Source organism: Pituophis catenifer, unplaced genomic scaffold (assembly GCF_029215685.1).
Source record: "Pituophis catenifer annectens isolate HBS135680 unplaced genomic scaffold, rPitCat1.0.hap2 SCAF_1, whole genome shotgun sequence".
NCBI classification, from domain to species: domain Eukaryota; kingdom Metazoa; phylum Chordata; class Lepidosauria; order Squamata; family Colubridae; genus Pituophis; species Pituophis catenifer.
Window position 1 is genome coordinate 261,018,885 of NW_027256881.1, and position 72,089 is coordinate 261,090,973.

Consider the following 72,089-nt stretch of genomic DNA (forward strand, 5'->3'; position numbering starts at 1 on the left):
TTCTTCTCAGAAAATCAGGCTGGGATCAAATCACATTAACTAAACAGATGGTTAGAAAGCTAGTGAGAAAAAGTTTATCATTTTGTTTTTCTTTTTTTCTAAAAAAAAGTAATAATTCCAGATAGCAATCTTTATGTACATAAAAAGTAATGATGGGTGGGGGATGAATTTTAACTCATAGTAGCTTTTTCTTGAAATTATATCCTTTTAAAATCACTGGAGGTGGACAAAAAGTGAAAAGGGGAACATTTATGATGGACGATAGCAAGAAAAGATTATCTCTCAAAGTGTACTACATTTAACATATAAAATAACCCCATGTCTTCTCCTTCTGCTTTCCAATTAAAAGGAGTACTGAAAACAAGGCTTGGAAGAATTCTGGTATAAAGACTCCAGAATTCTCTGTCCAGCCCCCAAATTGTTCTCCACTGGTCTGGAAGAAAAGTATAACCTCATCAATCTAGAAGCAGTCAATATGTAAATTAAGCTGGATGGGCTATAGTGATACAAACAGAAAACAAATAGACGATACTTTAATACACCATTTCATCTGAAAGGAAAAGCCATATGACTCCTTGTGTCAATCTATACACATGGAGAGACATAGGGAGAGGGAGAGGGAGAGGGAGAGAGAGACACACACACACACACACACACACACACACACAAACACACACACACACACACACACACACACACACAGAGAGAGAGAGAGAGAGAGAGAGAGGGAGGGAGGGAGGGAAGGAGATACTTATAGCAGGAAGCTATAAGCATTATAGCATCAAGCTGCAGGAAAGATGAGTTGCCATGTCTGATGGGTGACTCTCTTTAACTCCTATCAATATGTCTAAGCTTGAAGTCAATCTGTTCAGTAAATAGTTGGTAATGACATACTCATCATTAGCATACTAGTTAATCCAGCATTATCTCTTTGGCACAGTGCTGGCCGATCAATTTTGTTTGCTCCGTCAATCTTATTTTCTAAGTTTGCAGAACACATTAAGCTTAGGAACAAACCCCCTGCTTGGCTTGGACATGCTAAGCTAATAAAATAGCTAGCTTGTAATTCAATGTGCCATGCAAATATTAGTCATGTACTAATGAGTTGCCCAATAATCCCTGAATTTCCTTATGACAGAAAAGCATTAAGAAAAGTCATGTGTGCTTGCTTGTTCAGAACTTCCCACATAACTAAGGAGCCTTGGTGGCGCAGCGGACTAAAGTGCTGTTAAGTAGCACTTAGTTGCCAGCTGCCTGCAATTACTGCAAGTTCAAATCTCACCAGGCTCAAGGTTGACTCAGCCTTCCATCCTTCTGAGGTAGGTAAAATGAGGACCCAGATTGTGGGGGCAATAAGCTGACTTTGTATAAAAAGAACACCGCTTGGGGGGGGGGAAAGCCCTACTAAGCAGGTATATACAAAAGTATGAAGGCTATTGCTTAACGCATTGTAAGCCGCCCTGCGTCTCCGGAGAAGGGCGGCATATAAATCGAACCAATAAATAAATAAATAAATAACTTAATCCAAGTTCCATTCCATTTTCCAGGGGAGCCCTCTCATGTCATTCCAGATATCCTGTGGTTTATGCTGGGAATATGCTACTTAGCGTCAAATCCCACCATCACATTTCCAACCACATTTTTTTATTTCTCCAGAAACAAAAAGTGTGGGGAAGTGAAGGGGAGAAATCTGTCAGACACCTGTAGTTGTCTTTCATCCTCCTTAAATCTAAAAGACATCCTTTCGCCCCCATTTCCATGAAGATTTGAGGGATTGCTGGACAAAAGGATTTTAAAAGAGTTGAGGAAGAGCCTATATATACCCAGTTACTCCTTAGCCCAAACTAATAGACATATTTCAGTACAACAGGCAATACAGTTCGGAAGCTTTTTCTAAGACAGCATCTCTCCACCCTGGCAGGTTTGAAAAAGTGTGGACCAACTCCCAGAATTCTCTAGCCAGCATGCTGGTTGGGGAAATTCTGGGAGTCGAAGTCCACACTTTTGCCAAGGTCGAGAACTGGTCTAATGCTTTGATTTGTTTTTAATTTAAAGTTTTGACAGTCTAAAATAAATCTTCAGCAACTTTAAAAAAAAAGAAAAAAAACCAAGCAAAAGCTTCTTAAATCAAGTTCAGGCCTCAAAAGTTCTTTTAAAAACGTAAAAACTTCTGCAAAGACAGGGAAACCCTCTTCTCCCGGCGTTTAGGGGGAAGCCCAAAACAAGCGAAGCGAGAACCGCGGTAGAAGACACGTGCAAAGGGCGGGGAACCCAGGCTGCAGCCTCAGCGCCGCCGCCTCTTTTTTTTTTTTTTTTTCTACGCGAGAAAGAGATCAGTGGCGTGGAGGGAATCTGATTGCTCGTGAGCTACGCAGGGGTGTCTCGTTTATAGGCAGGCGGGGAAATCATCTGACATCCACGTCAAAGCCTAGCACTCGTGTGTGGATTCCCGTACAGCCTCCATTCAAGGCTTGGAGAGTTGTGGATTCCAAGCGTAGCTCACTCTAGCGAGCGAGCATGAAATCTCTCCCTCTCGAGCGTGATCAAACGGAGCTACTCCATCGGGGGACGCCACTATGATTTCCACCGCCACGCAATTTCCACTATCAATAATTTAACCGGCATTTGCGGCGCAAGCGGAACCTGGGGGGAGGCGGGCGGAGGAGGAAAGGGATGAGGACGCCTCGCGAAAGAGGTTTGGGCAAGAAGGTGGGGACTTTTGATTTTAAACCCATCCTTTGGCGTTTTAAATGCTATTTTTCATTTCCAACCAACTCCACCACCAAAGCCGGAGGTTGCCATCCAGGCATCTCCCATGCCAGCTCTCGGCGCTGTCTTTCGAGGCTAGGCGCCTAAGAGAGGGGAAAGAGCGAGCGAGCGAGCGCAAGGTGAGTTTGGGGGTTGATTCTCCGACTGTTTTGTTATGTCTGCGAGAAAAATCCGCCGACTGGCGGGACCTGCGCGCACGTTTGCCCGCTGCGTGTTCTCTTCGAAAGTGACTCGTAACGTTATCCGGACCCTTCATTAATAAATCATGCTTGTTATTATCTTGATTGCATTCTTAATAGGCAGACTATGAAGAGGTCAGTCAGGGAGCTATATTTAAATGGATCTGGTTTGTTTAATGTACTAACAAGTAGAAAACTAATCTGCTCCGGCTTTAAGAGATTGGTAGCGTTTCAAGCCGCGCACCCCCCAGCCTTCCCCCCCCCCCCGGTCCGGGATCCGGAGTCCGCAACTTAGGAAACCACGAGGGGAAAAAAAACCCAAACCAAACAAAACCAAAAAACTTTTTTTGGAGCTTGTTTGTTTTCCCTGCTCCGATTTATCCGCTGGGACCCAACCTGTTCCGCGAAACCGACGCTTTCTCCCCGCCGTTGGTCACCCCGGCAGGACTTGCACTAGATCTCGTTGCCTTCTTCCCACGCTGAAATTTGGGGGAGACGGGATGGGGGGAGGGCGAGAACGCAAACAGAACTTAGTGCGGGTGTCTTTCTGCCTTCCCACCCACCTCGCTCCCCGCGGTAAATTTAATTCCTTCCTTCCTGATCGTAGAGGAAGGGACACCGACGATGGAGGAAAGTGGATCCCGACGCAAGTCCGATCTTATTTGCCGGCGTCTTTGGGAGGCCTCCCTTGGGAGAGAGGTTGGGCCGAACGAAAAAAACCAAGTTTCCAAGAAGCTTGGAAAAGGGTTGCTGCAGACGCCGGAGTTTTCCGTGTAGTTGCGGCGGACTGGGTAAGAGGGGTGGGGGGGGCAGGGAGCGGGCGGACCAGGCAATGCGGTTCCTTTAAACCGGGGCAACCCGGTGCTGGTGCCCGTTTGGAAGCCGCTTGACCAATAGCAACCCAAATGGAGATCTAAATAATTCCTGAGTGAGAGGAAGCCAAACGCGAGGAGGGAGGGAGGGAGAAGGAGGGGGCGGTGGTGTGGGGGCACAGCCAGGCTCCTACGACAGCCGGCTTGGGTGGGGGGGGGGAGAGAGAGAGAGAGAGAGAGAGAGAGAGAGAGAGAGGGAGAGAAAGAGATCAGAGGCTCCCAACAACTCCGTTGCCTCCCACCCTTCATAAAGCTTTGATGAGACATTTGAGCCGCTTGCCTCCTCCGGTGTTCCTGGAGCTGCAGGAGGCGGCTGGAGGGACTGGACGGCTGGGAGACGATGTGACTCTCCGGAGGAGACCCCAGCAGGCTTTGTGTGGACGGCAAGGTAGGGGGCAAGGGAAAGGCGAGGCGCGGAGAAGTTGACTCGAACAGCCCTGTCGGAGCCTCCCGGGGAGCAGCCCAGCAGCCCTGGGAGGGAGGGCTGGGACGGCGCGGCTGCCCGAGCCAGAGAGGCCCGAGGAATGGGGTGTGTGTGTGGGGGGGGGGTGCATGGAAGAGAAAGGCAGGCCCCGCCGGGAAGAAAGAACTTCTCTGTCGGTGCAGGCTGAGCCCCAGCATTCGAGATTCGGTTGGCACAAGGCTGCCCAGGGCGCGGGGCGATCCCCTCCCGGCAGCTGGATCAGGGGCCTGGCGGGAGGAAGCCTTCCCGGCAAGGAAGGCTGGTTGAGTTCGGGGAGCTGCACTTCCAGGTAAAGGGCGCTGGAGCGGGCAGAAAGGGAAGCCCCCGCCCCCAGCCCGCTCTCTGGAGGCGGACGGCAGGGTGGGTGGGCGACTCGGTCGCCGCCTTTTTTTTTTTTTTTTTTTTTTTTGTTCCTACCCCGCCAGACACTCGTGGCACCTGCTCGGCTCGTGCCTTGGCAGGCGCCCCTCCGCCTCCCTCGCTCGCTCTGCCGCCTTTGCCCAGCCTGTTGTGCTCTCTCTCTCACCCTCTTGCTCCGCTCGTCCTCTTCAACTTTCTCAGCCGGACTTCTCGCTTCCTTCCCGCGCGCTTCCCCCCCCCCCCCCGGCGCCCAGAGAGGCGGCGTCCCCTTAAGCCTGGATGCCGGGCAAAGGAAGGGGGTTGTTGAGGGGTGGGGGGGGGCAACTTGTCTGAGGAAAACTCTCTGGCGAGGAGAGAAGCGCACGGGAGTTGCAGCGTGGGAAGAGCTATCAGGAAGCGGGTTCGTGGGTGGCTGGCGACTACCTGGCTGAGCTTTCCCGCTCTTGCTTGGGAGTGGCCGCGAGCGGGCGGCTTCGCGGTGCGACGGTCCTGGGGCTACGTAGTTGGGGCGGCCCAGGAGAGACTGAGAGCCCCAGCCTACGAATCCCGCCGCCTGGCCAGACCTTTACGCGCCGGATCGGTAGCCGGAGTTTTTGTGATGCGACTTTGTTTTCGGTGGGAAAGGAGGCCCTCTGCTGGCCCAGAGTGGAGTCGCAAGGAAGCCCCTTCTGCCCCGTGTTTGAGTAAATTTAACCCCCTTGTGTCCCCGACCTGTTTGCTTTCAGAGATTAAGCCGGCTTCGGATCCAGAATAGAAATCCCTACTTCGTTTTGGTATGAGCTGTTGGATTTTACGTTCATCGAAAGAGGATTTCTGGGCTGTGAAATATCAGCCTGGACCCAGTTCATACTTTAAGGTGAACCCTCCCCCCCCCAAAAAAAAATCCCAAACCCCATACACAACAGTGCCAGGTGAAACAAAGCAGGCAGGCTCTTATTCAAGACTATTTTTCCAAAAGCAATTAGAATATCCCTTTACATGAGTAGAAGACATCTCCATTTAAATCTTTCAGGGGCTGGAATGCATGTTAGCCAATGATGTGTTTAACACATATTGAATAGAAATTGGGCTTAAAATGAGCAAGATATGTTCAGGTGTTTGGGACGTTCAATCTTCAGCGAAGGGCCGACCCATGATAAATTAGGGTGGGAAGATGTGCTGATGAAGCCTTAGGGTTACTGTGGTCTTGAACCCCAAGCCATCCTTATCCTGGAGCCTTTGGTATGTTTGGGTGACAAATCCTGCCATTCCCAACTAACAAGGCCAATTGGAGGATGTTGTGGAGAAAGTGAGTTGAAAAAGTCTGCTTGTATACTTTCACATGGTGATAGATTTTCCTTGTGATATTTGGGGAAGAAGAGCAGATTTACTCTGCTAAACTTTTTAAAAGTTATATTCCGTTTATGATAACTACTTAAGGGAACCTCCATGCTTAGAAGCAATATATCTTTGAGCACCAGCTGTTTGCAAAGATACCTGGAAAGTCTGCCACCAACTGTGACTTACTTCTGAACTTCCAAAGACTTTGGTTGGGCACTTTTTGCCCAACTTTATAGATTTTAATCAACTAGAGTAAGATACTTTGTGTATTTAAATTGAATAGGAGTTGGTGAACTTTGCTTGAAAACACAGCCATTTCTCGAGGTGATTTATCTTTTCTTCAGAGCTGGCTATGGGACTTCAGATGCCTTCCAACATGGATTCAGAACCTGAAGTATTCACATATAGCACAAACACAGCAACCATGAAAAAGTTTCCTTCATTTTTCTCTCTGTGTGTGTGTTGTTGTTTTTTTTTTTTAATGGACTTGGACAATGTGAAATCCTTATGGAGTGAGAAGAGGATTTTTTAGTAGCAGCAATAGGCATGGCTAACCACATAGGTATGATACACTGCCAAAGGTTATAAATGGAATGTAATAGGAAACAATTTTTTTGGCTACAGTGTAGAATTATGCATCAACTCTACCCAGTGAGGCTCAGTAAGTAAATGGAAAGATACACTTGTTGAAACGTAACCTTTCCTGGAATTTCAGGCACGCCAGTTACCATAGCTGAAATTCCAGGACCATAAAGTTATTTGTCATTTTTGTCCACTTTGCTAGATGGAAGAGTATGTGAAAATGCTTTCAGCAAATTATTAAGTGCTTATGGAGGGTGTGATGATAAAAACATCCACTGCCTTATCTTTGACATTGGTTGGTTGTTTATTGCTTCCACTCAAGATAAGAGGAAATATTCATTGTGTTTTATCAGATAATCCTCTTTGGGTACAGGGTTTTCCTCAGTGGTCTCTATAAATCTTCAACAGTCCTTTCTCTTCAGGAATTGTGCATGAAAAAGAGAGGATAGCCACGGAGAAGTCTCTATTTGCTACGGGAAAGCAGAACTTCAAAACACTCAGTGTGGAGTCCTTTCAATCCTTTTTTGGATGCGTACATCTGATTCATTTCATTTGTGGGTTCTTACTAATGGGCACTTACTATCACAAGTTAGATCTGCATTCCTTTTTCCCATAATATACTTTTAATCCCATTGGAGGATTGTGCCATTCTAGCTACTTAAGAATCAGGTTGCTCAACTAGGCTATCGTGAAAACATAATATACAAACATCCATTGGCTGAAGATAAGCTTTCTCATATAGAGTCAAATTGCTTGTTGCATAACCAATTTCTTAATCACAGCCATATGCTTCTTTTACCTGGATACTAAAGCACTCTGTGTAAAAGTGGATGGTAATATTTGTAAATGCAGCCTAGATTCATGTTTGTTTGATTAAGGGCTGGTAGCAATGAATCCTCAGATTCTGACTACTTACTGCTCTGTAACTAAGGAAGCATAAGCAAGATGCTACAGAAAAAAACATTGAACTGTGGTCTCAGTAAGATCTGCAAAATGCAGTTTTGTGGTATCAGTTCAGAATATTTTGGGGGGTGGAATACAGGCAGAACATGTATGACCCTCTGTTACAGTAGGCGAACTTCAAATGTACTGCAGCTAGTCCTTAACTTACAACAGTTTGTTTAATGATCATTCAAGGTTATAATGGCACTGAAAAAAACCTAACTTATGACCGTTTTTCACACTTATGACCGTTGCAGCATCCCCATGGTCATGTGATCAAAATTCAGACACTTGGCAACTAACTTATATTTATGATGCTTGCAGTATCATCTGATCCCCTTTTGTAACCTCCTGGTAAGCAAAGTCAATGGGGAAGCCAGATTTAACATCCGTGTTAATAGCTTAATTAACAACTGCGGCAATTTACAGGGTTGTAAATTGGGGCAACTTTCTTGCTTAGCAACAAATTTTGGGCTCCATTGTGGTCCTAAATTGAGGACTACAGATAGTCCTTGACTTACAACAGTTCATTTAGTGACCGTTCAAAGTTACAACGGCACTGAAAAAAGTGACCCCATGACCGTTTTTCACACTTATGATCACATGATCCCTGTGATCATGTGATTTACATTAGGATGCTTGGCAACTGGTTCATAGTTATGACAGGCAAGCAAAATCAATGGGGGAATCCAGATTCACTTAACAACCATGTTACTAACTAAACAACTTCAGTAATTCTCTTAACAAATGTGACAAGAAAAGTCGTAAAACGGGGCAAGATTCACTCAACAAATTTCTCACTTAGCAACATGAATTTTGGGGAAAGTTGAAAGTTGAGGACTACCTGTACCTGTACTTTAGGTATGACCAAAATAAATAATTAACGTTTCAAGAATGTGTGTTTTGTTTTAAACTTATAGCTTTTCCTTGCTTTGTGAATACAGTCTTTTTTTCTAATTATGAGGGTATAAGCCATAGATTTATAGGACAATCATATATTGGCTGTATCTCAGAATGTTTACAGCTGCAGCGTAAGATTCCTTGGCATTGTTTTCCTCATCTGCCAGTTTTTCAGTAGAGGCTTGTAACTCTGGTTTGCTTAGCTTTTTGTTAAATTAATGGTTGATATTGAGCTTTAACAAGTTGGTAATACTAATGCTAAGGACTTTGATTCAGAAGTAATTCTTACGTTGCATGGAGATTACTTCTCCAGTAATAAGATGCCTTAGGACTATCATTGTAGATATTGTTCATAACAGGTTCTTTTGAATTTCGATCAAAGCCATTGGATCTTACTTCCAAGTAGATTTATTTTGGAATCTGGTATAAATAACCTAGATGGAGAGCTTTCGAAAACATTACTTAGTGATTGTTTCTGGATGTCCAAATTACGAATGAAATGTTTGGCAGCTTTGTTGTACACTATTGATTGCTCTATTTCTTCAATTTTTTATAAGATTAAAAGAGCAACGTGTTACAACCATGTATATTCTTTTTTCCCAGAATTGCCATTAGCGTCTTGCCTTGAACATTAACAGGTTTTTTTCTGAAAGTCTTTTTAAAATTTTGTTTGATATACATTTTTTTTTGAGGTTATTGCCATTTTGGGATCGATAACTATTACTTATTTATACTTCTAGTAACTGAGTTTTAATGTATGCAGAGAAGCTATCCTGAATGATAGTAAGTAGCAAGTACCTGTGTTATCTTTAATTTATTGGTTGATAAAAATATTTAGAAATTGAACTGGTGTGATATTTATAAATCCATGCACACATCAAGACAATGGCTCAGCTATATGGCCTGACTAAAAAAAGAAGAATTCGAAGCACTCCTACAAATGAAAGTTATTCAGATAAGCCACCCAACGAAGTGAAGCTCATTGAGTTACTGTATAACAGCATCACTGAGAACCTTTCAACGCATTCTGTCTGTAACTTCAAGGCAGTAAACATTTGCCTTAAGCACTTTCACTATGATATTTATACCAAAGTCTTTTTTAAAAAGCCCAATTGAAAAAGGTAGGGACGACCTATATGAATCTGAAATATTGTTTATTTTTAATATGATGTTTGTTTTTAAACGTAGTTCATTTCCTTAAAAAAAAAATGTTTATCTTTCGAGACTTCAAATGTTAACGGTGATAATATATTTACTGTACCTTAGATGTGATCTTTATTTCCGCTTTTTGTTTTAGAATAATATGTTTGATTGGCAGTTTTACCAATTCAATTTTAAATTCATGTTTTTGTTGCTATTAGGTTTGCAATTGAATCACTTTTTTATGGGATGGGCAGCTATATATATTGGATGAGTGAATGAATGAATGAATGAATGAATGAATGAATGAAGGAAGGAAGGAAGGAAGGAAGGAAGGAAGGAAGGAAGGAAGGAATCTTTTACTACTATAAAATTCAGTCTATTCCAAATCCCATATGTATGCAATATGATAAAAGGAATGATACAGTGATAATTGAAAAGATACTAGATTATATCAATTTGGCACTAGCAATCCTTACTATGTAATGGTATCTAATGTAATGTAATGTAAAGATTGTATTGTGCCTTAGCTGCTTTATACCTCCTTTACCTGTCATAAAATTTGAACAACAGATCATGTTTAGTCTTCTAAAAGTCCTGATTTCTAACCACTCCTGCAAAATTGGGTAGGGGGGATCTTCCTCAGTTGGACCACAGATGAAATTTGATTCCAGAGGTCTGCCCTGTAGTTGCTCCTTCCTTGGGGAGACTGCCTGTCACACCATAACTTCCAAATCAGTTTCAATTATTTCTCTAACTCAAGGGAAAGTTTTGAAACTTACTACTCCTCTGTGGTGCTGTGAAAAGAAAGCTTTGTAGGCTTCTTACTTTATAGGCATTTGTTATTTTTTTAAAAAAATAATCCTTTTGCATACATTCTATTCTGATTCACGAGAAGGAATGCTTTACAAGCCATCAATCAATGCACACAAATACCTGCAGCAGACACAGAAGAAGTGAGAAGAGAGAAAGTTGGTTTCTCTTTCTGTGAAGGAAGTCTGCTAATTCATAAAACGTTGGGAATTCTTGAAGGTGTATTAAACTCACAGATTTGCAAGTCTGAAGCAAAAATGGTATTCTCTGACAGGCTGGCATAGGTTAAACAATGTTTGTCTGAAGGTGCCTTCTGTGTGTTCCAGAGTTTACAGAGCATATGGATGAAAATATGGTGGGGAAAATGTGTGATGCCTTTAAACCATGCTTGGAATAATTTACAGATGGAGTGACTGGTGGTGTGGTAGAGTTCATCATCTGGATCATCTACAACAACCAAGGAAAGAACTTACATTCTGGAGAAAAGTGTAGAAGCATCTGGCTCTTGTTCACTCATTGTTTGAATTTTGGAGTGTTCTTTGATTCGTTGTTGCACTCCAGACTTTGAGCCATATTGATGGCCAGGAGACCAATTTTCATCCATTCCCTTATCCAACAAATGAAGTCTGTCAATCCAGTTGTCATAATTTGTTTTGGTTTTTTTCCCTCTTACATAGATCTACTTGTTATATTCGGTACAAGGAAAATAGAAAATATTGCTTTGTGAAGATGTTACGCCTTAGAAAAAGCATTAAAGATACTTTAAGTTTGAGGTGATAAAATTAATGTCTAAGAAATATGCATTCAGGATTTTCACCATTTTTTCCATTTATAAAACACTGGTCATAGGCACTGAAACATATTAGCTACATACTATAGTAGTACCTATAGTTAGAAACCTATTCTACTTCAGAACAGAGAAAAATCACGTGACAGTAACTGAGTTTATTTACTATTATACCTGTTATGTGTCTACAGTATATCTGTATATGACAGAAAAAGAGAGGGAAGCAGCCATATTATGGATCTCTCCACATTATCTATATATTCTGATTTAAATGATCAAGGATGAAATCATAGAGAGGAGCAAATACCTAACCATGTGACATGAATAATCCTGAATTACTCTTTACCAGTGGTGGGATTCAGCCAGTTCGCACCACTTCGGGAGAACCGGTTGTTAACTTTCTGAGCAGTTTGGCAAACTGGTTATTGGAATAAATCATTAGAGAACCTGTTGTTAAATTACTTCAGTCCCATCACTGCTCTTTACCTATCTTATCCTGCCATAAATTAGTTGTGAATTGTGTTTCAGGATTTTTTATAAATTCAGTCCAGTTTCCAGAAGGGAGGTAACTACTTGTATCCTTTCTCCACATTTGGCAAACCAAGTATGAAAACTGATTTCCATTAGTCATAGAACAACTATATTGACCCCCCCCCAAAGGAATCCTTGAAAGATGTATAGAAGATTGGTCCACAAGTACTAACTCTCATCTATTCCTATTGACTGTTGCTGAGACAACTGTTATCAGTATGTTGAAGGATGTCCAGTCACTTACTCATCCTCATGAGTATGAAGGATGGAATTTCAGTGCTTGGAATGTAATAACAGCTTTATCTACATAAACATAATTCTCTCACTTATCCTGGCACACAGAGACTTTCTGTTTCAATGAGAATAACTTCCAAGGTAGATTTGGACAGAGGAATACGAATAGAGGATTACCCAGTGAACTTTGTAGTGGAATGGAAATTTTAAGGATTGCCATTCCAATAATTCTGGAATTATTCTATATGAAATAACAGTTTTCTCATGTAAATCTGAAAAAATATACTTGTTTAACAGCCACCCCCCAATTGTTCAAAAAATATCAAAATGTACAGAACACCGATTCTGTTTTGTATTTGCCCACATCCTTTGCCCTAAACCTACCTGCCTCTTACATTATAGCTGTTCATGATAAGAAAGATTAGAGGGCTAATCCAGGGGGAAAATACAATTCTCTCCAGCATTCTGTTTTACTCAGGATTGCAAATAAAACCCACTACTTAACTTCCAATATGAGGCAATTGAAAAAGAGCTGTTCACTATTGTTTATTTAATGAAAAGAGATAAAAAGAAAGACCTTTCTTTGAAACTCAACAACATGGAACAATTTTCCCTCTGTAGTACTGCCACTTAGTGTTCAACTTCACTGAATCACAGCTGGAAAGCCCATTTTAAAAAATTGCACTCGCTGTTAGAGCCCTATTTTTCTTGTTAACCAGGAGGATGTCATCATTCAGAAGCTGTAAATTGTGGATGGCATAACAAGTCAAAAGATTTAAACATTTTATTCTATACCGGATTACTTAATAGAAGACAAAAGCCGAGTGGAACGGGACGAGTCCAATCATTGTATATGTTTAATGTTGTATATGTTAAATGTATGTTTAATGGTAGTTTGATATGATTTTTTTTTTTAAAAAATCTAAAAATGAGATCACTTACAATTTTAGTAGTGACCTAATTTAATAACCAGTGTTTTGGATTTAAGATTGCAATACTATACTAGTCCTTTACAAAAGGAAGACTCAGAAAAAACAGTTGTGTTTTGTGTTCACCTAGGGGTTAGCATGCTAAGATCATGTTGTAGGTCTTTCTTGTTCTGCTCATTTACGTTGCTATAAAAACCAGTAGCCTAGATAGAAAAAAGTAAAACGTTTCAGTAGTTGAAAAGGGAGAATTTGCTGATGATTGTTTCCCATAACTATACATTAGCTCCATGACTAGTAGCAACTTCTTGCTTCAGTGCCAGGAACTAAAATTGAAGCAAGGAAACTATACCTTAGAACAGTGATGGCTAACCTTTTTCCCGCTGCGTGCCAAAAGTAGGAGGAGCACGGGGGGGCTCACATGCGTGTGTACCCACACCCATAATTCAATGTGCACTCCCCCTGCGCATGCACATGCCCCCCCTTTTTGCACGTGATGGGTCGGTGGGCCCGGTAGGCCTGTTTTTTTTGCCCTCCCCAGGCTCCAGAGGCTTTCTTGGAGCCTTGGGAGGGCGAAAATGGCCTCCCCCCCCCACGGAGGCCCTCCGGAGGCCAAAAACAGCCCATTTCCCAACTTACGGTGGACCCAGAAGGCCCGAAAATCAGCTGGCTGGCGCATGCATGCGTGCTGGAGCTGAGCTAGGGCAACGCTCGTGTGCCCACAGATATGGCTCCGTGTGCCACCTGTGGCACACGTGCCATAGGTTCACCATCACAGCCTTAGAACAATTATCATTATTCGGTCAAGCTCCTTTTTTGGGACTGGAGCTGAACCAGATGTTATTAGAACAGAAAGTAAAAACTACCTTTAGTAATTGTAAAGCCAATTGTTGTTTAAAGTGAATGCCTCTTTAATATCTACAGATGTTGTTTCTATCCTTTGATTTACAGTCGCATTGAAAATGTGCTTTGTGTACTATGCAGTATGATGATTGCTATTTAAGCGGATATATCCTTTTTAATAGGTTAATTACTAACCTGCATTGACTTGTTTTCCGTATAACTGTTACGAGCACTCAGGCCTGTTCCCCACTGCAGAGCTGTCATTTAATGGAACAACTTTCATTGCTGAGAGAGGTTTATATGCTGGCACGCTCTGCCTTTCTCAAGACTGAACTCTTTCTTGGAGTGTTTTGTTCTGAATAACTGAGCTCTGGCTTAGGAAGAACAAATTCTCTTTGTATGTCCCTGAGACAAGGGGTACTGAAATAATATGCCCTTTGCATTTTGCCCTTGGGACAAACTATACAATACTCGCTAAGGCAGTAAGGCAATGTAGTATGCCAGTTTTAGTAGTATTATTTTTTATGAAAGGTAGCTTTGGAATGGTGGAACAACATGTAATGTGTAGTTTGCCCTTTATTAATAAGTCTTTGAAAGTCTTAAAAGTGCTTCCAAAAGGAGGGGCTTTTTTTTTTTTTAATGCTAAAGAGTCTGAATGATAAAACAGATAAGTTTTAACTCCTGGTGTTAAAGCCAGTTGACCCCAGGGAAAGGCTGAGAGTCTTTCTCAATTCACACTAATGGTCATGGTCTTCTGCTTCTTTTGCTGGTGAATTGTAGTACAGTACAGGCAGTCCTTGACTTACAACGGTTCGTTTGTGAATGTTTGAATAGCAATAGCACTTAGACGTATATACTATTCACAGTGCTTTACAGCCCTCTTTAAGTGGTTTACAGAGTCAGCCTGTTGCCCCCAATAATCTGGTCTTCATTTTACGAACGTCAGAAGGATGGAAGGCTAAGTCAACCTTGAACTTGGTGAGATTCAAACTGCCAAACTACAGGCAGCCGGCAGGCAGCAAAGGTAGTCTGCAGTACTACACTCTAACCACTGCGCCACCATGGCTCTTCAGGCTCATAACTCTTGAAGTTACAACAGCACTGAAAAAAGTGACTTCGGACCGTTTTTCACACTTATGACCATTGCAGCATCCCCGTGGTCACGTGATCAAAATTCAGCCACTTGGCAACTGGTTCGTATTTATGACAGTTGCATGTTCCATGGTCATGTGATTGCCTTTTGCAACCTTCTGACAAGCAAAGTCAATGGGAAGAGCCAGATTCACTGAAAAACCATATTACTCATTTAGCAGCTGTTGGGATTGGGTTAACGACTGTGGGAAGAAAGGTCGTAAAATGGAGCAATACTCATGTAACAGCTGTCTTGCTTAGCAAGGGACATTTCTGGCTCAATTGTGGTCGTAAATTGAGGACTACCTATATGGTGACATGTTGTTGTGACGAGATACACCAAAAACAATTTGGTACTCCTTTGTCTTCCATAAATCTTGGTCAAGATGCCCAGCAAAAATGTTGGAAAACTAAGTTAGCATTAAGGCCTTTGCAATATTAGCTCCTTATTCTGTTTCTTGGCACAGTGATGATACTCAACTTTTATCTAATAGAGAGCATCTGACATCTATGGTTGCCCTGTTGTGAGGAGTGAATCAAATCAGCAGGAAGAAAAGGGAGTATCTAATTCATTTTGGAATTAATTGCCAAGAGGGGACTTTGAAAAATCCAATCGTTCTAAAAATGAACTGCGGCTTTCCCCTCTATGGAACCATGCTCAGATTCTCAATGGCCAATTGATCATGCCTTTGATACTATATATAATAAGCCCCTTACTTTACCATAAGTATTAAAAATGACTGCTTCATGTCACCCAAGGAGTTGGTGGATTCTCTAATGGAATACCATGCACTAAATCAGGAGCATTCCTACCTAAGCATATAAAGTTTATGATCTAGTTTCGGGGTTGCCAAAATGTATCTTTGGCCATATAAAGAACTAACAAAAAGAAAGCAAGAAAAATCATTATACTGGGTGTGATTACTTTTAAAAACAGTAGTGACAAAAATGAAGTACTGTTATTGCTAAAACAGCCTTGTTTTTCCATTGCTTACATATTTCATACGAGACTATGTGGCGGAAAAGGATAATCTCTTGTTTAGAAGGAGAGCTAGTTGTTGTCATCGAGAGGAGCTTAATTCAGCTATGAATCAAGTGCCAACAGTTATTTAACTTATAATTTATGTACTTTCTTTTTAAAAAATGGAGATGCTAAGTCACAAATCATTTAAAGTGGTGAAGTTTAAATTCTAGAGTTTAATGTTGCGTGTTCTCCTAAGCAGCTAAAACAATATATATTAGTTGTTAAACAGTCCATAAAAGCAGTCTTTGGAACTATTTGATTTTCCTAAGAAATCCAATGCTTCAATAAACTTTAATTGCTGCAAATTACTGAGTTGGGATCAGAGGAAGTTAGTCATACTTTTATCACATTTAATGTTAGTCATGACTAATCTGCTCACTAATTTCAGTAGAACTAAAGAAGTTTATTATGATCAGTAGGACTCTACCCAAGATTTATTACATTGGGTTTTACATTTAATCGCATAAGGAACTGGAGAAAGCATTAGATACAGATAGTATATAACTAATTGTAACTAAAATAGTTATAAAATTGGGATTTCTAAATCTACTTTAGCAAAAAGTAGTATTTTCTTTCTTCTGATTATTTATTTATCCCAAAGGTGCTTCTTTCAAAAGGCAATTGGACTTTCTGTTTTTCCTTGAAGATGTTTCAATTCTCATCCAAGAAGCTTCTTCAGTTCTTGGATGAGAAGCGAAATGTTTTCAAGGAAAAACAAAGAAACATAGCTTATTTGTTTAGTTTTGTTAGGCAGTATAATACTCAGTGCCTTATCAGTTTAGTATTTAATTACCATATTGTAAAGATCCAAGTGGAACTGGGAGTTATATTGTAGCTTGTTTATTTGTTTATTTTTATCAAGCCTGTGTTTTCATGATGCTGAATGTAATAATTAATTGTAAACCATCTGTTATAATAAGAAAATATAAGAACTCAAAGTCAAAGAAAAAATAATATCTAAAACAAAAGCTACCAGTCAGGTTTCACCTGAAGCTAAGCCAAATATTTCTGTGTTCGACTTATTTCCCCAAAATAGTGAAGAGTGCCAGAGCAAAAAATTCCATGTCTTTATCCCTCCTATCTTTTAATGTTGGGGGAGGAAGTTCTTTTTATGTGCGTAAAGTTATATTGGACTAAATGTCCTATTCAAAGCCAATTTGTAGGACAAATCTGATATATCTAATGAAGTATATATTGTTGACTCTGGGGGAGTTACTGTCCAAGAGAAAAATATGATTGCAAATTAGTGTTATCCATCAGAATTGTGTTTGAACATGGAATAATAGCTAGCCCAAATCTTTAAGACATAAAACATCCATGCTAAAAAAATCAATTAAAATACAAAAAATGTCCATGCTAAGAGACAAGATTACAAATTCAATGTAATGACCCATAATAATGCCTCAATAATTCATGCATTCATTCAGACTAGATAATGCAAATCAATCTACAAATGTAGTGTGGAAGAGCACCATTTTGAGGATTTGCCTGAAGGAAATCAAGATGGCTGTCAGCCCGATATTCATCAGGAGGTTATTTTAAAGAGCAGTCATTGCTAATGAAAAGCAGTGTCTCTGCAGCTCAATCATTCCATGGAGGTGGAGTTACATGTACTGCAGTACCCTAGTACAAGTACTACAGAAGAAGGTGGATCTGCTAGTATTCAGGTGCCAAACCACGTAGCAGAGGTCAAATGCAGTACATTGAATTACACCCAGAAGCTTATTGGAACCCAATGCATTGCTCGGAGCAGAGGTGTAACATATTATCAGTGCCAAGTTTCAGTTAATAGGTGGCTTGCTGGATTTAGTATCAGCTGGAGCTTCCACAAGGTCTTCAGAGAGAGTCTCATGTAGAGCATATTGCACTAGTCCAAGGTAATCATGATAAAAGTATGTAGCAAAGTCTGCTCATGCCAGATAGAGCTGCAACTGATACACTAGCTAAAGTTAGGCAAATGGTCTCCTCATCTAGCAGTTCAGCTAGAAGTAGCCCTAAGTCTAGGAATCAAGTCATAGATTTGTTCCTTCAATGGGTAGTGTTTGCCCATCAAGAGAAACAGTGGCTCTGACAGATAACATGGATACACAAACAGCAAATCCATCTTGGTTTGATTCACCTTCAGCCTGTTTTTCTCCATTCAACCCAACAGTTCCCATGTACTCGGTCAAGACATTAATAGCATGTTCTGTGTGGTTTAGAGTACAACTGAGTACTACCAGTGTACTGATCATACTGTATCTAACTAATAGTTGACCTTTCCTAAAAACTTCATGGAGACCTTTTAAAAATATGTGGGAAAGCCCTGAAGGATCTGGGATAAATTCTTTTCATCTATGACTATTAACAGCTCCTTAGGAAGGAATGGAACCACTGCAGTCCAATGATCTCAACTCTCAACTCATAAGCAGAAACACCTTGGTTGTCCATATTGAAGAACAAAAAGTATACTCCTCCCACTTGGGCCCCATAAAACATCTAGAACATGGGCATCCAACCTTTTGGCTTGCCTGGACCATATTGAATGAAGAGAAATAGTCTTGGGCTGCATATACAATGTATAATATAGTTTTATAATGTAAAATCCCATAATAATGTTAAAAGTTTACAATATTGTGGGCTGTGTTACGACCTGTCCAGAGCTGCATGTGACCCTGGGCCACAGTTGAACATGCCTGATACAGAGCAACAAATGCTGCTTCCATCTCAGGCCCAAGTCTTTTATTTTGTTAGCCACTACCACAGAAATTAGCACTTTTATATCTTTTTGTGTTATCCTCTATATATGATTTCTTAACACATCTCTAGACAATTTGCCATTAGTATTACATCGGGATTTGCTTGTGATACTACTTTAGTAGCACATCTTTCCCCTCCCAGTTTATCTTCATGCTTGCTACCAGTATTACATTTAGAACTAGCATCTGTTCTTATCTTTCAAGCTGCCTCATAAAGAAAGAAGAGCTTTTAGACAAGCCCATCAAGAATAATATGTCAGAGCAATTACATCACAAAGCACAACATGGCTATGTTTTTCTATTGTTGCTTGGTAATACAAGGATCTTTCTACACTTTCACTGAATCTAACATTCAAACATCAAAGACTAATATTGCTCATGAAGCACTTATTTACATTGTTTACTTTCACCAAAAGGGATAGTATTTATAAATTAAATTTTCTGGGTGTCAAAGACCTAGATTTCATGGTGAAAGCACTATCAGTACAAAAGCTTTTAAAGACTTTGCTTCCTATTTAAATAATTGAAAAGAAATATGTGAAAGGAAGCTCAGGAGGATGTTAAAGCGGAATTGCTCCTGCTATATTTACGGTTGTTTCATACATGTCTTACTTCTAGGCACCACACCTCATTCTCACTCATATTTTACATTCTCCAGAACGTCTGCTCAGTGGAAAATACAGGGTTTGCATTCTAATCCTTCTCAAACGCTTGATTTGTCATTCTGCTTTTTGTTCTGTTCTCTCTACACCCAAATTTTGTTGCCCTGGAATTTGTTGCCACTTTCTCATTTACATAAGAACTTAAAAAAACCAAGCTTAGTAAGTTAATAAGATGAAAAAAGAGCTAAGGTTTACGTGCCTTTATAAACCAATTCCCAGTGTCTGTCTTCAGGGTTAGAACAGGCCATTTCAAGACCAAACCTATTTTTTCTATTTTTATTAACTACAATTTAGTCTATAAATATGTTTACTAGTTTTTCAAACTCCTGGGGGTATGAGAAGAGAAGGATGGGGGTGAAGTGCCCATTTTTCATGAAGCATCTGAGTATGGCTCCCCCTCTCCCTGGCCTCAAGTGGAAAACTTTTATTTTGGAAACATATTTTCTCCAAATGGACAAATGCTTATTATGTGGAACAGCAGTATAAAGACCTTTTACAGTCACAAAGTCTAAGCAACACCAAACAAATATAGTTGTGCTCATCCCATCCCCTTTGATATTCCCATGCTCTTCCATCACTAAGTCTAAGCCTTCTCAGTGAAACAATCCCATATTGTTTCTTTATTTACTCTTGTTTCTGCTTCTTCTCTCTTTTCTTGTTGTTTCCACTGAAGTACTGCACCATGAATGCTGACGGCACATCAATATGAATTCCAGACTTAGTTTGTATTTTCTCCAGTTAGTCTTGAACTTTCCACCATGAAAAATAAAGGTCTAACTCTAACATAATATAAAGAAAAAAAAATCTTCACAATGAAGTCAGAAACTGTTGTGGTATAGTAGAGCCTAATAAATAAAGTTAACATTTTATTTTTAGACTATCAGATGATGGTGATAGTCTTGACACATAAAAATATTATACAACTTACCCAGTAGTGGGTTTCACTTACCTTCGCTACCAGTTTGGAAATGCGAGCTCACGCGTGGCGCTTCTGCACATGTGCAGAACCTTCTGAGAATGTGCAGAGTGTCCGTGATGACATCTGGGCAGGTGGGCAGCCTCCCACCGCTACCCAAACCGGTAGAAATCCACCACTGATCCTACCCTCAACTACACAATTATAATCCCATTGAATAGATAAATAGAATCCAACTATGACAAATTTCAACATACCAATTATTGATTTAATAAACCATGGTTTATTAGTGAACCACAGGTTTTGGGAGCAAAGCTTTTAAAAGTAAATCTCTTACCTAAAACAGCTAAAGCTAAGAATATAAATGCTGTCTTTACAGAAAAAAAAACCTTGCAATATAAAAAGATGGATAACCTTACTACAATTTCTGATTTTTCAGGTTGTGCAGTGCCACCAAGCAACCTCTTCTCTAGCTGTCAGGGGTCTTTGAAATTATATGGTTGGAATACAGCCCTGAGCTACCAATGAATAGAGGCATAATTTTCCACCAATTTTGGGCTAAGACAAATAAGAAAGAAATTTAGTTCTAGGAGAGGCTTATTTACAATTAAAAAAACCTTCAATTTTTGAGAACAGATTCAACTTCCCATTCAACCATGGAGTTCAGTGGGTGAGTTTAGGCGTCTCACTGTTTAAATCATAAGTTTAACAAACAATATCATGTTTTCAATTCAACCTTCTCAATAGGTTGTTGTTATGAGGATTATATGAGACAAGATCCCCGTGTACTGTAGGCTGTTTGGAGTTCACAAATAAAAAGGTGGACCAGAAATGTGGTATTTAGTAGACATCTCCCCAAACTGAAGACCCTTTATGCCATTGCCCACGGCTGCTGAAAAGATTTTGTATTACTAAAATAGAAAGAGTGCCTAAATCACAGAAGCCTCTTTATTATCTCTGTCTCTTACAAACTGAATAATTTTGGATCTCTTGAAGACTGTGCATATTATGCAATGTATAATGCACGAATAACACTTCTCTCAGGAGCAGAATCAAGTGGTAATTTGAAAATAGCTTTAAAAGTCTGTTTACAATCTGGAATCAGAAATATGTAGAGCCCTTATCTTTCCAAGAATTTGCTACTCCACACCCACTATCTCCTCTCCTGCATCAGCTGTTCTTCTATTTAGTAAGAAAAGAAATTGAGTGAAACTATCACTATTGTACATATAATCTCCATAAGGGAAACCAAGAGTATAAATATCCTACCTTCTGGAAAGGTATAAGTAGCATTAACACGAGAAATATAGCCACACAAAGAGCTTGAGTTTATTGCCAAATCGAAGCTTGATTTTGGACTCTGGTTGTTGCAAAAGCAAAATCTAGTGTTGGAGGTAGCTTAGAATATCTCCAGTCCAGGTGTTGGACTCTACTTCTATCTTTTATATGCAGAACATCTTTCTTTCCTTTCCCAAATCTCCTTTTTTTCTAGCATAATAGTTGTGACTTAAAAAGTGGTGTGTTACATAATATTAAAATTCCCAGGATTCTTCAGGGTTTTTTCCCCTAGTTATCATTGTTAGATTTGTCCTTTATCTATCCTAATCCTTGAAGAAGATTCATTCCACAGGATAAGACTTCTAGAAAATCAAATTAATGCAGGCAATTCTGAAGACATTCTTGAACTGCCTTTTTAACTCTTTCAATATATCACCCATAAATAGACGTTTACATGATGATTGTGCACTAGACTGCAAAATATAATCACCACAATTTTAGAGGGAGGATACTTAATATTTCAGTTATGCTTTTTGTACTAATGTAGAGTGTCATATAATTAAAGCATTTCTCTTAACCTTTTTAAGTTTAAAGAAAAAATGTCATCTTACTTCTACATTCTATATAAGTTATCTCTGTTTCCTTGCTTTCCATCAGTAATTTTATGCATTTTTTCTTTTTTTCTTTTATTTGCTTTTGAGCCTTCCTCTCTGTTGCCTATATCTTTTCTGTTCATTCAGATTATTTCCTGCCTCCTCCTTTCTGTTACAAAAAGTTCAAGGTGGATACTGTAGTCTGTTTTATGCAATAGGGGAAATTTTTTAATACATCTCTAATAAATAGTAGACAATATCCCAGAAAAATGAAAGAGGGGCAGACATAGAGATTATCTATTGACCATGTATTCTTATTGGAGTAATTGCCTCTAAAAAAATGGAACAGTTGAATCAGTGCTTTCTGGGGCAAAAATGGAATATCAGAATATTATTTTACCAGACCATAATAAGAATCATGTTGCAGAGGGTGGTTTGTTATCCAGTTCCCGTGAATTTCAAATTGTATGAGAATTCATTCACTTTGAGGCTCTGGAACTGATTGTGCTGCATGTGGATGCAGGTGGTAGAAAATCAATGATTTTTTTTTTCTATTCCTATGGGACTTTAACTTGGTAAATTGATTGAAAAGACAATCCTAATTGTTAATTGATTCAACTTGCCATCGTTTCTTTCAAAAACAAGATAAATTGAACTACTCTGAAACAAGTTCTACTAGTTTGAACCCAATTATTAAACAGAGTTGTAAAATGTAACAGACATTGTTACCATCACTATCCTACCTCCTTCTTGTGTTCTTCAGCAAATTATTTCTGCATACATTTCTCACTTTATTGGGGAAAAAACTGTATTGATTTGTCTTTTTATCTACTTTGATGTATGTTGTGATAGTGCAATTTTGCTCTTTAAATATGCAGTGAGTCATATTTAGATTCTATTACAATGATTATGATGATCTGCATTATTTCAATTGCCTAAAGTTGGGGATGCAATGTTAAAGATAAAATGTGCATAATCTAACTTTCAAAGACCAAATATGTCATTCTTCTCATTCATAGTCAAGTCTTTTTGTTAATGTCCCAATGCTGACCATTCTTCAAGTCACTATCAGAAGAAAAAAAAGGGAAGTAAAGATGTAGCCTCATTTTTTGTAAGAGTGGACTTTGAAGGTCCATTTCCTGATGGAAATTCTGCCAGAAGGTGAAGGCGGAACAAATTCAATAAAGGATTTCTATATAAATTAAAGGCCCATTGTGAAGGATACTACAATCTTTGCAATGCAAAGGAGTTGAAATTTGCTTTTATTAATCTAGATATCAAAACCTAGAGTATGTATGTATCTAATAAAAATCAAATCCATTTGTGTTGAAAAATAAGGCTTATAAAGTATGCAAATCAACTTGTTTCAAAAATGTATTAATTGCCTTTTATCAGAATGACACACTGTACAGTAAATCAAAAATATATGCTGGATTTCATAGCCTAGCAATTCAGGCTGTTTGCATATATATTATGCCCATAAATACCCAATCATCTGCTTTGTATGTAAAACACATTCAGAGTTAGTACTGGTAGAAGACAAACTTACCACTTCGTATAAGGATTTTAAATTTTTTGGAATGACCAATACTCCATATATTTCTCCATAACACAATTAGGGGTTCTTATTAAGCACACAATTCTTGTTATTTGGGCATGATCACAAGCACCGTTGCCTCTTCATTTTAAGATGAGAGTGACCCTCAAACTCTTGTCAAACTCTTGTTTATCGGAAAGCATGTTTTATGTTTTATGTCCTCCAAAAAAATTTATGCGTACAACACTTTGTCCTCATGCACATAGTAATTTCCTGTCCTTAATAATAATGTTGCAGTGTATGATGTAACTAGGACAGAAGCAAGGATTGCGGGAGGGAACCTGCCTTTTAAATCAATGTGTGTGTGTCTGTCTGTATGTATGTATGTATGTATGTATGTATGTATGTATGTGTGTATGTGGAGTAGAAAACCTGCATTTAGAAAGACTATATATCCCTTTGGCAGTGGAAATGAAACTGAACAATCTTCCCTCCTTCTGTTCCAAAGTTAACATAGTGGTTTTACCTGCGCACCTATAAATTATAAACTTGAATAGGGAGGGAAGAGTTAAAAATGGGCCATATTGCAATAGCAGGAGGTCTGGCCATTCCACCTTAGGCTCTTGACAACATGCCCTACATTTAACCTACAGTCAGGAACTAATTAACAGCACAGATGGTAATGAGCTAGCATATGTATAAAGGGAAAAAAAATACCTCTAAGATTTTAACCAGCAGCCTTGCCTACTTGTATAACCATTAAGGAAAAGCCAATGTGCAAAATATCAATACGGTACCTGTGGGAAATCAGTGCCTTGTAATGGTTAAAGTACAGGGTTCTTTTTCAGGAGTATGGTTGAAGTGTGTTGCTGCACAGATATAGGTAAGTCACAGAAATCCACCTATTTGGCTAGAGGGAAAATGGGATGCCTAAAGAAACCTGCTATTGCCCCCAATAAGCACTATGGGTCTGAAAGTTTATAAGAGAAGATTATGCCACTACATATCTATTCCAGTGGTGGGTTTCAAATTTTTTTACTATTGGTTCTGTGGGTGTGGCTTGGTGGGCGTGGCAGGGGAAGGATACTGTAAAATCTCCATTACCTCTCCACTCCAGGGGAAGGTTACTGCAAAATCCCCATTTCCTCCTGATCAGCTGGGACTTGGGAGGCAGAGAATAGATGGGGGCAGGGCCAGTCAGTATTTTTACTACCGGTTCTCCGAACTACTCAAAATTTCTGCTACCGGTTCTCCAGAACTGGTCAGAACCTGCTGAAATCCACCTCTGATCTATTCGGCCACTACGGTGTAAATAATTGTGATCATCTTTTTATTTTGGATTTATGAAATAGATAGATGCATTAGTTGTTTATATATCATTAGGTGTCTCTTTCCATGTTGTTGTTTTTTGTTATCTGCTTTTTCCTACATGGCTGGATAACATGTAAGTCTTAACCTTGAAGATGTGACATTCACCTGGTTTTTCATGCCTTGTTTGATCTTTTGGTTCAGCTTTTTACAGGTGCCCTTCTTTCTTAATATGTTTTCTGAATACTACTTTGAAACTGCTGCAGTAATAAAACTTTTCTTCTTTTGAAGTCTCAGCTGAATGATCTATGAAAAGAACTTTTTTGCAGATCCTTCCTCCCAATTGGACATAGCAGAATTTTTAAAAAAATCTTTGTTTCATGCAGAGATACTTATATGTTTTGCTGAATAACGAGATATATTTAGGACAGCCATGACAGGATATCAGCCTTGAAGCTGCAAGTGAAGAAGTCTGCTGGATCAGAGGACCGCATGTGCCTCAACACATACTCCCACGTCCAAAAATTAAGCATAAAACAAATTTAGCAACTTTGTGAGGAAGACAAGGTTATATGTTAGGTCAAACAATTGCTAAAGGAGAAGAAAACCAATAGCACCACTTGTACGAAAATAGAAAGCCAGAAGGAGCAAAAGTGCTATCTATGACTGTTTGCCCACTGGGCACAACCCATGAGCTTATGCCTCGATATAGTGAGTTCCTGACTCTCAGGGAGAAAGTCTGGTCCCTTGAAACCAAGTTGATGGAGTTAGAGATGTTCTCAGATGAGAGGATCTCAGATGAGAGGATATTATTTAAAATATGAGCAAGATCATGATGTAGGAAGAATCCATTCCTTAGATGTTCAGAAGGGATGAGGAAGAAGGCTTTTGAAGGCAATGGAAAGATTAGAAGCACAAAGAGATGAGTTTGTGGTTGGTATATAGCCGTGATGGCGAACCTATGGCACACGTGCCAGAGGTGGCACGCGGAGCCATATCTGTGGGCATGCGAGCGTTGTCCTAGCTCAGATCCAGCCCGCATGCCTGCGCTGGCCAGCTGATTTTTGGGCCTTTGGGCCCACTGGAAGTCGGGAAATGGGCCTTTCTGGCCTCCAGGGGAGTGGTGAAGGCTGTTTTCACCCTTCCCAAGCTCCTAGAAAGCCTCTGGAGCCTGGGGAGGGCAAAAAATGGGCCTACTGGGCCCACCGTGACATTGTGTGCCAAAAGCGGGGTCGCACAGGGGTGTCGCGCATGCATACACAGGGGGCAGGGCGCATTGAATTATGGGTGTGGACATGTGTGTGCTTGACACACACACCCCGCTCCCCCCTATTTTGGCACGCGATGGCAAAAAGGTTAGCCAACACTATAGACTTTATAATGGCTTGCCTGCATGGTGGAAAGGTTGCAGACATTAACTCCTATAAAATATTGTGCTGGAGATGAAACAATCATTGTGTTATATCTTGGAGCCACAACAGTGGAAATGTAGCTGGCCATACCTAGAAGCCAATATAGGCTGCTAGTTAATAGATTGAAATCCAGAACCATTAAGATAGCACTCTAGAAAAGGACATTGGCCTGTTCTATGTACATGACTACATAGCAGGGGTGAAATGCTCCCGGTTCGGACTGGATTGGGCGATCCGGTAGCGATTGTGGCAGGTGGTTCGGAGAACCGGTAGTGATGGTGGCACGAGGTTTCCCCCACCCACCCGTGTGTCGTTACTTCCTGCTTTTAAAAGGTAAAAAAAAAGGTTCTGACGATCGTGCGCCACAGCTGTGATCGTCAGAGCCTTTTTTTACCTTTTAAAAGCATTTTTTTACAACCTATTTGCCCGAATAGGTTATTAAAAAATGCTTTAAAAAAGTAAAAAAAAAGAGTTGGCCATGCCCACCCAGGCACATTACCTCCCCACCAACAATGCCCACAGAACCAGTAGTAACAAATTTTACATTTCACTACTGCTACCTAGACAGATATAGTTCAGTAGTCTCAATGTATGGATAAGACAATAGTGTCAGAAGAAAAAGTGGAGTTAGACTTGGATCCAACTGAATCTCTACCCAAGAAACAGACTCCAACTGAACCAGAGTTGAAGCAGGCTGCTGATACATTTCATACATTGAAAAAGATAGCAAAATAGCTTTAAACTGATCCTTGGGGTGGGGTGACTAGGATCTGATTTGGAAAGGTATAAATATTTCAGAAAACATTGTCAGGATTAGGGCCAGTATTAGAAATGGATTAATAAGCGTGCCATTTTTTTAAAATGCCATGCAGAATGTTTCATGCAAACAACAAGAAATAAGACATCACATATAGATTTTTCTCTGGTAACATTTATAGTAACAAACCCAAGTGCAATTAGAGTCATTACTTATGAACAAACATATAGTTGGTGTAACAGAAACTTGGTGGAGTAAAAGGAATCAGTGAGATAGACATTCCTGCATTCAAACTCCATAGAAAAGACAGGGAGGGGGAAGGTATTGTACCACATATCAAAGAGGTGTAAGCATGGGTGCTATTCAACAGGTTCTGACAGGTTCTGGAGAAACGGTAGCAGAAATTTTGAGTAGTTCGGAGAACCAGAGAACCAGAGTGGGGAGGGAATGGGGATTTTGCAGTATCCTTCCCCTGCCACACTCATCAAGCCACACCATGCCCACCAAGCCACACCCACAGAACTGGTAGTAAAAAAAATTGAATTCCACCACTGGGTGTAAGTTACTACACTAGAAAATATTGGAAGACAGGAGCCCTTCATGATAGGAAAGCAATATCTGATCAGAAATGTAAATTAGATCAAAGCCTATAACCTACCTGATAAAAAAAAAATATGATGGTGATCTTGAGGTATAGAAAGGAAAACAAATTGTAATGTGTGTGTGTGGGGGGGGAGGGTCAGTTACCCTCAAAGGATTCAGTTTTTGAGATACTGATGACAGTGTTTCAAAACAATTGGCCTTGGAATGACCAGAAGACAGGTGATCCAAGATTTAATCCTAGATAGTCACTGTGATCTAGTGCAAGATTTTAAAAAATGTGACTACAAAAAACAAACTTCTCAAAAATGAGGATTTCAGTGAAAAAAAAAAGACTGAAAAGAAAAGGCAATAAAGAGATATTTCTCCATGATGCTTCAGTCCATAATAATTGAGACTCGGGCAAAATGTCCACAATATAAGAAAGAAATAACCAAGCCTAAGAACAGACCAGCATGACTTTCTAGCAATGTCAAGGCAGTTGTGAAAATGATGAAAGTTCCAGTGAGAACAAAAAGTAGCAGAAATTTCGACAGAAAAAGTAACAAGAAATCATCATCATCATCAAATTTAAATGTCTGTGGCAATAAAAGGGAGACAATAAGAAATTATTTAAATATTTATATTTGAAACAAAAGACAGCCAGGAAGCATCTGGCTTGAATGAAAAAAAGAATGAAAGTGATTGTCAAGGAGGATATGAAGATTGCTCAGGAATTGACTGAATTATTTACACCCATCTTTCTTCGAGAAGATATAGCTGAGGCCAAGTTGACTTTCTCAGAGACTCAGATAATAAGCAACAATATTCTAGAACATCTTGACAGAATACATCAATAGTTCCTGATGTCATCCACTCAGCTCAACTTAAGACTTCAGATGTAAAACTAGGAACTTGCTCTTCATATCAGGTTCAGTGCCAAAGGGATGGAAGCAGTGGTGGGATTCAAGTAATTTAACAACCAGTTCTCTGCCCTAATGATTTCTTCCAAAACCAGTTTGCCAAACTGCTCAGACCGGTTCTCCCGAAGTGGTGCGAACTGGCTGAATCCCATCACTGGATGGAAGGTAACCAACATGATACCATTTTTAAAAAGTGAATCTAGAGGAAATCTAGGAGGGTATAGGGTACTCAGTTTAACATCTCTTTGGGGGGAAATTGTGGGTACAATTGTACAAAAAGAAATACTTAGCATATAGAGAAATATATGTGTGGATTTTACAATGATAAATCCTGCCTTTACCAACCTTCTGGAGTTTTTCTTTAACAATATCAGCAAGTACATTGGATAGAGATGACCCTGTCAACACTGTATACTGGGACTTTAAAAGTACTTCCACAAAGTGCCTCATGAAAAGTTCTTGAGGTTATGGGATAAGAGGAACAGTTTTTTTATGAATCGCTAACTAGTTTTTTAAAAAGCAGAAAGCAAAGAATTGGAATAAAGAACAACAACTTGCTTCCTTCAAGGATATTTCTAAAAACTGATGCTTTTTAATTTGTTCATAAATTATCTTGATTTTCAGCTGCCTAAGTCTGCAGATGATATCAAATTCCTCAAAGTGGTGAAAACTATTGCGGGGAGGGACACAAAAAAGACTCTTTAAATTGGAAGAATGATCAAGGAAATGCAAATGAAGTTCAGTTTAAGTACATTTAAAGTGATACACATTGGGGCAAAAAAAACAACAACCCCCAAATACAATAGTGAGTAAAACTAACACTTTCTGTAACTAAACAGGACAAAAATACATTGGGCTCATTATGGTTAGCTGAATGATTCAGATACAATAGTTATGAAAAAAAAGGATATTCCATCCTAGGTACCATTGAGAAAAAAAATGAAAATAAACCTGCCAATACTGAAATGCTGTCATAAAAAACCCATATGTCCACAACTACAATATGTACTTGGGAAAATATAATAGAACTGGAAAAATTACAGTGAAAATTATCAGGGACCTTGAAAACCTCCCTTATAAGAAAAGAGGAACATAACTGAGATATATAAATTCATGTATGGCATGAATAAAATAGTAAGGAACTTTCACTTGTCTCTCAATACAGTAGGATCAGAAGCCATCCAATGGAATTGAAAGGAGATATAAGAGAAATGAAATGTACTACTTCATATATTCTTTATGAATACTCAACTATGGTAATGGACCCTATCTTGGATGGCTTTACAAGAAAATTAGATAAATTCATGGAAAGCAGGTTTATCACCCAAGTTGAGAATAGCCTGCCTGCCTCCCATACCAGCTGCAAAGAAACAAGTGTCTGTTTCCATCTCTTGCTTGCAAGTATATGCAAGACATCTGGTTGGGCCCTCAAGTAACAAATACTAGAGAAAGATGGCCTTGATTTGACAAATTATCTACCTTTCGCCTAGGACCATGATGGTGAACCTATGGCACACGTGCCAGAGGTGGCACGCAGAGCCCTCTCTGTGGGCACATGCGCTATACACCAGCTGCTCTTCTGATTTCCGGCACTGGCCAGCTGGTCTTCAAGGACACCAGAGCGCCGGAAAATGGCCTCAAAAACGGCCTGAAAATGGCCCAAAAAACAGCCGGAAAACAGCCCAAAAAAACAGCCTGAAAGCAGCCTGAAAATGGCCCCAAAATAGCGTGAAAATGGCCAAAACACAGGGGTATGTGCGCCGGCCAGCTGAACTTTGGGTTTTCGGCGCTGTGGTGCATGCACATGCACACACGTTCCAATTTGGGCACTAGGTACTGAAAAGGTTTACCATCACTGGCCTAGGACTTCTAGTCCTATGTTATGTGGTTGTAAAAATCCAGACAATACCAAAAAGCTGTTTGTATTTATTTGCTGCTATCTAGAAGTTATCTAGATTTTGGCAGGACAGACAGAGTCCTCCCAATGACTTCTTGTCTATTGAAGAGTTGCAGAGAAGGGAGCATTTCATTCCAAGGCTTGCAACATCAAAAAGCGGTTATTGCAACTTACAAATTTCTTCTCTGCCACTAATTCCAGTGCTGTGTTGTCCCTGGTTGCCTTAATGGTAGCATATACCTTTCAGAGGACACTGTCAAAGGAAAAGAGAGAGGAAGTCCTGGGAATAATGTTTAAATTCATCTTTGAAGTTTCCAGATGAGATTGATAACGCTGAAAGAATAGGAATGTCTGTTTTGTTGCCATGCATTAACTTAAATAATGCTTCAGGAAAACTAGCTGATGAATTTTGCAGTGAACACGTAAAGCAGAAAAATGAACTCTCTATGTGGTAGCCTTTCAATACAGGTAGTCCTCAAGCTATGACCACAATTGAGCCCAAAATTTATGTGACTAAGTAAGAAATTTGTTAAGTGAGTTTTGCCCCATTTTTACAACTTTTGTTGCCACATTTATTTATTTATTTATTTATTTATTTTTCCATTTATATACCGCCCTTATCCCTAAGGACTCAGGGCGGTGCACAGCCAGAATTAAGAACATGAACTACAAATATTAAGAACAATTAAAATATATATAAATTTGGCCCAAAAATTTAAAAATCACACACCAATTAAAACATTTAAAAAATTTAAAAATTTCTTCTTAAGCCAGCCCGGCTTGCTGGAAAAAGTGGGTTTTAAGGGCACGGTGGAAGGCACTGAGGTCTTGGATTCTCCTTATCTCTGGGGGCAACTGATTCCAGAGGGTAGGTGCCCCCACAGAGAAGGCTCTCCCCCTGGGGTCACCAGCCTACATTGTTTGGCTGATGGCACCCTGAGGAGGCCCTCTCTGTGGGAGCGCACGGGTCGATGGGAGGTCGTCGGTAGCATCAGGTGGTCTCGAAGATAGCTAGCCCTATGCCATGGAGCGCTTTAAAGGTGATAACCAACACATTGAAGCGCACCCAGAAGACCACCGGGAGCCAGTGCAGCTCGCACAGGAGCGGTGTTACATGGGAGCGCCATGCTGCTCCCGTCACTACCCGCGCTGCTGCGTTCTGGACCAGCTGGAGCCTCCAAGTGCCCTTCAAGGGGAGCCCCATGTAGAGAGCGTTGCAGTAGTCAAGGCGAGAGGTGATGAGGGCATGAGTGACTATGCACAGGGAATCCCGATCAAGAAAGGGCTGCAACTGGCGAATCAGGCGAACCTGATGAAAGGTCCCCCTGGTTACAGCTGTCAGATGTTCCTCCAAGGACAGCTGCATATCCAGGAGGACTCCCAGATTGCGAGCCCCTTCTGTGCGGGCCAAAGACTCGCCCCCAATAGTCAGTGATGGAGTCAAACTGACTATATCGGGATGCCAGGAGCCACAGCCACTCAGTCTTGGAAGGGTTGAGCTTGAGCCTGTTCCTCCCCATCCAGATCTGCACAGCCTCCAGGCACTGAGATATCACTTCAAGGGCATCGTTGGGTTGGCCTGGGGTGGAGATGTACAGCTGGGTGTCATCAACGTACTGGTGGTATCTCACCCCGAAGCCACGGATGATCTCGCCCAGCGGCTTCACATAAATGTTGAAAAGAAGGGGCGAGAGGACCGATCCCTGCGGCACTCCACAGATGAGAGGCCTCGAGGTCGACCTCTGCCCCCCTGCCAACACAAACTGCGACCGGTCAGAGAGAAAGGAGGAGAAACGCAATACGGTGCCTCCCACCCCCAACTCTTCCAGCCGGTGCAGCATGATACCATGGTCGATGGTATCAAAAGCCACTGAGAGATCTAACAGGACCAGAACAGAAGAGCAACCTCTGTCCCGAGCCCTCCAGAGGGCTCAGTGTTAACTGAATCACTGCGGTTGTTAAATTAGTAGCACGATTGTTAAGTGAATCTGGTTTCCCTATTGACTTTGCTCGTCAGAAGGTTGCAAATGATGATCACATGTCCCAAGGAAGCTGCAACCATCATAAATGTGAGTCAGTTGTCGAGCGTCTGAATATAAATCACATGACCATGGAGATGCTGCAATGGTCATAACTGTGAAAAATGGTCATAAATCACTTTTTTCAGTGCCCTTGCAACTTCAAACGGTCACTAAATGAACTGTTGTAAGTCAAGAACTATCTGTATTATTCTAGCCAGATAAAAACTTCTTTGGTGTATCTCTTTCCTGTCATCTAGTGCTCATTTGGATTTTTGCAGTCCAGATTGGGTATATTTAAGGTGGATCTCAATCAGTTTTCCGCATCTCCTATAGTGCCTACAGGAAATGCCAATTATGTTAGAGGAAATTAAAATAAATTGGGCTTTGCCGTCCTGCATGGATTGTTGCAGAAGTGATTTAGTGAATAATAAAGGGTTCCTGTATTTACATTCAATGTGGAAAAACATTTATGGCCAGTGTCATTGATTTACTGTGTGCAAGTTTAGACGAGAAAACTGATTTATGGTATTTTAAAATACTGATTGTTCCACCCAATGTAGTTTTCTTAAAGACTTCAGCATAAAGACACTTACATATTTACATTTTGAGGAAAAATAAATATTTATGGCCAGTGTCATTAATTTGTTCACTAAACATTTGTTACAGATATCTGATATATGGTCTTTGAAAATACTTACTATTTTCTGCCAAAGCAGGTTTGCCAAATGACATAGCTAGAGAGAAACCTGCATAAAAGAACATAACTTGCATGCTTTTTTCTTGATGCTCTTCATTCAGTCCATCAGATCATTTCACGCACATTCTACATTTTATGTACATTTTATACTGCAGAAAATGAAAATATGGTGATATCACCCTCATACAAATCCAGATTACTTTTGCAGAGGAAACTTCTATTCTTCCTTCCTTCCTTCCTTCCTTCCTTCCTTCCTTCCTTCCTTCCTTCCTTCCTTCCTTCCTTCCTCACTCTCTTTCCACTTGCTGTTGATGTGTTTAAAATATAACTATGTGTTTCATGATGATGAGAGATCATAATAAGTTATAAGATTTCTCAATTCAAAAGCTATGAAGTAGTAGTTTTACCTTTTATATTAGCTGAATTTTTGTCACACAGTACCTTTCTAAGATTCGTACCAGTAACAAGTTATTACTTTTAATGGAAGGAATGTCAGAAGTGACCACAACCTGCTCTAAATCAAAGACAAGCCTGAAATAAACCAGGTTTTTCCTTGTGTCAGATGGTTTAAAATGGAAAGTTGAAAATACATAAATTAAGAGTGAAAGGTTCAGTTTCTCCAGCAAAAGGGCAAAATCCTTTCCTATCTGTGGAAAGAAAAACATAGTCTAAAGCCCCATTTAGCTTTGTATAAATAATTTATATAAATGCATGTGTGTGTATACAGTTACAAATCTGATAAATGTATAAATCACTTTATATTATTTTTGTCAGGGTGTATTTATATACATTTGGGGGGCATGAAGAGGTTGTAGTAAATCCTTCAGCAGAGTTCCTACCCGGTGATTATATACTACTGGTGCATTGTGTTCTGTTATTAATTACAATGTTTGAACACTTGTTACTCACTTAAATAACAGTCGGTGCATATGTGTTCGTGTAAATATTCATAATTGGGGAACAAAACCATTCATTTCAAGTGTATCCCACAGCCAAAGGTTTTCAGGGCAATTCTGGTATTGTGGCAACAAAACCATCTAATTAAACAGAGATAGCAGTGAATGTTCGAAATGTACTAGTCAGGGCAGGAATCAGCCATGACTGCCTGCACAGTTTTCATTAAAGCATTACAAAGATGCATAAGCTTTGCCTACTATTTTTGTTACAAACATTTTCCTGCTGCCTGAGCTTCAGTGTAATGATTGAGAAGAAGGCCTCCTTGAACCCAGCTGTTAACTAAATGGCTCATTATGGCAAGTCATACATATTGCCCTTTTATGTTGTGGTGAGATTTTAGCCTTCTGCTTCTAACTTTCTTCCTGAGGCCACCCAGCTCAGAACCAGAACGCAAGCTTGATTGAGTAAATAGGCTGGGCTAGGAGGAGTAAAAAAAAACCATAGAGATTGTGGAATGGCTAGCTCAAAAATGATTGACACCTTCACCAACAAATACAAATAGTTACAAGCAAAATAACAAAGCTTGCTGTTGCTAATGCTCATTGGAGCTGTGCTAACTGGCATTTCCAGTTCAGACTTTTCCATTCCAACCACCAGCTATGGCTAACAGCACATTGACTTGTCTACTCTTTGCTAGTTTAACCAGGGCCACGCAGCATCAGAAGTTCAGCAAAGGTAGGTAGCATATTTAGACAATAAAACTGAGTGGCCATAGATCCTCCTGGTTCTATTACTCTTTTTTCTATCAAAAATTTGACCAGATGTTCCCCATCAGAACTGTGTCCTGGAATGTTGCATTTCTTACTAACACTTCTTTCCTGCACACGACTTTTCAGGCATGTACTAACAGAATGCTACAAATATTACTTCTGCAGGCCCCTTTGGATGGTTGGCAATGAATGTCATGGTGGCAAAGGAAGGGTTGCCTGACTTGTTGCTTGCACAGGACACAATATTTCTAGAGAATGAATATAATTTGTTGCCATGAAAAATCCATCTTAGCAGAATGTTAGATGGCCTTCTATTCGCATACTCATATTTCTTCAGATCATGTGCTTTGGCATCTGGCATGGCAATTGAGAAAAAGAGGCTACATCTGAGGCCAGATCTAGCCCAGTATCTTTCCCCTACTTTCACTGCTCCAAATATGAAACGGGGAAACACATGAAGTTCCTTAATAACTTATGTAGCTTTAGGGTTTTTTGGGTTCTTTTTGGTCAAATTGGCCATAACATTCTAAAACCAGTAGTGATCCAGTTAGGTTTTACTCACCCATTCCCACTTGTTAAAAAAATTGAACATGGGTGGACCTGGAGGCACACGAGCAGGGTATTTAAAACTATGCAACTATGGAGCTGTGCTTTTCAGCAAGGCATTATGCTACATAGCAACATGACACCTAAACAAAGGAGACATGGAATAGGACATGAATAGAGATGGACTAAACTATCTCTGTGAAGCTCTCTAAAGCGGTAATTGAAGGGAATCCTTACAAATGGTAGAAAGGCTGGATCTTTTCTTCTTAAATCCTAGCAATTTAGAACTTACCTACATCTCACCTGCTTAATTTGGATCTGTCCATATGTTGCTCAATGCCTTTTTCTGTCTTCATAGCATTGACTTGTATTTTTAATCCACATGTTATTAAGCTTTTAAAAAATGGGCTCTAAATATAAGACCTGTTCAGTTTAGTATGATCGTCAACCATTATTAATTCAAAATTCAGAGAGTGTGTATCACATTTTTCATGATGCATCTTACTGATTCTTCAGCATCTGATAAAGACTATTGGTGTCCAGGTTTAGCTACAGACTGAGCATAATCAAAAGCAAAATGTTTTCATAATAGTTCGTCATAGAAAAAAGCTGTAAACTTCTGAATTGGCTAGTAAGACATCATCTGGTTTAATTTGTTTCTGCTAAAAGTATTTTATTTTAAAGAAACATAATTCAATAGTGGTACGCATAGACTATATAACTATCTTTCATTGTTGATAATTAAGACTAATGAAAACATTATAGAAAAAGGAAAATAAGATTTTGGTAAAATTAATATAATTATTGCATCTTCACTGAATAACACTGGTTAACTTTGACTGCTGAGCCATTTGAATTTTGCGACCATGTTTTTCAGGACTACTTACTCCCAAATCCATCTTGGCCTTTGAGGAAAAGAACTTTTATATGCATCTATGTTTTATAATAAACATTAATTCATTTATTTATGTTTTAAATATATACTCACATGCTCCTGGCAAAGCCAGTTTACATGAAACAATAATATGCTAATGAAAACAAATACACCTATCAATAAATGATAAAAAGCAATCACGTCACAATTAAAAGTAGCATTTATATAAGCATAAATGAGCTTCAGTAAGGAAATGTCAGGTTCTAAAATCAGGTTTTCAGATAACTTAAAAAGTAAACCAAGAGGTTAAGACAATGGGGAGGAAAATTCACAGCACTAGGGCCACTGCAGAGAAGGTCCTAGCCTGACTATGTTCCAGCTAAACTTTCTTCCTTAGTAGGTCTTTCAAAGGATGGTCAATAGATGAGTGAAATTGCCAATTAGTAATATAAAAGGAGAGTTTTTCCTGTAGACAGGCAGGTCCTGAACTGTGAAGGGATTTATATGTTAGAACAAGCACACTGAATTTGACTCAGAAAAAATATGATAAAGTGGGTGGTATATGTTTAAAAACAAAATGAAGCTCAATTAGATCCCATTGTTTGCATAATCTGTTTAACGATTGCTTATAATTACTAAACAGCATTTTCATCACCATGAAGGTATGAGAGCTCTCAAAAGTCTTCTAGGTTACTTAGGCACTGTTCAAATGACATCAGTTAAACTAACCCATATTTCATCTAATTTCATCCTGAAATTAGGTCCAGGCCTGAATTAAGGTATTTCAGACAACAATTTATACTGAAATTGGCGTAGAAAAAGTCTGTCACAACGAGGAAGATATTGTATTTCTGCCAACCGATCTTGAGTGTGACGTACTTCAAATAACACTGATTAGAGGCGTTGTGTATTGGAAGATACCTACCACAAAGTTTGAATCAGTGTAGATCACTTTCAAGATATTTAACAAAAAATTCACAGAAGTTGTGAATGCTCCAACACTGGAAGTTTTTAAGAAGATGTTGGATAACCATTTGTCTGAAGTGATGTAGGGTTTCCTGCCTAAGCAGGGGATTGGACTAGAAGACCTCCAAGGTCCCTTCCAACTCTGCTATTCTATTCTATTCTATAACTCAAGGTGCACACTGGTTTAACCCTCTCCCTATCCTCTCCAGAAATATGTAATTCTGAGAAGGTTCAAAGATTTCTAATAAAAAAATCTCAGCATTCTTTTCAAATTACAGTTTATAGAATTTGACGTAGGCAGAAGCCATGACATTTAAAATAATAAAATAAAACAAACGAAAGAGATTTCAAACAGGAATTGGGCAGCCATTTGTCTGGGATGGTCTGAAAGTTCCTGCCCCTGAGCATGGGAACCTGAAGTCCCTCCCTAACTATATTTCTAGGATGAAACACATTGGGATCTAGTCAGTAGTGGTTTTCACTTACCTTTGCTAATGTGTGCATGTGAGCTTTGCTCGTGGGCAGCGCTTCTGCACATGCGCAGAACCTTCACATTCGCAGAGCGTCTGTGATGACATCTGGGTGGGTGGACAGAGCCTTCCACCGTTGCCAGTACCAGTCCGCCTGAACGGGGGCAAACTAGTAGAAATCCACCACTGGATCTAGTGCAGGCTGTAGAAACAATGGTCTGAAAGTGAGCAATGACTTACAAATAGTGATGCAACAGAAGGAACTTCTCTATCAATCAAGGTTACATAGTGGTTTGAAATGAATAATAGAGGACATGATGAAAGTGAATACATTTCTGCATAAAATGAAGAAAGTCATCAGAAGAATGTTTTCTTCCTCTGTAAAAATATTTGATCCAGAAACACTTTACACTTTTCATTGTTAAATTATGGAACTTATTTCACAGCAATTTTTTAAAAAGATTCACATACTGTAGGTGATTTAGGCCTAAACTGCAAAAATCTGAATGAACACTGGATGGCAGAAGACACAATTTTCTGAATCATTTTGCTGACATCTATTGATCAACCAGATTTTTACAGTCCAAATCTGATAACCTTAATGTAGATTAAACTACCGAAGATGAAGAAACTCTCGAACTATCATAACGCTAGGTTTACATTAGACCTAATATGAGAAGTAGAATATTTGTTGGAATATACTTTATACACGTTTACTTCTTGTAGTTGTTTCACATAGTTTGCCATTATGGTAACACAATGCAGAATTAAAATGTTCTTTCTGTGATGCAAAATAGTGTTTCCTACCTCAAGGATAGATGGCAATTTTTTTAAAAAAAAAATTCTCAGAATATCAAAGGGGGAAAAAATCTAGAATATGGAGAAAGATAAAGAACGGGCATTCCATTTCTACATGAATATTGGATCATCTCTACCTTCATGAACTATTGGCCAACAGAGTGATTAAATCAATGTCTTATCTAATGTTCAAATAGTTTCATGAGTGATGCAAAAGCTATTACATTCTTAAACAGAACAAAATAGTTTTTCATGTTGCAACTTTATAGCTTGGTTTCCACATAATCTCTTGTTTGTTTTGAAGTCTCAATCACTGTATTTAATACTGATTGCCATTATCTGTTGTACTATAATGTAGTTGGCTCGCTGTGTTATCTGGGCAAATTATAAACCACTAAACAGGCAAACAAGGGGAGTACTTCTAACATCACTATTTTAGGAGCACTTAAAGTCATTAGTATGTGGTTAGGGTGCGTGTATGGGGTGTTTTCAGTAATTAAAAAAATAATTATACAGTTGGGTGAATATGTATCCTCAAGGATAACTTGTGTGTGCTGAACAGCCAGTGGCACATGCATCTGACTCTAATCCTTCTCGCTCTTCGTAGATTCAGTTCTTGCAAATCATGTGCTAACCTGCAATCCATTTCAATATCTGTTTACACACCTATGAAAAGGTATAAAAAAAGTAGGAAATGAGGCAATGAAATCATGCCTGCAGAGGCACAAAAAATAAAATTCTAGTTTTCTAAACTTATTCCCCCTGCTGATACAGTGATTTATCTATCGATAAACATATTTGGATATTATTCTTTGTTTCTCAGAAATAATCAGTGTGCATCAGATTGCCATTTCCTTTTGATATTTTTTTTTTAAAAAAATATAACTTTAATATAGAATAGAATGGAATAACAGTGTTGGAAGGGTCCTTGGAGGTCTTCTACTCCAAACCTCTGCTCAGGCAGAAAGCCTTATACCACTTCAGACAAATGGCTGTCCAACATCTTCTTTAAAACTTCCAGTATTGGAGCATTCACAACTTCTGGAGGCAAATTGTTCCACTGATTAATTGTTCTAACTGTCAGGAAATTTCTTCTTAGTTCTAGGTTGCTTCTCCCCTTGATTAGTTTCCATCCATTGCTTCTTGTCCTGCCCTCAGATGCTTTGGAGAATAGCTTCACTCCCTCTTCTTTGTGGCAACCCTTGAGATATTGGAACACTGCAGTGATGGGTTTCAAAAAAATTTACTACCGGTTCTGTGGGTGTGGCTTGGTGGGCATGGCATGGCTTGATGGGCATGGCTTGGTGGACATCGCAGGGGAAGGATACTGTAAAATCTCCATTTCCAGCCCACTCTAGGGGAAGATTACTGCAAAATCCCCATTTCCTCCCAATCAGCCGGGACTTGGGAGGCAGAGAATAGATGGGGGTGGGGCCAGTCAGAATTTTTACTACCGGTTCTCCGAACTACTCAAAATTTCCGCTACCGGTTCTCCAGAACTGGTCAGAACCTGCTGAAACCCACCTCTGGAACACTGCTATCATGTCACCCCTAGTCCTTCTTTTCATTAAACTAGACATACCCAATTCCAGCAACCCTTCTTTATATGTTTTTAGCCTCCAGTCCCCTAATCATCTTTGTTGCTCTCCTCTGCACTCTTTCTAGAGTCTCAACATCTTTTTTACATTGTGGTGACCAAAACTGGATGCAGTATTCCAAGTGTGGCCTTACCAAGACATTATAAAGTGGTATTAACACTTCACGTGATCTTGATTCTATCCCTCTGTTAATGGAGCCTTGAACTGTATTGGCTTTGGTGTCATCTGCAAATTTGATGAATTCCCCATTTATTCCCTCATCCAAATCATTGATGAAGATCTTGAAGAATACTCAGCCTAAAACAGAGCCTTGGGTTGCCTAGTGCATGCTTCCCTCCATGTAGCATATAGCATGGATTACTAATTTTATTTTCTTTATGCTTTAGAAATATTAGAGTTATATGTTATCATATAACTTCTCAAAAATGAGCTCTATTGAATTTGGTTGCTTTCATTAGTTATAAAATAACTAATACATAATCTTGGAAATAAAGCTTGTTGGCTCAATAATATTTACTTCATAGCTACATAATCATAGCTACAAAAACAAAGGTAGTATCAAAGTTTCACAAAATACATCAAGATAACATAATGGCAGAATCTCAGATTTTTGGTTAAATGCTCAAAAATAAATACAGTTTTTCATTTCAGCTTAAAGTTAACAGACGCCAACAAGACCAATATCCTGCACAATTAATAATTTACAATGTGAAATTTCAACTACATTTTTCCTGTGTTATTAAAGTCTCAGTAATCCTTCTTTCTTTTGCATATGGCAAGTTTACTAACCATCCCTCTAGAGATAAAACTCAGAACTGCTTCATTAAAGTCAATAGTACCTACTATGGTAAATTCACGGAAGGCTTCATTAAAATTAAATATTTTGCCTATTAAACATAATAAATAGCTTTACAAATATTTTGAGTTGCATGTTAGCTCAGTGATATTTTATATACGGATCTTAGGACAATTTTTTAATTTTTAATTTTTTTAATCTTTCACTATTTGCTTGAGAAACACAAATAAGAAATAATAGTGCATCATGTATATTTGTCTTTGCATGATATATAATATGAAATCTCTGAGGAGATAAAATTATGCAGCATCTCAATTTTCACTTAAAATCGCTATTTCTTTTTTTTGGGGGGGGAAGGGTGCCCTCTTTGGGCACTTCCTTGTGTCTTTTTAAGTACTGACTTCTCCCATAGGGGAATGATTGGTGATTGTTTTTCCTATTGGCATATCACATCAGGAAGAATTTACCAATTGTTTTCATTAGAATTTCCTGCATTAAAAATGTGAGGAGAAAGAATAGGGTCATAAAGGGCAGGGCAAAGGATACCCACTAATGGATTGGAGAAAAATATATTAATATAGTGATGGAGAAGATCCCTTTATGTGTAAATTTCAGGTGTTTCAGGCTATAAAAAAGCTATTTACGCAATCTTTTTAAAACTAGAATTGCTGGATCCTACTATAAAAATCCAGATGACTTCTAGATGGCAGCAGGAGTTAATTTTCTGTATCTCTTTTCTTCCCACTAGCAGTCATCTGATTTTTTAAAATAAATTATGGCTAAGCTATATTTTATATAGCTCCTTCCCAATATATTCCCCATCTGGAGTACACAATCTCCACATTTAGATAGGCCTACCAGATCTACTGTGGGCTGCAAAACTAGGCCACTAGGTAGCAGGAAAGAAATATAGAAATGTGTTTTGAATGAATTTGGCATGATGATCATTCTGATGTTTGCAGCTCTAGTAATCCTAGGGTTACCCGCAACTGTTTCAGGGACACATTTAGTATTTCTTGTATCACTTTGTTGCCATCTAGAACTCATTGGGATTTATGCCACACAAATCTAGTATCCTTTGCAAATTAAATTGCTCCCAATCACTTGATAGATGAACCAAACCATATATAGGAACATTTTGTAAGAAATTATTGTTTCAGTAAATTCGGGTTCTCAGCCTACAGTTTAATCTAAACTATTCTGGACATACCTTAAGCAGCAGGTCCTTCTTCTATATTCCTTGGTCAATTTTTATTAATAAAAATAGGGAAGGCATATCCAAATGATAGCCCTAAACCTTTCTGTTATGTGACGCAGTCAATGTAGTCTTGGATGTTTTAGTGTTTTATTAATGTTATTGACAAATGCTTCCTTCCTCATCTTTGAACTTAAATATTTTAAAAAACATAGTTGACAGACAAGGCTGAAAAATACATTTGACCTGGAGGGGAATGGATTTTTTAAAAGGGAGCACAGGCCTGAGGCCTGATATTGGTCTCACCCTTCTCAACTATAAAAATGAATGAAATTGCAATCATGCCAATCAGCACAAATGGCTATAATCCAGCATTGGTGTGGATCGTTTGCTTTTCCTCCAAGAATTTTTAAATGAGGGAAGGAAGACCATAATGAATGTTATCATATTTGGAATTTGCATACCCATTATATACATATAGTGAATTTAAAACAAAAATACTGTAGGTTTGGTGCATAGAATATGCATATTAAGGTTTGGAATATGGTGCATAATGAATAAAACTACTACTAACCCTACTGCATGATTTGGATTATACATTTAACATTCAGGAGCTGAAATTCTCAAACTAAACTTTACATATGCCCAAGGGTTTTGACATGCTTGATAGATTTTTTTAAAACATTTCCTTTTCTTAGATCATCAGACTGCCATCTGTTTCTGAAAGTATCTTCAGCTTGCTATGGGAAATTGATGGGTGAGGGGCTGCTGTTTGACAAACACAAGCCCATATTCCTATGTCAGAGCAAAGAATAATTCATACAGTTGTCGGGATTTCAGCCTGGCTAGAGAAGCAGTGATAGTGAATGCCTTCCTCTGTGGCAACATCCAAGATCTTCAATAAAGGTCAACAGGCAAGCAAGCACCAAACATTTGCCCCTTAACCCAGACTTCTTTCAAACTGCTGGCCAGTCAATCAGTGTCGATGTTTATAGTTGATTCCAAATGAACCTGTAGAGATAAATCCGCATCGGTATGCTGCAGCCAGATCTCACTGGCTTGAAACAGCCAATAGTATATTTTCTGGAATTTTTAAAGCCTGTTGAAAGTAGAGTTAAGCCATTATGCCTAGTTGCCTGGGGAGCTCTTCCATAGCTAGTTTGGGGGCAGCAAAAAAGCTGGCAGAGTCAGCTCTTAATATTTACCAGCACATTATTGCCATCTATATTAGGATACTCCGACCATACTTATACTTAAATATAAATGCATCTCAAAAACTCCCCCTCCCCCATCCCTTCAGGTCAGCATTGATTCCTGGTAACTGTCTGGGCAAGTCCTTGCAGTTTTCTTGGTCGGGTTTTTTGGAAGTGGTTTGCCATTACCACCACCTTCCTAAAGCCAAGAGAAAGGGAGTTTACTTCGCTGGCTTTGTGCCTAAGGTGGGACTAGAACTCATGTTTCCCCAGGCTGGTGCCTTGACCACAAGCTGGATGTTAAAGAAAAATGCTACTACTTAAAATAATAATAAACTATTGATTGCATTGCTTGTTAAGCATTAACAGCAGACACCTTATTCAGAACTATCGCTGCATCTTCCATTATAGTCTAAGGGGTTCTAGTTCTGTGTTATAGAACTCAGAAGTAATATTTATTAGATGAACGTTTGCCTCTGTTTGAAGAAAGAGGGAGAGATAACAGATAGCTAGGCAACTGAGCTGGTCTTAGTTTCATTGTTTTTATTGTCATCAGTCTTTAGTTTGATTACTGGTACTATTGTACACACAAAAAGGTGAAATCACAGCTTCAGTTCTCCATCCGCATCAAGTTCTTCCCAAGAATCTTGCATGTCATAATGTATCAGGATATTATTATTAATTTTAGGGTGCTTTCATTTATTGCTTACATGGAGTAAAGGCAACTGCCTTGTCCACTCCATTAAGAGAAAAAATATGGGATCGATAGAATAAGTAATACGCAAAGAAATGGTCTGAATACTGTTATGTTACTTAATCCAACATGATAGTATTAAAATGTGTACTGCTAACTGATTTAAGTTCTGCGTAGCCATCCTGTACTGCCTGTTCTTTTTTGCTAAAAAAACCCCTTTGACATTCTTCTCTGGTATAATATGGTATAAGGATTTGAGAGTTGTTTAAATGCATTCTCCTTATGTTGCCTCCCTCCCCCCACCAAGCTTCTTAACACAATTAGTAAAGTGCAAAATAATAAATATTTGCAAAACAAGATGAATGGGTATTAAACATCTGACAGCCATTATGTATGTCATGCTTGACTTACAATAGTATGTGATAAAAACACGAGGGGGGAGCAGAAAGTGGGGTCCCTAATTGATAGCATAGGCAAAATAGTGCAAGAGCCTGTTGAAACATAGTATGTTCTCACTCCAGCAAAACAAATATTAAGTATTTACAAATGTTGTTAATGCCTGTCTTTGCAACATGAAGATACTTGCAGATAACTATGTTCTTGCATGTAAGGAATGACAGACCTAAGTGCTGGCAATAGTATAGAAAGGCATGAGGTCTTGGGTATCTATGGAAGAAATCTCCCTTGGCAACAGCCCAACCTACTTCACCAGATGAATAATATGATCTCACACATAGTAACACACTTGTTCTTAAAGTGTTCCTGAAGCACTTTAGACAAAGTGTGGACTGTTACAGTGGGGGCTAAAACACATGGGTAGACTAGATGAGAACAAAATTAATCCTAATTGCATGCACTTCTTGATTACATGGAATTAAACAGTAGTGTGCTTTATATTCATTGTTTCAGGACAAGAAATGTCCTATATCTTTAATTGCCTGTTCCTAAGACAATACTTCAATCGGACATTCAACAGAATACAGCATCCATTCTACAACACAAATATTTAGGTCATATTTTTGTAACCAAGCTGGAGCATTAGCTGTTCCCCATGCTGTCTGAAGAACCCTCCCATTTTTCACAATGCCAGATGATTAGTCAGCAACTCAGCAGTAGATATGGCAATTTTAATCAGTGTTTTCATGCAGGTCCCAAGAACGCATGAACATTCAACATGCTCCCTCATTACCAGAGAAAACAGCCAAGTCAGACACCCTATATAATGTGGAACCCTTTTTTTCTGGAGTTCTATTAATGACTCCTAATAAAATTCAAATCGGCTTTAAAAGGTATTTCTTTTTGTTTGACTAACTATATTCAAAACTACTTTGGGAAGAAGACCTTTAACATATTAAAAAATATTTTAAAAACAATATACTTCTTGGATTTCAAATCGCTCGTAGTTGATAACTGCAAGGGATAAAAATAAATAATTCAAAGGTCTGAAGTTCTAACTGAGACCCCTACTTTGTGCTCAGCATTTTTGTTTTCCAGCTATTCTCTGAAGGAATATTTCTCTGCCCTCTTTATTCAGAAGTGTGTGCCACTGCTGATAATGAACTAACTCCAGAATTCATTCTGCAGTCTCCCAATGCCAATTATCTGCTATGAAAATTCATTAAATAGAGGGCAAGATGGGAATCCAGGTGGTTGGTGGGTGGTGAAGAAGGTATTGGGGTGGGGGAAAATGTACTTTACCATTCTCCATTTGCTCACTTGCTATGTTGCCACACATTTATTGAATCCACATGCCAATATCTGGCATTGGACACTGCCATATTGGATCAATTCAAATTAATTTTATGAAAAGTTTAAATGATCTTTTAGAAGTCTGAGATGCATTACTGACATAAGCAACTGGAATTCTCCAAATAATTGGGCAACATATTGTTGTTTATTCTGATGATCCCTCGTGTTTTATCTTCATCTGAAAATTTGGAATCATTTGAAATTCTGGCATCATTTTAAAAATATTATAGAAGCGTGCAGTATATGTACTTGTTTGTCTCTTTGCTTGGGGAATGAACGGGGACAGAGACATGCAATACAAGTTTAGGAACGTCCAAGATCTGTAAATAAAATTCAAAGAGATGATGTTTACAGTTTACTTAAGTTCATTTTTTTCCTAAGTTCAGTTAGCTGAGAAACTCAGCGAATTCAGTGTCAGGAAAAGGACCATTTGCATTCTGTATATTTTGATAAATCATATTATCCTAGTCAAGCTATCAAATATGAAATCAAAAAGTCAATTCCTACTGAGTTAGTGGTATTACACTCTGCAGTTATTTTTCCAAGGAAATGAGGTGAAGGTGTAGAGTGGCTGAAAAGTATAAGGTGCTCTAATAAAAAGAAGGGAAGGGGGGCAGTCAACCTATTCTTAAAGAACTTGAAGGCAGAGCAAGAAGCAATGAATTGAAATTAATCAAGGAGAAAACCAACCTAAAACTAAGGGGAAATTTCCTAACAGAACAATTAATCAGTGGAACAACTTGCCTCCAGAAGTTGTGGGTGCTCCAACCCTGGAGGTTTTTAAGGGGAGATTGGACAACCATTTGTCTGAAATGTTATACGGTTTCCTGTTTGAGCAGCTGGTTGGACTAGAAGACCTCCAAGGTCCATTTCAACTCTTCTTTTTCTGTTAAAGCTCACTACCAAGCTGCCAAGTCACAGAATGTGCCTTCCATATATTAATTGATTCAACCATGCCCTTCATTGTCTATTTGGTTGATGAGATGTTTGATGTTATGCATGGGTTAGGTCAGTACTTTCTTGTGAAAGAGTTCACTGAGATGCTAGGCAGGGTGGCGGTAGAGTTTCACTGAACATGTAAATAAACACAACCTGTGCCATGCTTTCTTCCCATTCCAGTGCTGAAAATCACATGGAGATAGACCAAGCTGCTTATCATAGAGATAGACCAAGCTGTCTATCAAGATAACAGGTCTTTAATACGCCACTCCAAATCATTTGCTTATGATGGGAGACATAAATAAATAAATAAATAATGTAATTTATAATAAATAAATAATGTAATTTATAATAAATTAATATGTATCAGGAATGGGGCCATGCTCACACAGATGTTTCACACTAGTCTAAAATATATGAAGAATGGTTGCAGGAACTGGGTATGTCTAGTTTAATGAAAAGAAGAACTAGGGGAGACATGATAGCAGTGTTCCAATATCTCAAGGGCCACCACAAACAAGAGGGAGTGAAGCTATTCTCCAAAGCACCTAAGGGCAGAACAAGAAGCAATAGGTGGAAACTAATCAAGGCGAGAAGCAACTTAGAACTAAGGAGAAATTTCCTGATAGTTAGAACAATTAATCAGTGGAACAACTTGCCTCCAGAAGTTGTGAATGCTCCAACACTGGAAGTTTTTAAGAAGATGTTGGATAACCATTTGTCTGAAGTGGTGTAGGGTTTCCTGCCTAAGCAGGGGGTTGGACCAGAAGACCTCCAGGGTCCCTTCCAACTCTGTTATTCTATTCTATTCACTGTAAAGACAACGGTTGGCAATTGTCCTTAAATTGTCCTTAAAATTTGACTATATCTATATCTATATCTATATCTATATCTATATCTATATCTATATCTATATCTATCTATCTATCTATCTATCTATCTATCTATCTATCTATCTATCTATATTTTGTGGGTGTGTTTTCCCAAATAACTCTCAGCCTATCACCCAGACCACCACTAGATGGGTGCAAAGAATTCCTCTGTCATAACTACTGTGTAGTAATTCCCTGGATCTTTGCAGGTGCTCCATAAATGTTCTTGGTGGAATTCAAGAAAATGATTTTGGTATGTGTGAGATGTGTTTTTCACAATGAGTACACTTGGGTATTTCTGCATAATTTTTCCAAAGATTATTGATTAGTTGGCCTAACAACCACTAGTAGATAGTAAAATGTTGAACTGTTTATTCCACTTAATTCTCAAATAGTGGTCATCCAGACCTTGCAGCCAAAATGCAGACATTGAATAAGTATTGTAGAAAAGCTAACATCTAAGAAATCACTTTACTGATTCTTCCATCAAATCAGTGTACATAAAGCTCTGCATATCCAAAACGATAGGAGAAGAGGAATAAATGATTATGTTGAAGCCAGATCTATACTAAATTATATCCTAAATGGAGTGAAGAGAGGAAGTAAAATTTAGGGTTTCCCCCAAGAACGAAAATCAGGAACAAGAATTCCCCACTGCACAGGCTATAGTAGTAGAAGAACTGAATCCTTTCAATGTATTAAACTGGGAATGGGCAAGCCAATTTCAGGGTTAACAATGAACCAACTACTCTGGGGCAGCCAGGGCTCCATTCGGTTCATCAGCTATAACAATATTGTAGAACAGACATTGAACCCATAAACCAGATAGCTGATCTTCTAAGCCAGGGGTGTCAAACTCAAGGCCTGCAGACCGATCTGGCCCGTGGGGCTGCCCTGGAAACAACAAAAGACCGGCCTGTGGTGCCACTGCCAGTGAAAACAGAGCTCGGGAGGGATGCATGTGGCCCTCCCGAGCTCCGTTTTCACTGGCAGGGCACTGCAGGAGGCCCTGGCAGGCACTCCCGACACAAATGATGTTGAGCTGGCCACACCCATCCTGGCAACGCCCATCCTGGCCATGCCCCCACGCCCCCCCCCCAAGGTTAAACACAACACTGATGTAGCCCTCACTTCTAGGCCAACTGGAGCAGGTCATCACTTTTCACCCTGTCTTCTCTTTAATGCACCATGGGTTGTCCAGATGGGAGATCTTCCATTTTTCCAGACCAAACATGCTTTCATGCTGGACCATGCTGGACTGGCTTCTGCTTACTTTGGTAGTAGGCTATTTATGAGAACAAAGCTCTGTTGGGAGGACAGGTCTTCAGAAAATATTAAATGTATTTTTATCTACATGTACCCTCCTACGCTGTGTAGCTGAGCCCTGTGTGCTGTTGTTCATCAAAATAACAAACCAGTGGATATGGCAGGTATCAAAGTTTGTAAACCTTTTCCAGTGAGAATTCTATAATATCTTTTGGGGAGAATTAATAGCTTCCAAGTGTTTTCTGTAATCAGATAAGAGTCTTTTTATATTTATTCTGGATTTTATGTCCACCTTTATTTGCTAAACTCATCAGAGGAAGAATTGGTTGCCACACAACCCCAAAGCATAATACAGCCATCCCCTGTGCTTAATGGTTGGCATTCTTTAGTTCTTCGGCCTTGTTTCCCCAGATGTATCTTATGGAGTTGTGGCCCAACAGTTTAATTTTTGTTTCATTTTTGATCCCAAATATTTCAGGTTTCTTGTGCTTTTCTTTTGCACAATTTAGAGAATGTTTTTTTTTTTGTGGTGAGGTTTCTTTCTAACAACTCTCCCATGCAGATCATTGTATAAGCAACGCTATTGTGTGGTCCTATGGATACCTGCTCCAGTATCAGGTAAAGTTTTCAGGCAATTGCTTACAGTAATGTGTAGGTTCTGTTTTGTGAGTGTTTTTAGTTGGGGGTAATTCTACCAGTGATTTTTCTTGATTTTCCAACTGTTCCATAATCAATGAAAAAATGAAACCTAGAAAGAGGTTAGCTATCTCAACAAAATCCATCTTGAAGTACTTATAGAAAAAATGAAAAAGGTTTTGGAATAGCCTTCATAGTTTATAGACTTGAAAATCATCTGGGGGCATTCAATGCATATAATGAGATCTAAGAATATTTCTGAGCTAGAATTGTTTTGTAAGGAACAGTAGAGAAAAATTCCAAAAGTAAAAATATCATGGACGACTATAAAAAAATAATGGAAGTCATTATTTCTGCTAAAAGAAGTGTTACAAAGTATTGACTGAAAGAGTACCCAAACATCTGCATTTGTAATATCCATTTATTTTATTTATTTTTATTTTTTATTTATTTTATTTGTCAAGAACGTATTAAGTAATAAGTATAAGCATGGATTGGATACATAAAATAGATACAAATAGAGGAAACATTAGGACAGGGATGGTAGGCACGCTGGTGCTCTTATGCATGCCCCTTACAGACCTCTTAGGAATGGGGTGAGGTCAATAGTAGCCAATCTTAGGTTAAAATTTTTGGGGTTTTGGGATGAAACCATAGAGTCAGGTAGTGCATTCCAGGCATTGACCACTCTGTTGCTGAAGTCGTATTTTCTGTAATCGAGTTTGAAGCGGTTTACCTTAAGTTTGTATCTATTGTGTGCTTGTGTATTGTTGTGGTTGAAGCTGACAGGTAGGACATTGTAGCAGATGATTTTATGAGCTACGCTTAGGTCATACCACAGGCAGCGTAGTTCTAAGTTTTCTAAACCCAGAATTTCAAGTCTGGTGGCATAAGGTATTTTGTTGCAAGCAGAGGAATGGAGGACTCTTCTTGTGAAATATTTACTTTGAATCTGTAAACAACTGTTCAGAATAGTAAGCATGCATTCAAATTAGTAGAAAGGAGTTGTGCTTAACTTTCTATAATATAAAAGTGGTATCAGAATACCCTGGAACATGCAATCTGACCAGAGGTATCTTAACTTTGGTATATAACTAGAGATTTTTAGCCAATTTGAGTATTCTATAATTAGAAAGGGAAAATTTAAACAAAGAATGATAAATATTTTAAAAAAATAATAACAAAAAAACATTGTGTCACTGCACTGTAATTCCATGAACAACAAACAGTAAGATTCATTATAAATCTTGATTTATTTCAGGTACAGTTGTCTGAACAAGTCTAAATGGCCTGATCTGTAATGCAAATCATGGTTTATACAGGCTGTGGTTTATTTACATTTTAGACTGAGTTCTACCCGGGCATACTGTATCTGCAGGGCTGTTTTCTCACCCAGTATAAACTTAGTTTATGCAAAACTCCTAAAGGGAATCTGTTAATAGTTTTTATGCCATGGGTTAAGGGAGATGAAAACCTGTACGATGGAACTTGCCCTCCAAAATTTGTAGAGGTGCAACTTTATTAAATTCCAATAAATTACTAAAATGCAGAGTTGGTTAACAGAATGTTTGACTTATAATGACACTATCTACTTTCTTTTATTATTTGTGTAAAAGTGGTCATTGTAAAAAATAAGGTCTTGTCTGAAGATAATGCTTGAAAATTTTCTAGAATCTGATTGACTTACAGGTAGACTCTATATGCAGCTAATGTCCTTCAATGTTTTTGTTTGTTTGCATACCAGGTGTACTATAGATTATTGGGTCATCTATTTATAATATATTTTTCCATTTAAAATGACATAATATTGCTTTTATTTTTGCAGAGTTAGTGCATATAATTTCAAACTCCAAACTGAGATTTTCCTGCAAAAGACAATAATTTTTTGATTTTTTTCCAATTACTGCAAGCGTATCACAGATGCTTGGTAACCTTTCCAAACATACTGTTAACACTTGTCATACAAATAGAGAATAATTAATTATCATGCCTAAAGTGTGACATTTTCTCCACAAAGGCCTTGGGACTTCTAGGCAAACATTTTTAACTTGTTCCTAACAGGATACTCCAATCAAGAGCATCTGCTGTAGACAGCTATTTTAAACGATAGCATTTGATATATGATATAAAAAAAAAATAAAACAGGGAAACACTGTTGTACAGTGAGTTAGAAGAGAGTAGTACTTGGGCGGATTTCAAACACTGCAAGAAGCCACAATGCAATTTGTTTGGTTTTGGATCCTGTCTTTGTGGTTTGTGAACTATGGCTTATGTCTTAAGTATGTTGAGTGAATCCAAATAACTCTGATTTATTCAACATACCATTGTTAAACAAATCATGAGGCAATATAGTTTCTAAATCAGGCCGTAGTTCTATTATCTGTGTCAATCCAGAGTTTCCAACCTCTGACCAAATATTAATTCCTAGTACTATAAATCCCTGAGCATCCTCCATGCTAATGTAGTCCTATGGGACCCAGATCCTGTATAAAACTTCAGATTGTGTTATCCATGTTCCAATACTGGATGGATTTATTATGTATCTTCCCCAATGTGATGACCTCCTAATGTGTTTGATTGCAACTCATGGAAATTTTGCCAATGAGCATTCTGTTCTGAGTTGGAATTCTGGGAGGTGCAATCCAGTGGTGGGTTTCAAAATTTTTTACTACTGGTTCTGTGGGTGTGGCTTGGTGGGTGTGGCATGGCTTGGTGATCATGGCTTGGTGGGTGTGGGATGGCTTGGTGATCATGGCTTGGTAGGCGTGGCAGGGGAAGGGTACTGTAAAATCTCCTTTCCCACCCCACTCCAGGGGAAGGTTACTGCAAAATCCCCATTTCCTTCCAATTAGCTGGGACTCGGGAGGCAGAGAATAGATGGCAGCAGGGCCAGTCAGAGGTGGTATTTACCGGTTCTCTGAACTACTCAAAATTTCCACTACCGGTTCTCCAGAACTGGTCAGAACCTGCTGAAACCCACCTCTGGTGCAATCCCAATCCCTCTTGAAGGTATCAGATCATAGAGAGATGAATAAATGTCTAGCTTTTTCCAACAATTGTGAAAAGTAAACATATGTATATGTATCTTTGTAGCTTATGCTTTTTTAAAAAAAGAAAAATATATTTGTTTTCAATTTCTTTTCCATTTCTTTTCTTCTCTTGAACAGTTCCACCAAGTGAAAAGAGTGATGACCATCCTTTTCCTTACTATGGTTATTTCATACTTGAGTTGCATGAAAGCTGCCCCCATGAAGGAAGTTAGTATCAGAGGACAAGGCAGCTTGGCTTATCCTGGTCTTCGGACACAGGGAAATCTGGAGACCCTCAGTGGGCCCAATGATGCCACCAGAGGATTAACATCTTTGGCAGACACTTTTGAACATGTCATTGAGGAGCTCCTGGATGAGCAGCAGGTCATTCAACCCAGCAAGGAAAATAAGGATGCAGACTTGTACTCATCACGGGTGATGCTAAGCAGTCAAGTGCCTTTGGAGCCTCCTCTGCTTTTCCTGCTCGAGGAGTATAAAAACTACTTGGATGCCGCAAACATGTCCATGAGGGTCCGGCGCCATTCTGACCCTGCTCGCCGTGGGGAGCTGAGCGTGTGTGACAGTACTAGTGAGTGGGTGACAGCAGCTGAAAAAAAGACTGCAGTAGACATGTCCGGAGCAACGGTTACAGTCCTGGAAAAAGTCCCAGTGCCCAAAGGCCAACTGAAGCAATATTTTTATGAGACCAAGTGCAGCACGAAGGGTTATGCAAAAGAAGGCTGTAGGGGCATAGACAAGAGGTACTGGAATTCCCAGTGCCGAACTACTCAGTCTTACGTCCGCGCTCTCACCATGGATAACAAAAAGAGAGTTGGATGGCGCTTTATAAGAATAGACACTTCCTGTGTTTGTACACTGACCATAAAAAGGGGAAGATAGTGGATTCATGTTGGATAGATTATATTGAGACAAAAATTATCTATTTGTATATATACATAACAGGGTAAATTATTCAGTAAGAAAGAAAAATAATTTTATGGACTGCATGTATAAAGGAAGTTTATACAGTACCGTGGTTCCACAATCTATTTATTGAACATGTCCATGACCTAAAAAGGGAACAAAAGGAAAAAAAAATCCATTTGCGCACAACTTTGAAAACAAACAAAATTGCATTACATTCCTCTAACATTGTGATTTGTTGCCGTTGCCAAGAATTGAAAACTTAAAAAAAAATTAAAAAAATAAAATTGCATGCTGCTTCAATTGTGAATTGATGATAAACTGTCCTCTTTTCGAGAAAAAAAAATTGAACCAAAACATTCCGTTTACATTTTAGACAGTAAGTATCTTTATTCCTGTTAGTATTATATCTGTTAACTGCTTTTAAATTCTGGTAGCGTTGGAATTAAAATAATGTCAAGGTGCTGTTGTCATAGTTTGCCTGTTGACCTTTTTTTTTTTTTAAAGTTTAAAATTCCCACATGCTTTTAAAAGAGGAGAGACCCTTCTCCCTGCCATTAACATATATGTTCTGGAGAAACAAATTTGGGATTTTTTTTGTTTTGTTTTTGTATGTTGTGAAGGTGTTTGCAATATCAAATCAGACTACTGAAAAAAAATAAAAATAAAGAAGAGGCAACTAAAAACAGTCAATGTTGATCTTCTGCCCAGTGCTCTTTTCTAGTCTACACTACAAGCTATCCTTCCATTTTGGTTACAGATCATGGGGATTCCTTGAATTTTGCTAGTAACAGCCTTTTCCATCCTTCAGCTAGGTGGAGACTACATCTCCCAGAATCCCCACTTAAAGCTGCATTCCCAGCATATCTGGAGGTCACCAGGTTGACAAGTGCTGGCTTCTAAGTCATTGTTTCATGTCCGGGTTGCCTATGGGGGTCTTCTTATCTTGGGAAGCAAAAGCATCATAGTCTTTTTCAGATGTAATTTTTTTCCTCTCCCAATATTTGTTGAGAACAAATATTATATTTCAATCAAACATGGAAGAACCACACATACATTGATAGGCACCCATTATTCTTGATGCCAGATAGTATCAAGCTTTAATAGGTGCCTCTATTGATGGGCATGGAGAATCATATCCCCATAGGAAAGTCACTGGCCATGCAGCCAGAGTTGTATCGGGACAACTAATTCATTGTGATTTGAACACCGGTATTGTTAAAGGAATTAGTAAATCCCAACAAGGAAAAATAAACTGAACATCTGATCATATTTGTGCAAAAATGGCTAAGATGCCATTATTATTGTAATTACAGCACTATACAGCACTTACTGAGAGTTTATAGCTAATTGGTTTCTCTTCACAATGGCAGGTGTAGTAACTTCAACTGAATAGCACCCATGGAAACTCAGTGAAACAGTAAAGGAGATCCATGAGATATTATACACATAGTACAGCCTGATCTTAAAATAAAAGTAACGTCTAGAATATTTTCATTTTCAAGTATCGGCTTTCTGTACTATGAAACCATTCAGGCTGGAAGGAGTGGCTCTGGAATCGGAAAGGCAGAGCCTTCTACCTCAAAACCTAACTACCTGTTGCTTTTAAATATGGCTATATGCATCTATGTCTTTCTAAAGGGTAGCACAAAATAGCCTTAACTCCTACAGGGAGCTTTGATTTAAAATCCCTAACGATGGGATACAGACCTGGCATCGGTTGTATGCACTTTAATTATAGCTGGATTTCAGTGGGATGCACATGCAAGGAGCTGACCACAGAATTAAAGCCTTAGGCCATGGATAATGATAAACAAATCCAACACAACCCAGAACACAAATAGTCAATTAGTCTAATATATACAAGTATTCTTATTCTTGCAAGAAGTTTGAAGAATTTTTTTTGCCCCTAACAGCCTGTCTCATATGATCCATGTATTAAAATGCACACAATGCCATTTAGTATCTAGCATTATTTCACAGCAACAAGGCATGCTTTCCAGGATGATTTGTTTTGCTACAAATAAACTCTTGATATGAGAACCGTATAAATAGGTGAAGGAAGTTTGGACTGTACCACTTCAGACTGCAGGTAGAATACCTCCCCACACCCCATTCCTGAAGAACAAGCTGCTTAGAAAGTCAACAAGAAGGCTAAGCAAAAGCCCTACCAGTGGTGGCTTGCTACATGTTCACCCCAGATTGGGTGAATCGGTAGCGGCAGCGAGAGGCTCCGCCCACCCGCCCAGATGCTTCTGCGCATGCACAGAAGCATCGCACGCACCAGCGCACACACACCTGTGAGCAAACTGGTAGCGATGGGTTTTGAAACCCGCCCCTGAGCCCTACCCTTTGACTAAGTTGTTTCCTGTGAGGATGAGATAGAGAAGCCTAATTCACAGTCTCTAATACAGTTTTAGGCATAGATTTGGGGGGTGTTTTTAGGGTTTGGGTGAATGAGGCTAGCAATACTAAGATAATATTTTATTTCTTGACCAAAACCTGCATTTTTTTTTAAGATTAAAATCTCAGAATATGTCTTACTTAAAGCAACAGTAACTTAGGTAGCAGCTACTGTAATTCCAACTATTTCATTTAAACGTGGAAACTAGTCATCCCATATCATTAACATGCAAGTGTAGAGTTACCAAAAAGAAAACGTGGACAGTGACAAAATCCAAGTATATATTCTCAAAGAAGAAAGAAAGAAAGAAACTAAAATAGCAGAGCTTTTTACTGGCTTCTAATATTTGAAAAATAGGATTGATTCTGATTAAACTGCAATACTCTCCCTTAGACATGAGTTTAGTATTAAAGTAAACCAATGCTATTGATCAATGCCACTAAGCAGTAGATACTGTTTCATTATTCAACAATGTCTGCCTAAAGTCAGGCAATCCAATGGTTGTTAAAGCAAAATAGACAGAACATGATCCTTTGTAAGGGAAGATGGAGCTGGAGCTGGATTACATTTTCCAGCCTCTGACCATCCCTTTCTTTAACTTTCCTTTAAACCTATGATAATACCATATTATTATGAAATGGCAAATCATCTCTGTTATAACAATCCCTATTACATAAATAAAAAGATGGTATAAAACCATTCCACGTAAGAAGGTACTGTTCACACAACTGAGAGCAGAAATAGAAAAGAAACCTCGTAATCTCTGAGACAGTTCCGTAGCCTGATTTTCTTAGTCTATTAGCTTAAATGTTCTTTCTGTGTGCTAATGTTACATAATCCTCTTAACTACAGTACACAGATTCAAATAATCATATTCACACAAAAAATGTATTTCCCTCCAACTCTGCCATATGAATAATTAGAGATTATTAAAATAAGCCACCTGAATTCCCTTAAGTGATGAGCAACAACTGTAGTCTGCAGTCTTAAAGAGTTAAACATAATCAAAACTGCATATCAAATATGCTCTGTTAGTGTGACCTGTGAGGGGGGAATCTAGAACATATTTATTTTATTTATTAAATTTATATGTTGCCCATCTTGCTATCCACAGTGATTTTGAATAGGCATAATCTTACTCTGAATTAAAAGTGTTTAATTTTTAACAGTGAAAAGAAATGAATTGACCAAGATGCAATTAGAAATATCTAGACTTAATTTGCATTATAAAAATATCTCTTTAATAAGAAGAGGATGATTCTATCCCTCCGTTTATAATAATGAACTATTATCTTCCTAATAGTTATGAAATAATAATAGAAGCAGTAGCAGCAACTTTTTCTTAGTATAAAATGCCTCTCAAGACATTGGAGAATATACAATGAGACCCATACTGATATAGCTTTATAAACCTTTCAAATTAAACTCTAACTTCCTCATGTTGCTGTAGGGTTCCTATTTTATCCAACAAGAAGATGAGGATAAGGCTTGAAGACCACAGAATGGGAACTTAATATGAAGGTGCAGTTCATATAACTAGTAGTAGTAAACATAGACTAATAGCTTCATTTGGAAATGTGCAAATAGTCACAGATCTTTACTAGAGTACAGAAACATTAAAGAATTTGCTATGCAACAAATTGGCATTTCATGAATTAAGTTTCCTAAACACTGCAATTATTTTTAAGCTCTTCCTCCCTGCCCGGCCCCATCACTATTTTTAACACCCATGGTTATGCTAGGCCAGACCTACTATTGCAAAATACACTACAACAGGCTTGGCAGTTTTAGTGGAACTGAGATTTCAAAAATGTCAGTCAGTTGACGTTTTGCTGTGTTTTGTCTGTGGCGGAAATATTTCATTGTCATTGGCCCTATTGTTTTGTTTTGAAAAAAAAATTGGAAATGTAAGTTAATGTTTGTGGCCTTGTTCTCTCTTATTCTCCATGTATAACAGATATTTATTGTATATTTATATAATTTTATGGGACTTTTTTGGAAAAAAAATGAATCTGGCATTAAATCTTACAAGATCTGCATCACATTGTAAATATAATTAAGCTATATTTAAATGTACTGATTAACATATAATATATGTTTAAATATAGATGTTTATGTTTTTAAATATCATATATATATGTATATATATATACACACAAATATACATACATATATATGTAGACAAAAATACCCTTGGCTTTTTGGGACCATGTGACTTTTCTCTAATTGTAAACCAAACATGAGTTTTACAAAGAATATGTGTGTTCTTTTTTCCCGAAACAAAATCTACTTTTATTTTAACAATAAAATCTTCTTGGTAAGGCAGCTAGACAGCTGTTTCATATTTGGACAAATTGGCAAATGGGGAGGGTATTTCAAGAGGTTGAAAGGAAAGAAAAGAATAATAACCAGAATTAGGCCTTCTTATTTAGCTGAAAACAATAAAGACTAAGCAACTTTGAATTGGGGCCCAGTAGCTTTTATTCACTTTTAAAATAATGGCTAAACATACATTTATAATTTTCAAATCAAATAACTGAAACACAGCACAAATGAATTTTGTGCGGATGCCCTAATTCCATGTGTGCAGCACGCATGAAATGTCCTGAATGCATACATGCTACTTTGTACAATTAAGAGATTCTAACCGCATATGTAAATCCATTCTTTATTGCACAAAGCAGTGCTTATAACTTGAGCAAAAGGAACAATAATTAGCAGACAGATCAGAAACTTGTTTTTATCAGAATGGGACATTACAGAAAAATACATAGATTTCTTCTGAAGCTCTATCATTTCAGAATGCAGAAACATCTCTTTGAAAGTTTCTCCTACATCTGAAACTGCCTATATAAAAGTAGTATGTTAGAAACAATGACACGGATCTAGATTTGGGCCATATCCCCACTAGCATTTTACTGTATTGTATTTTCATGGTATCACTTCATCATCTTTAAAATGATATAAAATCTGCCTTCCTTACTATTAGTTGAGCAACACAAAAGGAACCTATGACAATTGATCTATTGGATCCATGGGAGTTAAATCATTATTGTGTGCCATTTATTTTAGAGAGATTACTGTATGACAGTGTTTCTCAGCCTTGGCAACCGTAAGAGATTTGAAGTTCAGATCCCAGCATTCCTCAGCCAACCGGTCTTGATCAAGCCCAGTAGTTCCAAATTTCCCTCCGCCAGATGTGTGGCTGCTGATTTGCACACAAGCAATTTGCCAGGCAACAGTCTGAAGTGGTACAATCTTAAAGATTTAAAGTATGCGTAATTTGGCTCTGCAGACTAATGTTTCTTTTTTTTAAAAAAAAAAAAGTAGGATGGGAGACACATAAATGATATACTTAGGCTGTACTCAAATAGTAATATAATAATCATATGCTTCACTAAGAAGTAGTGGATAAAAATGAAAATATTAAATATATTTATTATTCAGTCATTACTGTTACTGTGTAAAAAAATAAACATGGCTGTATAAGGACATCCTCTTAGTGGATTCCACTATAACTGACATACTTTTAAACAAATTTGCCTTTCCTACAACTGCCAAGCCTTTGTATACTTATGAATGCCATTTTCTTATAGGCATCTTGATGAAAACATACTGAAACTAAATTTTAGGAAATCCAAAAACAAAACTTTTCCCGCCAACATAAATGCCAGTAAATTCTTCAATAGTTTCAAGAAATGGTAGTTCTTTCTATTAAAAGTGAACTATTTACTTAAAAAGACATGCTGAGGGGATTCGGTTTTTTAAAAAGAAAACAACATGTTGTGTGCGTCTCAGTGGGCAACTCAATATTTAAAAAGATGGCACTCTCACGCTCAACACTTTTATTCAGACCCATGTAAGACATCTTATTTTCCTTCTAATTTCGTTGATTTAAAGTACTCCACATTATTAAATAAAACCTTTCAGATGTATAACAAAACACATCTCCAAAGTGTACAATTAATTTTGTCTAGCAGACTAAACTCTACGTGTGTACTTTATCAATTTAATTGAGACTGAGTGTACACAGCACATCAGCTAAAGCTACAAGGGCTGGTTCAGAATGCAGTGGCCCCCTTCTATAGCAGAACAGTTCCTCATCAGTGTGGCATGCATACTACTTCAGCAATAATGCTTAAATATGTTACTGGAGTTGAATAGCTGTTTCAATTTCCTAGAATTTTCTCCAGCTTCTAGCACCACTCTGAAATGCTGGGGAAAATTATATAGCAATTCCAAGCAATTTTAACTCTGAAATGAGCTCCAGGGTGCAGGGGGATTAAGTAGCTAGTACATACTAACAAACATTTCAGCGTAGCACTCACACACTTAACACCAATTAGAACCAAAAGTAGGGGCCTCCACTTCAGCTCTGCAGCAAGCAATGCAGTTTCATTCCCTGAGGAAGCAAAGCATATCATTCTATATTATATAAGGCCAGATATTGTCCTACTTTTGTGAGAAACCATGTTATCATTTGCTTTCTCATGATTAATATGTGAATGCTATATATAGATGCTTGGGCAAGGCTGGCTTTACAATTAGACTGAATGTGGCAGTCACTTTAGATTACACATACCAAAGGGGAGATGCTTGTGCCCTAAGGTACATCCATTCCTGCATCCAGTAAATTAGACTTTTGCCTCCAGGGATGAAAGGCATTTTTTTCATCAGAACTGAAATCAAATTTGACCCCTATGCCAGTGGTGAAATCCAATTTTGTTTTACTACCGGTTCTGTGGGCGTGGCTTGATGGGCGTGGCAGGGGAAGGATACTGCAAAGTCTCCATTCCCACCCCACTCTGGGGCCATCCAGAAGTGGTATTTGCCGGTTTTCCGAACTGCTCAAAATTTCTCCTACCAGTTCTCCAGAACCTGTCAGAACCTGCTGGATTTCACCCCTGCCGTATGCATGAATTGAGGTGTATTTCTCTCCTAGGCAACAAAATGTTTTACTTCCACCCTATGCTTGGAAACTTCATGCCTGATGGACATGTGTAGGTAGATTTGTATTTTGAGAAAGAAGTTCTCAAGAAGATAAAATTGTATTACTGATGGAGAAGGTGAAGGTTGTGTGTCAATGCCATCGTATCCTCCAACTACATTTAAAGAAGTATTTTACTAGCCCAACATATTTAAACTTAAAACTATGAGATACCTAAAACCCACATCACTGTCTTCCATTGGGTCCTTCATCAGTTGTTTACAGATCACATAAGAAAACTAAGTAATGTACTTGAGGAATTTAAATTTGAAATATGATCAGACAATAACATTTTCATTAAGGGCACCAGTTCAACTCTGATAGATTACTGAAAAAACAAATGCCCCGGAACTAATTTGGGTTCTACAGTTGATCAACCCTTACATTTAGATTATTTTTTTTATTGCATTCAAATGGAATTTGTCTGCCAATAACTTTAGTCAACTATTCTGTGTTCTGCAATGTGCAGCATTGAAAAGTAACTTTTGACTTTCTTTAGTGTGTCATCCTTTTGGATAAAGGGAGTCCTCTGGTTATGCTTCTCACACTTCTCTGATTCAGTTCTAGTTTATCTGAACTAGAACTTCTTCAGATATGAATCCTAGAATTAAATATAATACATGAAATGGAATCTGATTAATGCAGTACACAGTGAAACTATTATTTAATATAGTTGGTGCCAGGGAGCATTCAGAATTGAAAAATGGGGACAGCAATATCCAGACCACATCAATATATTTAAATTGAACATATGCAACTTTTTGTTCCATTAAGTAAACATCGCAGCTTTAATCTTACTAAACTTGGCTTGCTAAGTCATACTATAAGCATCCTATTATTTTTAAAGGGACATGGTCTTATTCAGGCTTCAGAAAAAAGTAGAAGATCACACATTTCTACATTCCCACAAACAAAAGTTCTCTCTTGTCACTTTCAGGTTTCCTAGGTTGAGTGGAAAATTCAACTCACAAACACTAGCTTTCCATGACCAAAACCTCTAATCATGGAGAAGATTCTTAAGCTGGCCTCATATATGTACTTAGTTAAATGACCAATTCGGGGATGAAATCCTACTGGTTCGGACCAGTTTGGGCGAACCACTAGGGATTATGGGCATCAGTTCACTGAACCAGTAGTAATTATCCCTCCTTAGCCACCCATGCCCAGCTGGTCGCTGCTCACCTCTTCCAGCCACTCGATATTCCACAGAATTCAATGTTAAATGCAGCAGAGAGAATGCTAACTTTTCTCCCTCCATTCAGAATGGAGCTGCTGCAGCCTGTCCCTTTTAAGGTAGTCCCCAGGAGGGAGGGGGATGGGAGGGAACCATAAAGGGAGAGCAGCTCCTTTCTGAATGGAGGGAGAAAAGTTAGTATTCTCTCTGCCACAGAATTTAATGTTAAACGCAGCAGAGAGAATGCTAACTTTTCTCCCTCTATTCAGAACGGAGCTGCTGCAGCCTGTCCCTTTTAAGGTAGTCCCCAGGAGGGAGGGGGATGGGGGGAATGGAGCCGTTTTTGTGAAAGGCAGGAAAATGGGGAAGGGGATTTTCCTGCTTGTTATCTATTCCGCAATCTCAGCACAGAGAGATTGGATGGGAGGCAGGAATATTCCCCTCCCCATTTTCCTGCCATTTGCGACAAGGAGTGGGAGGGGCGGGGACAGTGAGGAGCCCCTTGATGTGAGTGGTTGAGTTGGCCACGCCCACTCAGTCACATGACCTCCTCCCAACAAGCCACGCCCACAGAACCGGTAGGGGAAATTTTTTAATTTCACCCCTGCCACAATTATATAATTTGTAAATCTTGCATTCACTTGGCTTAATTCAACAAAAATGGCCATGAAAATCATGGCTTATAACAATATGCAAGCTACATCAAGTAGTATGCTTAGATTGTCCTTCAGAACTCTATAATTGAATGAAACTGCATAAATGAATATGGGGAGGGAATAGGACTGTAGGTGCTAAAGCACTAATGATGAGCTGATGAATACAACTGGGTATTGTGACTTTATATATCTTGAACAGACAGCATATAATAGGGCTGCGCAAAGTTTTACAGAAACGTTTCCATTTAACAAAGATTCAGCTAAAGCGTCCCATCGAAGGAGGATCTCAGTAGCAGGTGGTTCTGAAGTGCTCCATGCCTTTTCAAAGGACTTCATGGATGCAATAGAAGCTTCCGGCAAGGTGGATAAAAATCAATGAATTTTTTTTAAAAAAATTAAAAATTGGATTTTTTAAAATTTAAATCAGATTTTTTTTATTTTTATTAAATTTATTTTAATAAAATGCTTTTGGAGTAAAAATCTATATAAAGATATTTTTCTATTTAAGATACATTAATGATTTAGTTTATTCAGCATGAAATGGAGCTTAGTTATGTAGCATGAAGCAACATAACTGCACCTGTAGACCCGGTGAGTCTACAGCAGGTCAGAGGAGGAGCTGCTGCGGGACAGGGATGACAATTGATCTTTAAAAATTATGATTTAAATCAAATTGATTTAAATCAAGCCTTTTTACTAGTGATTTAAATCGTAATTTAAATCGTGATTTAAATCGACTTGATTTAAATCAAATCCACCCTGGCTTCTGGGGTTATTGTATATAATAAACAATGTGGCCACTTTAGTTCTGTGTGAGGAGAAGTTAAAGGGAAAGTGAATGGTGTGAAGGAGTCATGGACAGTGAATAAATTGCCAGGCAATCAATTAAGAGCATCATTAACTCTGCTTAGAGCCAGATCTGTGTAGGCATCAGGGTAGAAACTGAGAGAGTGTGAATTCTAGTCCTGCCTTAGGCATAAAGCCAGTTGGGTGATCTTAGGCTAGTCACTTTCTCCCAATCCTAGGAAAGATGCAGTAGCAAACCGTGTGTGTGTGTGTGTGTGTGTGTGTGTGTGTGTGTGTGTGTGTACCCCTTAGGGACTTGTCCAGGCATTCTCCAAGAGTTAGACATGATCAAACAGGGAAAAAAACCTATCTCCTACTAAGAATTCTTTGGGATGATGACAAGGATTCACAAATTTTTCAACTTTGCAGTATAATCACACTCTTGGGTTTCTCTTGGTTTCATAAAATGTTACACTTCTCTGTAGGGTTTCCAGTGACGAATATTTTCTTTCTTTTCCTACCTTCTCTTTTGTTACATCATATTGTTAGCTTTTATCTTCTTCTAAAACTTTTAATAGCATATATTACACACACACACACACACACACAGACACACACAAATTTTATATTTCTCTGCATTTATCCTGCCTCTCATCTCATCTCAACTCAGTTCAACTCGTGGCATTCTGAATGTTGGCTCAAGATTCCCCTTCTATATAAATATAGAACAATTGGAGGAGGACTATAAGTGAATGGGTCCTAGCCATTGCTCCAACCTTTTACTGTTCTAAAAACAGATACATGATGACAAGACTGCAAAACCTTTCATTTTTTCTGAGGCAGGTTTTTTTATTCTTTGGGTTGATTATCTCCGTGACACTGAATCTCACTTAACCATCCTGTCTATCTGCAACCATGAGACAACCAATTCCTACCAATGATGAAGACCCCAGAAGGGACAAAGCTTGCCAGACATCCAGGTGAGCCCTTCTGGTATCTAAAAAACTTTTGATCAAAGGCAAGAAAACACTACTCTCCCCACACCAATTTGGGAAAATGCAGACCATTCTTCAGTCTATTCTAAGCCTGGAATCTTAGAAAAAAGAGTAGGAAACATTTATTTTTTAAAAAGTTGTGTGGAATTCTGTAGTTTTAAATTTTTGTAGAATATTTTATAGTATCGATTCAACCAATGTCATCATAGAGTTTTTGCTAACTGTCTGACATTTTTTTGCTTATAGGAAGCTAGGAAGGAGTGTAAGCAATCACAAATGAGTTTATACTGCTGGCTTTCCAACTGACTTGTGGGAAAGTGTCAGGGAGCGTTGGAAATGACAATCATGTGCCCACAACAGTGTGGTGTTACCGAAGCAGCAGCAGTGTGACAGTTCTGAAGTGGCAATAACTTTCCAAATTGCATTCCCACAGGAATAATGGGTCTCATCATTCAGTAACTTAGCCTATTTGCAATTTCTTGATTCAAAAATTGTTGCCCTATGATACATGTTTACTCAACTGAAACTTACAAACAAACAAACACAGTAGTACACAGATTGCACTCTCTTAGAATTGCCACACTGAATCAAATCAGGGCTATTTCATATGGTTTGAATTGTAGGGGCATTTATTCATTCCCTCTATTTTGAAATTTCAGGTAGAAATTAGACAGAAACTTCTGAAAATTCAATAAATCCATGGAAGATATGACAATTTGGCTAGATGGACTACAAAATCATGGACTATGATTTTGTTCAGGTTGTTATTTTTAGAAAATGCAAAATTCTTTATACTCAGATTTGATTCTTATGATGATACTTATGCGTATTTATTTTTCTGGACAGTGATATGGAAATACTTTGCCATTACCTTCTTCCAGGATGTTTTTCTATCCTTTTATACCACTGGTATTTCCAGTATTTTTTTTTTAATTGAGAATTGGTCTTTGTAGCCATTAAAAATAGATGTGATAATCATCACTTCATCGAGACAGAAATGTCACATGATGGAAAAACACTGAATCATACACATATTTAGTCCACAGGCAGAAATTTCTCAGTAATTACTAAAATGGCAAAGTGTTGGTCAACCCATATTACTAAAGTTAATTGCCTTATACAATTTTAAAGGAGCAATTGAATACAGCAGTCCATCTCCTCCCATCTTCTTATAAAGGGCAATTCCCATCAAAGTGGAGTCATTTTTTCCCAGAGATTGGTATGTCTGAGTAATCTGGTTCCTCTTTCAGTTCTCCAGAGAGGAGATCACAATTCAGTGATCCAAGTGAAGGTTTGTCAATCCTGAGATCTTCATAATACAGAACTATAAAACAGCATCACCCTGATTGATAATTGGATATCAGTACTAAGACTTGGCCCAACAGTAATTGGCTGTCTGAAGGCATGTCTGTATTAGCAAACAGAAGAGTGTTTTTTGTGGCCTATTCTAAACCCTCAAATTCTTAAACTAAAGGACAGTTAGCTTGGCTGAAATCTGTAGCTTCTGTTGCTCTCTTGCTTTTGGAAAACTACAGAGACACCAAATAGAGAGGGCTGTTATTTTTAGAAATAGCTCTTTTATTTAAGCACCCAAGGGTTTCTAGCTTTGTTGGAACTATAAATAGTGAATCCAGATATTTCCTCACAGCTCTAGAAATAAAAATCCCTTGTCTATGCATTATTTTATGGTGGAGTTCACAGCAACATTTCAGTTCTTACAGCAGTCAATGAGTGTAGTTTTTCAGCTAAGTACTGCCAAATGAAAGTTAACAATTATAAATTAGCTTAGCCTTCTAATTAAGTGCCAGTTCTTCTTAGTAACAGATTACAGTTTTCTCTAAATTAATGCCAAGATATAAATTCTATCAAAGAGAAAAATAAGGGAGGTTTTCAGTAGTAAGTTATAATGGATGGCCCTCTCAAAATTAATTCCTACTAGACAACCTGTGACCCACTGGATCATCATTTCAGAGGTATTTCCTTACCTAAAACAGAAACTAAATAACCATGGGTGGGCAAAAAAGCAGCAGCAATGGGAGCAATGTCAACTTTCTCCCAGTTTTCCCAACAATTTCCCTGTAGAAAACTGGTAATGCTTGCTTGCTTGCTTGCTTGCTTGCTTCCTTCCTTCCTTCCTTCCTTCCTTCCTTCCTTCCTTCCTTCCTTCCTTCCTTCCTTCCTTCCTTCCTCCTTTTTCCTTCTGTTGGAAGAAATGTCCATCTGGGTTCAGTTCCAAGTGGAAAGAAAGACACTGGAAACATGTTGACTGCTTGGAAAGATGGTTTAATGATGGACAGGACCACATGGTTTGAGGTCCTGGGCAAAAAGAGCACATGGGTGAGAGAGGGAGAGAGATTTATACCCTCTCTTGGGCCCCACCTTGGAGTTTCCTGTTCCTGTGTAAGAAATGTACTCTGATTGGCTGTCCTATGATGTCCTGAGGGCCATGTCTTTTGTTTTGTAGATAAGCTGGCCCAGCCTTTATCTTGTAGAAAGGTTGGCACCAAAATATTTCCTGGGGGTGGGGGCAGGGAGCAGAGGTTCTGAGTTTGTCTTTAGAAACATGTTTCTCCTTTAGGGAAAATATAATATTTTGCCTTTTTAATATTTCCTAGAATATTTCATTCTTGTAGGAGAGGGGTGGGTGATATCTTTCTACACTTCTTTTCATCCTCCTCTGCTCTCCCCTTTCAGCAAGCAGATAGCAGCCCCCGCCCTCACCTTCTCCCTTTCTTTCTCTTTTTCCTTCCTCCTCCCTTCCTCCATTCTTTCCCTCTCTCTTCCTCCCTGTTCCTTCCTTTCTCCCTTTGTTCCATCTTCCCTGTTCCATCCCTTCACCCATCTTTCCTCCTTCTTTCTGGCACATGGTGGACAGTTATAGACTATAATCTGAGGTCCACTTTCCATCTGACCACCTAAGGTCCTCCCCCCTGCTTCTCAGGATTCCCCAGGCCTCGGTGAGCAGAAGCAACCGACACACAGAGGGCAGTCACAGCCTGTAAGCCAAGGCCTACTTCTCATCCAGCCATCCAAGGGAATTGCAGGACTTGACCTGCTCCTCAACCAGCTTCAGGGCCCAGCAGCAGCCAGCAAAACCATTTTTGTTTTTTGCAGAGGAGCCCATTTGTTTGTGGAGTTTGTGGAAGCCTCCCTAAAAAATGGAGCCTCCTACAGTCTTGCAAGACTACTGCTTGCTAGAAGAATACTATGAGGTTGCTATGAGGCCAGCAGCCTCTGCAATATATCTGAGCATCACATTGCATTGGGTTGCATCGGCCAGGCTCATCTGGGAAAAACAAATGGCTAGATAGGAAGTAGGCCTCGGTCTATGGGCTGTAACTGCCTGAAGAATCCCAGGGAACAGGGAGCAGAGCACCAGGTGCCTCGAGGATGGGTGAGACCTTGGGAGGCCCAGAGCAGGTAGGCATGGGTCTATGCTAGTCATCCACAAGGCCTTTCCCACCCCTAAGACAGTCCATGCTCAATTTAACCTGCACATTTAACCATTTCATTGGGGAAAGTAGAGATAGAGGGTTGCTAAGTGAAAAGCCTCACTTTAAGGATCATTGCAAGAGCCTGTAGTACAGTGGACTAAAGCACTGTTATTAACATCTGCTGCTTGCAATTACTGTAAGTTGAAATCTCACCAGGCTCAAGGTTGACTCAGCCTTCCATCCTTTCAAAGGTAGGTGAAATGAGGACCCAGATTGTGGGGGCAATAAGCTGACTTTGTATAATAAGTCAGCTTATAAAAGTATGAAGGCTATTGCTTAACGCATTGTAAGCCGCCCTGAGTCTCTGGAGAAGGGCGGCATATAAATTAAAGGAAAAAAAAAACGTGACCATAATGGCAGGCTCTATTATGGTCATAAATCAAGGACTACCTGTACAGTGTTTTAGAAGTATTCGGTGAGAACCTAGGAAGGCTGTAAATTGAAATGAACATTCTTTCATCTTTGGTGGGAATGCAATGAAGTATCAGATTTTTGGAAGAATGAGTTTTACGAAATGTCCTACATAACTAAACAAAGGACTGATTTTTTTCCCCAAGTTAGATTTGCTACACATACTTGATGGCCAGAAAAAAGAATTACAATATTTTTTTTTTAAAAAAAACTCATTAAATTTTTACTTCAGCCAGCCAAGTTAGTCATTACTAAACAATGGAAATATCTAGATAATATCTCAATAAATAGATGGTATAAAACCTGCCCTATAGTTTAGCTTGAAAAGGACTCTAATAAATACATTGCATGACAAGCCAAAGTAATGAATTTTGTTTTACAAGGAATGGTGGGGTTTCACTGTTTATGTAAGAGATAAGCACCCTGGCAATAGCTTATATCAAAAATTATGGGAATATTAAAATGTACCAGCACTATGTAAGTGAGATTTAGTACTGGGGCCAGGAGAGAGAGAGGGAGAGGGAGAGGGAGAGGGAGAGGGAGAGGGAGAGGGAGGGAGGGAGGGAGGAAGAGAAAGAGAGAGAGAGAGAGAGAGAGAGAGAGAGAGAGAGAGAGAGAGAGAGAGAGAGAGAGAGAGAGAGAGAATCCTATTCTTCTTGTATCTGATTAGATGTCCAAACATTGTTCAGAAATACTCTCTTAGCACTATCATCCATGCACTGGGTTTGAACTCTGAGGGAATGTAAAGAGGATTTCTTGCTAGATCCTTTCTATTTATACAACTCAACGTACCCCGGAGGATCAAAAGTTCCTAGTAATTATTATTATTTTAGAAAGCCATTGCTAAGGAAGCATCGCTTCTAAATTTATTAATTGTTGCTTATGTTTAGTAATATCTTGTGCTTTGGGTTGAAATTCTAAGATATAAACTGATTCATTAAAGCTACTTCCAAATTCTCAGTGCCATCATTGAAGTCTGGTTATCAATCTCTGAAAAAACGTGGAGAAATGACACCAAGTGATATTAATGTAATATTGTAATAATGTAATATTAACAGCATTAATTTTTTAACATTCAAAAAACATACATTTAAAACTTGTCTTCTTTCTTCAAAGAGATGCCTTATATTACAATTGCAACACAGGAAGAACTATATACTGACAATGGTGAGAAACTCTGAAAGAACAGAGGATGGTCTTTACAATAGGCTCTGTTTATTGTGGGTACAAGATGTCTGAAATGAGTATATTTAAGTTCCACTGATTTGAAAGAAACATGTACATAATTAAAAACAGTCATATTTGCATATGTTTATGATGGCTGGATTGTACTCATTGATCTTTTTCTCTAGTAAACCTACAGGTTCCTTTCTCAAGTTTATTTCAAGTCAAGATGGTACTCAGTGCGTATAGGCCACCAGTTTCTCATTATGCTCTCACAAAGTATAGGAGAAGGGAATAAGCTCTGTTATCACTGTTATGGTGTATACATTTCCCATCATTCACGAACACCATATTCATGTTGAACCAGATAGGCAAGTTTTAACACCAGACAAACAAGAAGAAAAGACCAATTCTTGAATACAGCTCATCTGTCTGGAACCCGCACTGTATATTGGACATTAATACAATTGAGAGAGTCCAGAGATATTTCACAAGAAGAGCCCTCCATTCCTCTGCTCGCAACAAAATACCTTATGCCACCAGACTTGAACTTAGAACTTCGCCATCTTCAGTCCGACCTAAGCATAGTACATAAAATCATCTGCTACAATGTCCTACCTGTCAATGAATACTTCAGCTTCAACCAAAACAATACAAGAGCACACAATAGATACAAATTTAGGGTAAACCGCTCCAAACCTGATTGCAGAAAATACGATTTCAGTAACAGAGTTGTCAATGCCTGACATGCACTACCTGACTCTGTGGTTTCTTCCCCAAACCCCCAAAACTTTAACCTTAGTGGAAGCTTACTGACACTTAGACTGTCTACTGTAGACTTCACCCCATTCCTAAGAGGTCTTTAAGGGGCGTGCTTAAGTGCACCAGCATGCCTATCGTCACTGTCCTAATGTTCCCTTTTATTCATATCCATTTCATGTATTCATAATCATGTTTATACTTGTATCTGTTATCTAATAAATGCTTGACGAAATAAATAAATAAAAATAAATAAAATAGAATACCCTAATCAAGGAGCTACCAAGGAAAACCACACCTCGACTAACACTTGTAAGCAAGCTACTGTATACAGTAGCCAACCCCACCCTTACAATGATGATGTTACATAGTTAGGTAATGAAATATATGTAAGCAAACAACCAAATTTAGAGAACATCAATGACTCCATAGTTCAGCCTGAGCTATCTATATTTCTTCAATCAAATATAAGACCCTGGACAGCTTACTGCATCAAAAACAGAGATCATGTGCATCATGAAGAAAATGAACAGAATTTCAGCTGTTCTTGGTACTCATCTTAACCCAAAGTCTGGGGGTGGGGGGTAGGGGAGAGAGCCAGGTTTTCAGTGTTAATACCACCAGGGTGGAAGAGACATGAATCTTCAGGGGAATGTGGGGCTCCCGTAGAAACACAAAAAACATGCTGATAGATTATATTCATAGTTAAAGGGACTTTTAGTGCCCACATTCTTACAGGAGGGGCAGAAACAATCAAAAATTGGCAGAAAATCAGGCTTTATGCTATGAAGAACTATAGGTGATAACCAACAATATGTATCAGTGGTGATACATAAGCTTACCAAAGCATGCCCATTACTGTCTGAACCACACACAAATCAGTTGTTGATTTTGAGTGTCTTCAAGGACAGTTCCATATGGAACATATTGTAGTAATCCCCTCATGATATGACTTGGGTACAAGTGACAGTCCAAAGGGTTCCTGCTCCAGAAATGAGCAAAAGTAGTGCAGTATATGAACAGGCCTTTTTTTTGCTTCAATTGCCACTTGATACTTGATTAGGAACTGTTCCAAGGGGGATAGGCAGTTAAGAAATATGAAATAATAATAATACAATACAATACAATACAATACAATACAATACAATACAATACAATACAATACAATACAATACAATACAATACAATACAATACAATACAATACAATACATCCCTCAGATTGCCTCCCAGTCTTGAATAGGGAAGTGCCACCTCATCGATTTTTTCTTTTCTTTTTTTCTTTTTTGACACACACATAGTTTAAGAATGTTTGCTTAATCTACCTACTGCAGTCAATAGCCCTACAGTATTTTTGCTTCTTCTCACATATCCAACTCATTTCTCCATTTTTAATAACTCGTATCTGGATTTATAAAATACACAAATCTGTCTCTTTCCTCAAATTCACCATTTGTTTTCAACTTACAATTATTTGCTCCACATTTCCTGTCCAATATAATTGTTTTGGGCTTTGATAAATTAATGTCTAGTCAATACTTCTTGCATCATTCATTCATTCACTCTATCCTAGCCTTCAGTGTTATTTGAGATTATTTCAATACCATTTTGAAATAGTTGCACTATAATACACATTATTATAGCTTGTGTGTAATGGAATTCTGATAAAATTCTCAGTGAACCCACATACCCAAAGATACTTGTTGCCAGGAATATTTTCCTACTCTATATTCACTTATTTTCAACAAACCATAGTGCCTCCCAAATATTTGCCTGACATTGTAAGTCAGAATAGTTTTTTTTAATTGATAACTATAAAGATCCTTTTGAATTCCCACCCCAAAAGTGAATTAGTATTATATCTTGGTATATTTTGGCAGATGGCTAATCTGAAAACAAAGAAGAATACAGAAAA

The 72,089-nt window shown here is 38.7% G+C and overlaps 1 protein-coding gene across 2 annotated transcripts; it reads left to right on the plus strand.

Moving 5' to 3' along the window:
- The first annotated feature begins 2,750 nt into the window (after positions 1 to 2,750).
- On the plus strand, positions 2,751 to 53,322 carry BDNF (brain derived neurotrophic factor). Of its 2 annotated transcripts, none has more exons than XM_070957534.1 (2): positions 2,751 to 2,888; positions 52,561 to 53,322. In XM_070957534.1, the coding sequence occupies exons 1-2, from the start codon at positions 2,751 to 2,753 to the stop codon at positions 53,320 to 53,322; spliced, it is 900 nt and encodes a 299-aa protein (XP_070813635.1). The 2 variants fall into 2 exon arrangements, with proteins under 2 accessions (XP_070813635.1, XP_070813636.1); XM_070957535.1 differs by lacking the exon at positions 2,751 to 2,888 and adding an exon at positions 44,280 to 44,297.
- The last annotated feature ends 18,767 nt before the right edge of the window (positions 53,323 to 72,089 follow it).

What these genes read in the sequence shown, in the direction of transcription:
- BDNF (XM_070957534.1), top strand. Translation starts at nt 2,751, where the DNA reads ATGCTATTTTTCATTTCCAACCAACTCCACCACCAAAGCCGGAGGTTG. An exon ending in AGCGAGCGAGCGAGCGCAAG is followed by an intron (nt 2,889 to 52,560) that starts GTGAGTTTGGGG and finishes TCTCTTGAACAG; the next exon opens with TTCCACCAAGTGAAAAGAGT.